This window comes from Schistocerca serialis, chromosome 8 (assembly GCF_023864345.2).
Source record: "Schistocerca serialis cubense isolate TAMUIC-IGC-003099 chromosome 8, iqSchSeri2.2, whole genome shotgun sequence".
In the NCBI taxonomy this organism is placed as follows: Eukaryota; Metazoa; Arthropoda; class Insecta; order Orthoptera; family Acrididae; genus Schistocerca; species Schistocerca serialis.
Window position 1 is genome coordinate 74112005 of NC_064645.1, and position 72089 is coordinate 74184093.

Consider the following 72089-nt stretch of genomic DNA (forward strand, 5'->3'; position numbering starts at 1 on the left):
TCACGGCAATTCCTAACTGTGTTACGGCTTATGGCACCGGTGACAGATACGGACAAGTTCTTCCAGTGCTATTTTTCTAAAAAAAAGTTTGAGGGTTCTCCAACATGGGAAATAATGCAGCGAAAATTAGTTATAACTGAAGCGTGGGATACCACCCGTCTGCTTTTAGCCATGACGTCATCAACATGCCGAACTACAAAAAGAATAGTATCGGACTCTTCATTTGACTTTACAGCTCAAATGAAGCAGGCGATACCGAGAAACACACAAACATACAAGAGAAAGTGGTATCGAACACTTCAGTTTACATCACCTCAAATGAAGCATGCGTTTTGAGCGTACGCATATCAGTTTAGCACTACCATCGCCCACCATTAGCGGGCGAAGGCACTACATGATTGTCGAACTGGCTGCCAGCGATTCAGTTGTCGAGAACGGTTACCGCAGCTTCGAAATGCTTGAAACCGTCAATCACATCGATTTTTCCACCGAAAACTTCACTGGTATCACGATTTCCAAGGTTACTTTTATATAAAAATAACGTGTTTCGTCGTGGTCACGCATCATCAGGTATGTAAAACAGTCAAGTGAAGTTCACTGTGCTGGCTACGAAAGCTCTACGTGACCCACATACACGCGAAACCGTATGGATGAAAATCCGGTCGCCAGAAGAACTAAAAGGAACTATGGAAACCTCTGAACTGTTATAGCAACAAGTGGAGCGCAGCGTAGAGACATGCGTACATCGTGTTGGCCTTGATGCCAAACAGCTGTTCGGTCAAAGTTTTTTACTTCTTTGCTACTAACTGTAGTCCCATACATTTTGCATACTATATTCACATATAGCACTGAATGTAACTCCAAAATTCTATCATTGTACGACACATAGTTCAGGAGATATGACGTCATAAACATTGACCAAGATGTCAAACTCCGTGTGGTACGGGCGTGGAAGAACAGATACAAATAAATACCTGGTAAAACCGTGTTACTTTACAATTTAAAAAAAAATAGTAATTTTACAGTGATATCCCTTTCTTAAACACGTAACTGAGTTTTTTACTAAACACTGTGGAACACACACCTCTAGGAAAACAGTCGGGACCCATTTGTTCATGGAATAAAGATCAGCAGATGATTCATTTCTCCCTCCGACTATTCAGTGATTTTTCACAAGATGCGGTGTAGTTGCCGGTTAAAATAGTGATCCAGGAAGTCTAGAATAAATTTCTTTTATATCCGTCAATGATGGCAAAACGTTTGGTCTTTATAATATCGTGGTAAAATTTGCTGTTTTGAAGAGCGTGCCGCAGCGTGTAGTGTGAAGCAGTCGCCCTCCGTTTCTGGCGGTGGCGCCGCTGTGACAGTCGCAGCTTTGGTGGCTCCCTCTGCTGGGAAAGGGGGAAGGTAGCCTGTTCACGTGCATTCAAGGTCAGCTATGAGCTCGCTAAGCGGCGAGTCTGGTCAGTTGGTCTTCTGGGTCAGTGTGGGGCAGTTAGTGTCTGTCTGTCGTCCGGAGCGCTAGTATGTGTTAGGCCGCCAGTCTGCTCGAGTTTGTTCAGGCAGTGGTCATTGGTGGTTGGATCGTTCGGTTGGTCGGTCGCGCACTGGGACACAAGATGACTTGTCCGTCTTGAGCGCCGGCGCATTTGAGGTCACCACGACAGCCCAGTGGGCTGCGCCGTAGAGCGAGCGGTAGTGGCTTCGCGGCCGACACGAGAGCAACAGGAGTCAACCCACGACATCCTTCTGGCCGGTGCGAGCTGCGACGCCGTGAGACGAGAGATCGGCGCGCCTTCCTGCGTCCGTTGAAGCGGCTGGCAGCGGACGGTTTTGGGAGTACTGCGCCATGTCTTAGCCAGACATGGCAGTCTATTAGAAGTTAAGTGATTCGTGATATGTTGTTTCATTTACTTGTTAAATTCTACTTGTTTTCTTGGTCAGTCTCTAGTCCCCAGGTTGCTCGTCTGTCTCTCGTCCGCATTTGTTAGGCAGTTAGTGTCTGTCTGTCTGTTTGTCGGTCTGCCGTACATTAATAGCTGCATCTGTCATTTGCTTGAAGTGTAACGGCCGAATTTCTGAAATATGTTTTTATCTTGCCTATCATCTTGAGAGGCGGTATATGTGTAATGTAGAGCATCTTTGGCCAACCATGTATATTTTATGTAAGACTGCATTTCATGGGTTCTTATTTAAATGGTCATGTTAGTATATAAAGTTGGCACACTTCCACCGTAAGAATTTTTTTAAAAAAATCAAATTGCACTTTCGGTGGCAAGTTAATCTTTTAATGTTAGTGTTTTGCACCATTTGCATCCCTCCCACTGGGCGCATAGTTTATGTGCTTGTGTGAGTTGTTAAAATTTTTGGTTTAAAGTAATCTGGTCTGTTGCAGATTTGCACCAGTCTAGTATTTCAGAGGTTGTTATGAACGGTCGTGACTATGGCCGTGTCAAAAGGAAGCGGCAAGGTTCTCAGCCCGAAAGCTCATACTGTCAAAAATTTGTTCTTTCTGCCTCTGAATAAATTGTAACTTGATATTTAGAGGGTGCTTTCTGATTATAATTTTAAATCTGTTTAAAAAAAATGGCTTTTAGGAATAAAATTCCATTTGCTGAAAGAAATTTGATTTGTTTTCATCAGTTACCCACTTGCAACTACTTCCACGCTCACATAGTGTGATTAAATGTGTTAATGTTCTTGATGAATCGCTAGTAAAGGTTTTGAAAGTAAATTCACGGTTCAATAAGTCCTAATGTAACAAAGTCATAGTTCCTTCGTCTCGACATGAACTTCGCATCGTTTCACATGTTTTTAATATGGTACAAACTAGGTCACAGTGCCGGTGGAGTCATGTTGCCAGTAGCGCAATGACCGAAACCGGCAGTCTCCGGTGATATGTAACCAATATTGTAACCAAATAGTGGTCCATTTCTTCGCCTATTTTCACGTACTGCGTTACATTTATTTGCATTCATTGTCAATTGTCAGTCTCTGCAACAGCCGTCGGCCCTGTGCTGGTCTTCCTTTATTTCGCTAGAGTCGTTACAGACAAAAACATCGTTCGCGAATATGCTCACGAAGTCTCCAACGCTATGCGCAAGATTATAAATATCAGCTGTAAACAGGTGCCGCCCTGTAACAATTACTTGGGGTACCCCCAAACTACCTTTACAATCATTGATTTTGTTCCACTGAAGACGACGTATTGTGTTCTGTCTCCACTCAGCTCTGCTGTCCAGTCAGAAATCAGCACGAATACTCGGGTAAGCACGAATACTCGGGTAATCTTATATTTTAGTGACTAAAAGAATGTGCGGTTGCGCATCGAATGCCTTTCAGAAGTCAAGGAGCACGGCATCAATCCAAGCGCCTTTATCTACGGTACCCTGTATCTCACGTACGAAACGTGCAGCCTCATTCGTAAAGTATCTGATTGCAGGTTTTTTATAGGAATATTTCAGTTCTGGTACTGCTTCATCGTGTCTGAGCGTAAAACATATTCTACTACATTTTGACCATTCTGACGTTAGCGATAATTATGGGTGTGTCTCCGACAGCCATTCTCGGGGGCGGGAATGAACTGCGCTTCATTTTTTCCCAATGGTTAGCTGTGTTTCGTAGCTCTAGTGATCTGCCACAAACTACTGCTAGAAGACGAGCAAGTTCTTTCACACAATCTCTGTAGAACTTTCAGGTGTCTCGTATGGTTAAGTTGTGGGCTTTAGTTAATTTTCTATTCCGGGATCCTTTGCGCCAGTGTATGCCATTTCGGGAGAGAGACCGAATTACTTGGTCCCGCAGTGAAGCCATTTCGGAAAGCGGAATTCAATATTTCGGTCTTCTGTGGGTCAACTTCTGTTTGGGTGCCATTATAGTCACTGAGCAATTGAAAAGAAGAAGTCGATCTGCTTACTAACTTCGTGTAGGACCAAGGCCTCTTAGGGTATTTAGTTAGATTGTTGGCTAAGATTTACTTTTATATTCAACACATGCTTCTCGTTTCATTCTCCTGAAGTTCATTTTGGCTACTTTCTAACATGATTTTTACACCACGATGGGTCTTTCACGTCTCTCACGACCTTCCTCGGCACATATTCCTGTAAGCCATATCGTTTGTGCTCAACATGTTCCTCCTTAGTCTCGAATATAGATACGCTGCAATATGCACCCTGTCTCTCTGTCAACTTAATGGAAGCATTCGGCTAACTACTTAGAATATCCTAGCGTGCCTGAGGGAGAAGCTGAGAGTCACTAAGGCTTTACGCCCCCTGCCCCCACCCACCCATCCGCAATCCCCCCTCTCTCTATTGTTCGTGAAGCACACTTGATGCCAAACAAATCCATGGTAATCGAACAAATCTGCTATTCTCACACACCGCATGCTATCCCAAGATTTCGGAAGTAAGAGAAAGAAACATGAGTCACACAGATGAGGCGGCTGTGGAGGCATTCTCAGGTAGCTTGCCGACAACTAGCAATAAGCAGAGGATCTGGGTTCGAATGTCAGTTCGCTAATTATTTTCATTAACACATGTTTCGTATTATAGCAATTCACTCATTTCACATTCACCTATTCATTGCATTTCATTGTGTACAATACAACCGGTATCAATGGCTTTCGACAGGGAACAGCGGCTATCGATCTCATCTCCTGCTTATACGGAGCGACCTTGATAGAGCGCTCATGTGCCTTGCATAAGTCATAGTTGTTACTCCGAAAGAAAAACAAAGTGCACTTCCACATACACTTGGGTTTCAATGTTTTATACTGGAAATGTTGTACACAATCAAAATCAAAATAGTTCCTGACCAAGGTTCTGACGAAGGTATGCGCAGTTTCCCCTTGTTTGTAAGGAAAACGCCGCAAGTGGAAAGCCCCTTGACAAAATATGGTTGACTTTTCCAAGGTCCTAAGAGTTCGCCAGGTTTTCCTCTGGAAGACCCTGAATGCACAATCAGTCAGAACTCCAACAGACCAATTCTAGGTAGAGAATGAAATATATTAAAAATATTAAAAATAAAAGTCATTGGATTTCGCGAGTGTCTTACTGCGTCTGCTCCATCAGTTTCTTTTTTCGTCCTAGTGGCAGAATTTGGCCTTGCAACGAATTTGCCAGGACGACAGCCAGATGACGATAGGCACAAACCGGGAACACCGGTCAGTGAGTGAGTGCCCCAGTTCCTGATTAAAACTCGCTTAATTACGACAGAAGGTAAACAGCGCTCTCTGCGGGCTATGTTTACGCATGAACACTGTGGGGCAGGCGCCAGTGGATGTTTGGAATGGAATTTGTAGTTGGATAATTCTTTTAATTTTTGGAAAATGCTGTATTCCCTTGCCTGGACATAACTTCGCCTGTAAACGAGATCGCTGACAATTTGTATTACACATCCATAATTAGTGCGGTGTCCAATTAACTGCTGTTATTATTTGAATATCTAATTTAAAGAACCTGCAGCGAAGAGGTACACTACAAATACCATCCATGGGTTATTATTTATTGTGCTGTTAATTGTGACTGATATTAACACTCGTGAACAAGATGAAACATAGAAAGCCATCTCTAAATTTTGCATTAAACACTTAAAGTACCGGTATACTTCAGGTACAATATGGCACAAACTGAACTATAGGCTGCTGAGTATTAAAAATCGATCAGAAACGACAGCAAATAACGAAATTTTATTTGTTACACATATAAAGAATGTTCAGAATAATGTATGTTTCAGTTTGTTGGTAAATCGGGGGAATACCGGGTGAGAAATTTACCACACAATTTTCTCATTTGTGTTAGCAGCAATTGCTGTACTACGACTGCACACCTAGCCAGCAGAGCACGGATTGCTGATACGAGTTTGTCATTCTAGGCTGCCATAGTGGCTGTCGAGTCTGGCGTGCAAATCCCCCGTAACACACGACCAGATGTTACCAATGCGTGAGAGACGTGGCCAGGGCGGCAGTCAAACACCCTCGGTATGTCAGCACAAGTTGATCAACGTCAGGTCTTGAGCTGTGTCCTTGAAGGGTAAAGTGACGAGGATCTCGAAGTTAGGTCGCTGTACCATCTTGAACATATCGTAAAGATGAACCCTCCATCCAAACTGTGATCGTGTTGCGCATCTAGTGTACTTACACATCACCTTGCTCGGTCTGTGTGGCGGTGACCGGTGCAATATGTCAAAGATCGTCCCTCTTGAGACCCTCCACACACGGATACACTGATTACCCAAACCATTACGTCCACCTGCTTGATAGCTTGTTTGTCCGTCTTTGGAACGACATACGTCACTCATTCTGCGTATCAGAGAACCGACAGTATATTGGCGGGTTTGTGGAGGTATGTGACATTAAATGTCTACGCGCAGGTAGCGCAATTCGCGTAAATAACGGCCGCTGATTTGCGTACGCGGTGATGGCGCAGGACAGCGACAAACATGTGTTCCACAGGATTTACGTCAGGCGAATTTGGTCGCCGAGACATTAACGGAGGTTCACTATAAAACTCCTTGAACCTCTATACCACGGTTCTGGCTCCGAGACACGAACAATTGTACTGCTGAAAGATGACATCGCCGTCGGAGGAGACATCAAGGACAAAGGGATGCAGATGATTCGCAACTGTCAGCGTGTCTTCGATTACTTTCACAGGTCCCGTACAAGCGCAGGAGAATGTCTCTCGTAGCTTAATACTGCTTTCACCAGCCTGCGTCCGTGGCGCGCTGCATGTTTCGCGCGGTTGTTCATCTCAATGACGGAGTTTGTGGAGACTACCATCGATCTAGTGCAGCAAAAATGTGATACACCCGAAGAGCCGACACGTTTCCATTGATCGGTGGTCAAATCCCGATGGTCCCGTGCCAGCTGCAATCGTAATTGACCATGTCGTTGGATTTACGACGACACAGGGGTGCTCTACTGCGGAACTACATGTTCAGTAATGAACGATGAACGGTGTGTCCCGAAACACTTCTGAGTCCACAGGCATTGCGCTCTTTCGGCAGAGATGTGACAGGTAGCCACCTACACTACACACATCAAAAAAAGTTACGCATCAGCTCGATTCCGGGAGTTCCGGAACCAGTATAGAAAATTAGAATAGAGATCATCATAAACATCATTTCCGCCCTTTTTATTGTTCATGAAAACCACATATTTCATGTTCTACCACCATACAGCGAGACCTTCAGAGGTATTGGTCCAGACTGCTGTACACACTGGTACTTCTAATACCTAGGCGCACGTCCTCCTGCATTGATGCATGCTTGTATTCGTCGTGGCATACTATAAGCAAGTTCATCAAGGCACTGTTAGTGCAGATTGTCTTTATCCTCAACGACGATTCGGCGTAGATCTCTCAGAGTGGTTGGTGGGTTACGTCGTTCATAAACAGCCCTTTTCAATCTGTCCCAGGCGTGTTCGATAGGGTTCATGTCTGGAGAACATGCTGGCCATTCTAGTAGAGCGATGTCGTTATCCTCAAGGAAGTCATTCACAAGATGTGCACGTTGGGGGCGCTAATTGTCGTTCCTGAAGACGATTAACTCGCCAATATGCTGCGGTCGGAGGATGACATTCACGTATCGTACAGCCGTTACGGCGCCTTCCATGACCACCAGTGGCGTATGTCGGCCCCACATAATGCCACCACAAAACTACAGGGAACCTCCACCTTGCTGCACACGTTGGATAGCGTGTGTAAGGCGTTCAGCCTGACCGTGTTGCCTCCAAACACGTCTCTGACGACTGTCTGGTTGAAGGCATATGTGACACTCATTTGTGAAGAGAATGTGATGCTAATCCAGAGCGGTCCATTCGGCATATTGTTGGGCCCATCTGCACCGCGCTGCATGTTGTCGTGGTTGCAATGATGGACCTCGCCATGGATGTCGGGCGTGAAGTAGCATGCCATGCAGCCTATTGCGCACGTCCTGTGACTGCACGAAATGCATTATTCAACATGGTGGTGTTGCTGTAAGAGTTCTCCGAGCCATAATCCATAAGTATAGGTCATCTACTGCAGTAGTAGCCCTTGGGCGGTATGAGCGTGGCGTGTCATCGACAGTTCCTGTCTCTCTGTATCTCCTCCATGTCCGAACAACATCGCTTTGGTCCACTCCGAGACGTCTGGACACTTCCCTTGTTGAGAGCCCTTCCTGGCACAAAGTAACAATGCGGACGCGATCGAACTGCAGTATTGACCGTCTAAGCATTGTTGAACTACAGACAAGAGGAGGCATGTACCTCCTTCTTGGTGAAATGACTAGAACTGATCTGCTGTCGGACCCCCTCCGCCTTATAGGGGTGCTCATGTATGGTTGTTCCATCATTGAGCGGATTTATGACATCTCTGAACAGTCAAAGGGATTGTGCCTGTGGTTCAGTGTCCACAATCTACGTCTATCTTCAGGAGTTCTGTGAACCTGGGTGATGCAAAACTTTTTTTGATGTGTGTGCGTTACAGTGCAGACAAGCCTCCAAACACTACATTCTGCGAAGAGTCCTGGACATCCAATAATTTAGCGCCTGTTCGTAGTTTCACTGTCCTCCTACTTCTTTCCCTAGCTGTCATGACAGTAGCACGTGAACATTCGAACAGCTTCGCTGTTTTCGAGATACCAGTTCACAGGCTCTCCCTAATAATAATCTGTTCTTTGTCGCTTATCTCAATAGAGTTCACCATTTGCAGCCTATATCTTCACTAGGGTGATCCCCCGTCCGTGTCTGCTCCTGCTTACTTGCATTTCTTACCTCGTCGCGTGTCCACATCATCAGTAGACTGAATCCAACGAGACCGAGCGAGATGGCGCAATGGTTAGCACACTGGACTCGCATTCGGGTGAACGACAGTTCAAACCCGCGTCCGGCCATCCTGATTTAGGTTTTCCGTGATTTCCCTAAATCGCCTCAGGTAAATTCCGGGTGTGGTTCCTTTGAAAGGGTACTGCCGACTTCCTTCCGCATACAATCCGCTGAGACCGATGACCTCGATGTTTGGTCCCCGCACCCAAATCACCCAATCAACCAATAAATCAACCATCCAATGTCGTGGAGGCCGGCGATCATAATGTTTCGTATTATCAGTGTACTTGCATCGTGGTTCTGTGCAGAGCCCCAGGATTCATCTGAAAATATGACGTGGTGCCTCTCTTACGGCTGTAGTTGTCAATGGGCTCGTCATTGTTGGCGCGACTCTCTCTGCTGCGGCGTCAAGGGAAACCGCAACAATGGTCACAGTGCCGACAGCTCGTAGCGCCCCCGACGTCGTCGCAGTGTGCACGTAGATACTTGTCTTGCCGCCGGCCGAGGTGGCCGAGCGTTTCTAGGCGTTACAGTCTGGAACCGCGCGACCGCTACGGTCGCAGGTTCGAATCCTGCCTCGGGCATGGGTGTGTGTGTGATGTCCTTAGGTTAGTTAGGTTTAAGTAGTTCTATGCTCTATGGGACTGATGACCTCAGAAGTGAAGTCCCATAGTGGTCAGAGCTATTTGCACCATTTGCCAACAAGAACGTTTGTTGACTCACGCTGCATGAAGTGGCGGAATGCTCCGGCTGGGCCGAGCAAGTAAAATTATTGTCCTCTCAGGTAGTAGTGGTGTGGGGCCTATGACATCCCCCATGCCGGTGAGTATGGGGCTTCTGAACTAATTTGTTACATAGATGCATGACAATGGTGGTACTCCCCACAAAAACAATAAACCGCAGATTTGGCACTCCACCATCCTGCCCCTGGTGTATTCTGACATAACCTGGTTTATGTATCTCTTTCTTGCACGAAGCATAACATCATGATCTCACAAACAACGTTCAAATCCAATTTCTACAAGAGAAACCTGTTTCCTTCACTGTACTTTTATACAAAATGGAGTTATTCCCTCTTATTTCGCGCATTTATGCTGAAGACTTAGTCATATTCATGTCGAAGCATATAGTTACAGTTCAAGCCAGGTTCATATTTGATCCATCACTTCTCGATGGTCTTGCAGTTTTAGTGCCCAGTAGTGTAATAGGTGCCAAATGAAATTACATCACTGCGAAATATTCTTACGATCAGTAATCTGTTTTAGTCTCTCTTAGGGTCCGGTCTCACGTGTACGGACCATGTCAGCGCCAAGACACTTCCGAGTAACACGTCACCCACAGGACGAAATTGCCATTAAAATAAATGTGGCCATTAAAATAAATGTGGCGGTCCAGACATGACTGGGGCGTGCGCAAGCAACAATAGTGACCCGAGGGCGTGCCGGGCGAAATTTGTTCTCTTAAATTTGTCACGTGACGGACGAGAGGATGGCAGAGCTGTTTTGTGTGCTGTGCAACTGTACAAGACTTTTATGTACAAAAATGTATGTGGAAAGACTAACAGAAAAAATTCGTAACTATACCGTGTTTAACGATCACAAATGAAAGTACCGGAATACCGAGTACAAAGATAGTATAAATTCAAGTACTTGTTTACAAAATTATGTATTAATGTTTTAATTAGTAAAAGAATAAAATACGTATGCCAACTTCTTTTTTTTTACCTTCTGTGTACTATTTTCTGAACCTACTTTAAAAAGCTGCCTGGCATTCTTTGTGTGAAATTAATAGTCTCACTATCAATGAAATGAGGAAATAATTCTCGAAACTCTCTCTGTACCGGTCTTGTTTTCCAATCAATGTGGATGCACATGTTTTTTTTTTTTTGTTCTTTACCTTGCCCCTCTCCTTCTTCCTCTTAAGCAAGTGCTGGATGTCCTAATTCACTATTACAAGAATTATCTAACTTATTTACAACCTTTACAAACAGAAATACAGACCACCACTTCGGAATCACTACAAGGAACAACAGAAAGGCGGATGATCCTCGGTTATGCGTGGTTCCTACAGGAATGGGTTGGAGCATCGGCGTCACTCTTCATTCCTCACCACACTCTTAAGGCAGACCCGAGCAAAGTGCCCTGTTTCGATATTCCTAATTTCTAAGCTGAGTAGCAATAGACAGAAAAGCATAGAACTGAGTGATTACAATCAACAACTGTTTAAGTATAGTACCGAATAATTAGATTATCTCAGGGTCAATTTAAGTTCGTTAAACAGTTTTCAGAAAGTATCAAAATCGCCTCTTTGATCGTCATGAGATTAGTTTAAATTTAAAGAAATTAAACAAGAAATGTTTTAACAAAGAAGTAAATATATTTTATTGTAAAATATGATTCCAGTTAAATTATTCACACTTTTCATAAACAAAAGTCAAACTATGTTCCTTAACTCGTGTTCGCAGTTCGTGGGCCCAGAGTGAGCATTATTGGCGCTAGGTCCAATGCTCTTCTGTACTTGAATTTGAAACATTTTTCTTCGCATTAGAGGTCCTGTCAGTATTCACCGTTGTCGTCAAAAATAGCTCTCTTCGCAACTTCCTTTTTATGCCTTTCTCCTCTTTGGCAGCTTTATGTTTTTCCTATTTCATCTCATTCTTTATTTGCTGGCAGTCGCCCATTATTGCAAGGACTTGCTCTAAACATCGCTGTGGAGCCTTTATTTTGGCCTCTGCTTTTTCATTTTCGTCCCGTGCATGGTGATCACATCCGACCGTCGAGATGGCCACTTTGCCAAAACTGCGCCATTGCAAAAAAGCTGTATATCCTCTAATAACATGGCCGAAATACCAGTAACTAACAAGGATTATAGAGTCAAGATATGACAATTTAGACACAATTTCATTTAAAAGACATGTCACATTCCCTCTTCACAACAGGTAGACTACTCAGACAGACCACACAGGCTAACTAAAACCCACAGAAGTTATAGTTCTGAGGTGTGGCACAGCAAACAAGTTAGACTTCATTGAGTAACTGAACCCTCCAGGTAGAATATGTTGACGCGTTTCCCGCGCCCTGCCAGCACCCCATAGGCTGGTCACATTGCCCAGCTCTTTCCTACCATACTCATATTCACGCATGTGAAACCAAACAAATGTATGTCGTGAATCTGGTGACTTACGGGAATGTCGGTCGGTAACAGATCTGACACCCGCCGGTAATTAGACAAATCATCATTGTATTCTTTTTCAATTCACAGACCACTGAGCATGACAATTTAAACCCTCGGTACGTGGTGCTAAGTTATCAGGAGTAGTAGGGAGACGGGCGGTAGTGGCACAATTGAAGTAAATTGATCAATTAATTACCCCCACATCCACCGCACCGAACCCCCACCACCATCCCCAGATGACGTCATGTGTTTCACTCTGCTGGCATGTGGGTCCCTTCCCTCTCCCCTACCAACACCTCCCCCTCGCCCACCTACCCTATTAGCGGGAATTTCCTATTTTGGGGGGAATTTCATTGTCCCAATCCTGTGCCGACGTGCCATCTCCCCCCACCCACAACCGATAATTGGTGGGAAATTCAAATGTAAGAAGGAGTTCAATTTTTTTTTTCTCTCCTCATGTGAGCAGAACTGGTGAGAGAGGTTCAGTCTATGCTGAGCTGTTGTTGTGGAAGCATGACATTGTGTTTGATCAATGAGATGAACATGAAGTATAGAGTGGCATTCAATACCCATATTACATGTATATATTCGAAGAAGGATTTAACCACAGTTCACTACACGCAGGATGGATAAATATGATAAGAGAAGAGTGTAGGATAAACAAACAGAAGCATTCGGATCAGAAGATTTTGACAATGCAGAGGGATGGAGATAAGATGCATGTCGCAACTAATACTTGCTCATGGAATCCTCAAACTGGCCGGATATTCCATATGAAGCATTCACTGTTTCACCATGGAACAGGCAAGTAGTTGATGCTAATTTGCTTTAGTGAAAGCATATTTGTATACATGATATATACCACTGAAGAGCTTCAACAGCTCATCCCCATCCAGTTCCCCTCCAGCAACCAATCCTCGCTGCTGTGCAGAATGTTTTCTATTGAAGAGCTGTTGGTGTCTGACTGGGACTAGTTTAACAGCCATGTTGTCTGTAAGCATACAGCCGAGGGCTGAAGCCCTAGGCTCCTACATGCTTAATGGAAAGGAGTTAGATTCGATGAGTGCTTGAAGAAGAATACCGCCCAGTAGATAATGGCTATGTAGCAGAATGGTATCAAGATGCATTCTGAAAGTCATGCAGACTGATAACGTTGTTATAACTTTTTCATATAAGCAGCAAGAAACAGGAACGCAGAATCCGATCACATCATGGTTATAGGGCGGACCCAGCGGCTCTGGAGCTTCAGCTGCAGTAAGCATAAAGATCTGGATGATATTGTCTAGTGCTGCCCAGCCGAAGCAGCAGCAGAATAGGAAGAAGCCGGGGAAGAGTAAGTGCACGTGCTTAATGTCTGCGTTTACTGTCGAGTGAGGTACATGAAATCTTTGCACTGCTATTACCGCTTGTCACGGTTTTTCTTCTTTGCTCATTAGTGGATGCGATGTTCTCCAGCCTGTCAGAGTATGCAGCACTGACGTGTCTGAACACATAGGGACCAGCAGCAGCGGCAGCACACTGGGATCCTGTTGCGCACCTGGTCTGCTCGACGGAGCAGGACAGTGAGCTGTTATTGTCGGTTGAAGACATCCAGCCAGCATCGGGAGTCCTAATCAGCATGACGCAGGTCGGTACTGGACCACATGATATGCTCCATGGCAGGATATTCTAGTGATACTGCAGGACAAAGTGAGGATGTAGTGGATGAGAAGATATCAGTTAAGCCCCATCCACCACAACTGTTCAATGTAGAATATAGTTTAAACGCTAGTGGTTGGTTCGAAGCGTCTAGATATTGGTATAGAAGCTCCTGCAGACAGAGACTGGAGTGTCGTGATAGAGATCGAGAATGCAGCTAAAAGTGTTAAAGTGCAGTTTACGGAGGTGGATTGGGATGAACTGTGACGTCCAAAAGCCAACATCAAGCAGCACATGACTGGCAGGTATCATCCAAGACGTCCTCGTTCTGACGTTCACTGTGCTGCTCTGTCCATCACAACAGTGTACAATGGATCTGCACTACGTGTGAAATAGCGTGACACATACGTTTATCTACAGCACTCCAACGTTGTACATGTAGACGACTTCGAACAGTGGGTCAGTACGACGCCACCCGTAACTAATCTACTGCCAATAAGTGTGAGAGAGATACGTGCTGAATTCTGTGCTTACAAGAAGGCTTTATTTTCTGTATTCTGTACTGGCGTTAAGATAAAGAAAGAACATTTTGTATGTCCATCCTTTTAGGAAGAGGCCTCTCGGACGACGGCCGTTTACTATCGTGACAAAAAATAAAAACACCTACAGCCGTCCTTATGGTTTTAATTTATTTTAACAACTGCTGGGTGGAGTGCTGACACATTATCTGCGTATCCAGTAATGCTGGCAACTGATGGATTATGCGTGGGGATAAATCTTTAAACAAGTTACTGAATCTCTCAATGAACTCTCAGTGAAATTCCACAACGACGACGACGATACAGATCGGTGATAGACAGTTTCAGAGAACACCTGGTCTACTTAACCTTATTTTCCTAAGACTCACGGAAACTATAAATCTGTAAATTATTCTCTTAAATACCTGCAAACGTACTGCAAAACATTTCATCTTACTGATCTGCATAAGGATTCAAAAGGATTCAAACAGCTGAAGCAATGTGTAATACAAATCCATTACAAAACCTATATTAGTGGAAAAAGATATTAGCGGTGTTGGTATTGACGTTCAGCATAGAAGACTGAGTAATAGAGTATATATATATTACAATCCCAATGAGCTAATAGATCAGCTAGAACTGCTCATGGTAACAGCTGCTGCCGGTACTACAGCACATTCGAATGTAGTTGTTTCAATAATTTCTGATCTTAGAGACAGGGGAGATCATTGAATAAGTATCGAGACCGTGGCGCGAAAACTGCACAAACCAGCTTCCAAAACATACCCTTGAAGACATTTTATGATGAAAGGTTCGGATGACCTGTGGCAGGCGGATCTTGGCTAGGGAATATTCGAATGCGAATGGTGATTGATACTTATTTTAAATTTGGCTGGGTATTATCCGTGAAAGCGGATGTGTGTGAACGATTGTTCAGACGAGTATTGTGGAACATCTGAACAAAAGAGTGAAAGCCCAAATGTCAGTGCCATTCCATCTTCATAGCTCATACAAGTGGACCAACATACTCCCACGAATAACTGCTCAGTATAATCGAATCCTACATCAGACAATAAAAGTGAGACCAATCGATGTTGATGATAATAGATTCTTGATACAGTGTATAGTCGTATTAAAATGCTAGATCCACGCAAACAGTAATTAATATGCGTGATTTAGTAAATATTTCAAAACACAAGACAGCATTTGAGAAGTCATACATGCCAAACTGGTCAAGAGATATTCACGGTTTCCAAAGCACAGAGAACGAATGCTAGAACCTACCCCTTAAAGGACAGCTGTGGTACTGAAACTAAAGGATGTTTTTACACAGAAGAGTTACAAAAGAGCTCAGTACCTGATGCGTATCTCGTAGAGAGGGTCATACGACGTCGAAGGAATAGAGCATTAGTTAAGTGGATTGGCTTTCCGCCATCACAAAACAGCTTCATCGATGCTGGCGATTTGGTATATGATAGGGTGCGCTGATGACAACCGGCTCAGTAGCGCAACACATGTGATAGGAGACACATTAGAGGAGGAGGCAGCATTTTCGACAAACTACCAGTCGAATTACCCATTCCTGGATATAACTACTACTGATCTGGAACAAACCTTCATAAGCAATTGGCACTTGGAGATCGGGGGATAAATCTGCTGGAAGAAGTGTGTACGGAGAAAGACATCGTACACACGACAAATAAAGATCGTCACTCCGCCGATCGAATTTTAAATGATGAAGCTATGGTACTAGGTACGACAAGGGATATTGGTATGGGTCAATGCATGGCAGCTTTGTAGTTGAATAAACTATGCGTGGTAAAGTTGGGCTTAGGTGTGAAGAAATTCAGCCAAGTTTCGAGCGTTACATATGGGGCGTTACGCAAGAAGACGACAGTCAAAGGGTGCATGTATAACTGCATCCTGACAGCTATGTATGCAGTTAAAACCGTTCTGAAGCAGAAAGGAGCGAGAAAATGAAGATCGATTAAACCACGCACCAGAACCCGAGACGTTGGGTGAAATTATTCCCTTCCTCATTCCTGCACTAGCTGGTCTCCTGGCGGTGGGTTCACTGGCTGGTGCTGCTGCGTCTATTGCCAGGACAGTCAAGAATGCACAGAACTCTCAGGAGCTACTGCAGGCGACACGAAGACAGCCGCATATGGAGGCAGCAGCCATCGGAAAAGGGCTATACTTTAAACCATACAAGAAAGGCTCAGGTCTCTTCAGAAACAAAGACAAAATAAAAACGCCCCCAACACTCCTACGAGACGGGATGCGTAAAAATACAGATCTGCTTAAGTTTGTTAAGAAGAAATTCCGAAATTCCGAAGGCTGTTTATGCTGATTACATTACCGAAGACTGTGGAAATCGGGAGAATGCAGAATTGTGAACCTAGATGTACTCATTGGGTAGTATATGTTAAAAAAATACAAGTAACGTCTACTATTTCAACTCATTCGACGACCTGCAACCCCTAGAAGAATTACAACGATATTTCACAGGCAGAAAACACGTGTTCTACAATTTTCGACGCTACCAAGACTTTAATACATTCCTGTGTGGTCACCTGAGTATCAACTTCCTCCTGAAGTTTCAGAATGATGTATAAGGACGGACATAAGGCATCCGTTCAGCAGCTGATGTTTAGATGACTTTAAAACAACGATTGCCTGTATTAAATGTGAATTATTTCCCACCAACTGATTTAAGCGTTGGAGATTGGAGTATTGCGCTGACTGGAATGGTTACATGCAACCGTATCCCAAATCTCGCGGAGGCTAACAATAAACGGCATCTGGAAGTTAAGGGTACAGAAGAAATCGTAGAAATTGAACCTGGTGCGCACGACACTGGCGATTTAAACGAAGTTTTAAAACAGTCTGGAAAAACGACTGAGTAAACTTAAAATCTGAAATCGGTGAATGCATCGACTGACTTCAAGCAGAAAGATTCAATAGGCTCACTGCTAGGTTTCAAAAAAGGGACGTGTTTTGAAGAAGGATCCCAGTAAATTCCACAAATCTGATGAGACAGTGGACATTCTCCCCGTCAGTACAATCCGTGATGAGTGTAACATTGCAACGAACATTGGTTCATTCAGTTTACGGATTCTTCCCCTCAGATGTAAAAGATAGTTGAGTCTCCTACGAACGCTATACACCTTCCAGTGACAGATCTACGACCACATCCAAGACAGGATGGGCGTAAGGTATAAAACCAGAGCACACAGCGCACAGCACAGCACTTCCCAGCAGAACCGCAAGCTTGGGTAGCTCAGTCGGGAAAGCACTTGCCCGCGAAAGGCAAAGGTCCCGAGTTCGAGTCTCGGTCCGGCACACAGTTTTAATCTGCCAGGAAGTTTCATATCAGCGCACACTCCGCTGTAGAGGGAAAATTTCATTCTAGAACGGCAAGGTAATAACACGTACGAACTGCGAGTTTCTTAATTCCTTGTAGGCTTGAAACCTCGCAATGACGTCGTCGCTCAATATATCATACCCAGTGGAATATGAAGACAGAATTATGCACCAGGAATAATTTTCGTATAAACCTTATGCTTCAACGACATTTAACAAGAACGATGAAATGAGGATTGTCATCCAGAACCAAGACGCTTTAACTCATCCACGCAAGAATTTCACATAATGGGATAGTTCATTTAATGCAGGATGGTTCATAGACGAACCTGTTGGCAGAACAGCAGAAGAGTGCCGCAGATTTACTGCATGCATACCTCTAAAAATACTTATGGGGTACTTTGAGGACATGCAGCGAATTGTTATGAATGCTAAACAGAAATTTTTCTGGTATGGAGTGCTACTGATAGGAACTCCCACATTCAAGGAGATCAAGAGGAGAATATGATCATAATCAATAAAACAGTATGAAAATGCCACACATCACTGTGGCAAACGATGAGAGTTTGTAAGTTTTTAAAAGTTCTCAATACCGGTACACACCTGCCATTAACTTTCCGCTCATGGGAGGATTTACAGAGTATTACGAACAGCGGGTAGACAAAAATGGGCTATTAAAACCTCCATGCAGATGGAAACACCGAGATTCGCCATACCTTCATTTCAGACGAATAGAAGGGCGAATTTAGCAAATGGTTCCACCGCATTTGACAACTGTAACTTAACCAATGCCAGAATCTACTTGAATTTAGAATCCTATCCTTGTGACAGTTTACTGCTACAGTGGGACCAAAACGTATACAGTCTAGCATTTGACGTGTATGCAAGGTTCCATGCTTCCTACTGTGAAAGTGTTGAAGAGAGGGCTGCCTAATCATACCATGGGAATTCGATGAGCTGGGACCAATCATCATAATACATTGTTCTAAATAAAATGACATAATTAACTCAGGACCAATAGATGTACGAATCGAATTTCAGTTCTCAGCAAAATTCCCAGAACACATTGCAGTGTATGTTCAAGTTCCACATTATCGCGTGATTGCTCACTTACTGCCCCGCTGAAAACCATTCATCACGTGTTGCTGAGAGACTGGCAAGGCACCACCCTTCATCTACTACTGTTAACGAACTTGCATAAATGTGAAGCAGGATAGAATAAGCTACCGTACATGTCTTCCAAGTTCACTTCGACCCTTTGCGCAGCCGGGTTTGAGCCATTTTTGCTAACAGAGGTGACGGATCTGTGTACAAAAGTTCACACGTTGTATGGTCCCAGACCACCTTAAAATTGAGTGTGTGTGCAGTACAACAAGGAAAACTCCGTTATCAGTAGTATTCTCGGTGTTTTAAATGACAGTAGTGTATACTTATTTATCAGTCAGCAATCAGTGTTGCTAAATGTGGCGTTGTTTCTAGCACTTTTATCAAGCGTAATAAACCGTGTGCGTAGTTAAAGAAGAAACTCTTCTCGTGACCAGACAAGTAATCATTCCCTTGATAGATAGTAATGACATTGCAGACAACATTAATAGTAATCACAGATATTTCGCAGACCATGTAGCAGTCTTTTGTATGAAAAAGCTTCACAAATATTTGCAGACCTCGATGCGGTTTCAAAGTGGTGCAAATACTGGCAATGTACTTTAAATGTCCAGAAATGTGAAATTTTGCACTTCACAAACCGAAAGAAAGTGTAGTATTGTAATCAGTCAAGTTCTACAACTAGTTAGTCGTAGAAAGTGATTTGGATATGAAATAGAACGATATATAGGCTTACTCGAAGGCAAAGCAGGTTGCAGACTTAGATTTCGTTGGTAGAATGCATGGGATATGCAGTCGATCTATAAAGGAAACAGTAGTGGAATACTGCTCAAGTGAGTGGTACCTATGCCAAATATGACTGACAGGAGACGTTAAACGTGTAGAAAGAAGGGCAACACGTATGGTCAGAGGGTTGTTTGAACAGTGGCAGTCCGCCACGGATATGCGGAAAATAGTGAACTGGGAAACGCTTGAAAAAATCTAGTCGATGGTACTAGAGGGTGTTGTAGAGAATAAAAACTGTAGAGGAAGACAATGAGAGGAATGCATCTAACAAATAATTGAAGACGCAGGGTGTAAGTGCTACGGAAGAGGTTTGGACAGGAGAGGAATTGGTGGAGGGCCGCATAATCCAGTCAGAAGTGAGCCGCGCGGCGGCTCGCGTTGGTGCTGTTTGTTGGTTTCTGCCCTCTGTTGGAGGCCAGACGGTATCGTTTAGTTGGCTTGGTTGCGGTTGTTTGTCTTCTTCTCGTGTTGACTGGCGCCTCTCGGTTTCACAAGCGTTGCCAGTCCGCTGGTGGCAGCAGCGGCGGTTATTCGATATTTAGTAACTGTTGCCCTGTGTTTGGGCGACGTTGTTGTTTTCAGGATCGCGTGAGTCGGCCAGTTCGGTTGGGGACTCAGGAGGAGACAGGTCCGTGCAGATCCAGAACACGCCAGGACCGCTGTCGGCACGCATGGACTGCCGGATGGAAGGGCTGTGGTCACGAGGGTGCACGACCTCGTCGTAAACCGTATTTAGCAAGCTTTAAGATGAGTGCATTTCAATCCAAGTAGAGAAACCTCCACCACTGTGATATCTCGCGATCTCCAATCACTTGGGTTCGTGTTGCTGCTCGCAGTGTCGCCGAGGCGAAGAGCAGTGAGTGGAGTGCTTGGGGAAGGCGGATCTGATTAGCTTAATCGACTTCCTATTACTATTTACTGCGTTCAACTTTTTATAGTTTGTTAAGTGCAACCAGCGGTAATATCCCTTGCCTGGTGCCCGCTAACGCCCCAGTTACCTGCCCTCGGGGCATGGACCTTACCGTTGGTGGGGAGGCTTGCGTGCCTCAGCGATACAGATAGCCGTACCGTAGGTGCAACCACAAGGGAGGGGTATCTGCTGAGAGACCAGACAAACGTGTGGTTCCTGAAGAGGGGCAGCAGCCTTTTCAGTAGCTGCAGGGGCAACAGTCTGGATGATTGACTGATCTGGCCTTGTAACACTAACCAAAACAGCCTTGCTGTGCTGGTACTGCGAACGGCTGAAAGCAAGGGGAAACTACGGCCGTAATTTTTCCCGAGGGTATGCAGCTTTACTGTATGGTTAAATGATGATGGCGTCCTCTTGGGTAAAATATTCCGGAGGTAAAATAGTCCCCGATTCGGATATCCGGGCGGGGACTACCCGAGAGGATTTCGTTATAAGGAGAAAGAAAACTGGCGTTCTACGGATCTGAGCGTGGAATGTCAGATCCCTTAGGTTAGAAAATTTAAAAAGGGAAATGGATACGTTAAAGTTAGATATAATGGGAATTAGTGAAGTTCGGTAGCAGGAGGTACAAGACTTCTGGTCAGGTGACTACAGGGTTATAAAAACAAAATCAAATACGGGTAATGCAGGAGTAGGTTTAATAATGAATAGGAAAATAGAAATGCGGGTAAGCTACTACAAACAGCATAGTGAAAGCATTATTGTGGCCAAGATAAATACGAAGGCCACGCTTACCACAGTAGTACAAGTTTATATGGCAACTAGCTCTGCAGATGACGAAGAAATTGACGAAATGTATGATGAAATAAAATAAATTATTCAGATAGTGAAGGGAGATGAAAATTTAATAGTCATGGGTGACTGGGATTCGTCGGTAGGAAAAGGGAGAGAAGGAAACGAAGTAGGTGAATACGGATTGGGGGTAAGAAACGAAAGAGGAAGCAGCCTGGTAGAATTTTGCACAGAGCACAACCTAATCATAGCTAACACTTGGTTCAAGAGTCATAAAAGAAGATTGTATACATGGAAGAAGCCTGGAGATACTGACTGGTTTCAGATAGATTATATAATGGTAATACACAGACTTAGGAACCAGGTTTTAAACTGTAAGACATTTCCAGAGGCAGATGTGGACTCTGACCACAATGTATTGGTTATGAACTGTAGATTAAAACTGAAGAAACTGCAAAAAGGTGGGAATTTAAGGAGATGGGACCTGAATAAACTGACTAAACCAGAGGTTGTACAGAGTTTCAGGTAGAGCATAAGGGAACAATTGACAAGAATGGGGGAAAGAATTACAGTAGAAGAAGAATGGGTAACTTTGAGGGATGAAGTGGTGAAGGCAGCAGAGGATCAAGTAGGTAAAAAGACGAGGGCTAGTAGTAATCCTTGGGTAACAAAAGAAATATTGAATTTAATTGATGAAAGGAGAAAATATTAAAACACAGTAAGTGAAGCAGGCAAAAAAGAATACAAACGTCTCAAAAATGAGATCGACAGGAAGTACAAAATTGCTAAGCTGGGCTGGCTAGTGGACAAATATAAGGTTGTAGAGGCGTATTCACTAGGGGTAAGATAGAAACTGCCTACAGGAAAATTAAGGAGGCCTTTGGAGAAAAGAGAGCCACTTGTATGAATATCAAGATCTCAGATGGAAACCCAGTTCTAAGCAAAGAAGGAAAAGTAGAAAGGTGGAAGGAGTATATAGAGGGTGTACACAAGGGCGACGTACTTGAGGACAATATTATAGAAATGGAAGAGGATGCAGATGAAGATGAAATGGGAGATATGATACTGCGTGAAGAGTTTGACAGAACACTGAAAGACCTGAGTCGCAACAAAGCTCCGAGAGCAGACAACATTCCATTAGAACTACAGACAGCCTTGGGAGAGCCAGTCCTGACAAAACTCTACCATCTGGTGAGCAAGATGTATGAGAAATACCCCCAGACTTCAAGAAGAATATAATAATTCCAATCACAAAGAAAGCCGGTGTTGACAGATGTGAAAATCACCGAACTATCAGTTTAATAAGTCACGGCTGCAAAATACTAACACGAATTCTTTACAGGCGAATGGAAAACCTGGTAGAAGTCGACCTCGGGGAAGATCAGTTTGGATTCCGTAGAAATATTGGAACACGTGAGGCAATACTGACCCTACGACTCATCTTAGAAGCTAGATTAAGGAAAGGCAAACCTACATTCCTAGCATTTGTAGATTTAGAGAAAGCTTTTGACAACGTTGACTGGAATACTCTCTTTCAAATTCTGAAGGTCGCAGGGTAAAATACAGGGAGCGAAAATCTATTTACAATTTGTTCATAAACCACATGGCAGTTATAAGAGTCGAGGGACATCAAAGCGTAGAAGTGGTTGGGAAGGGAGTGCGACAGGGTTGTAGCCTCTCCCCGATGTTGTTGAATCTGTATATTAAGCAAGCAGTAAAGGAAACAAAAGAAAAATTCGGAGTAGATATTAAAATCCATGGAGAAGAAATAAAAACTTCAAGGTTCGCCGACGACATTGTAATTCTGTCAGACACAGCAAAGGACGTGGAAGGGCAGTTGAACGGAATGGATAATGTCTTGAATGGAGGATATAAGATGAACATCAACAAAAGCAAAACAAGGATAATGGAATGTAGTCGAATTAACTTGGGTGATGCTGAGGGAATTACATTAGGAAATGAGACACTTAAAGTAGTAAAGGAGTTCTGCTATTTGGGGAGCAAAATAACTGATGATGGTCGAAGTAGAGAGGAGATAAAATGTAGACTGGCAATGGCAAGGAAAGCAATTCTGAAGAAGAGAAATTTGTTAACATCGCGTATAGGTTTAACTGTCAGGAAGTCGTTTCTGAAAGTATTTTTATGGAGTGTAGCCAGGTATTGAAGTGAAACATGGACGACAACTAGTTTGGACAAGAAGAGAATAGAAGCTTTCGAAATGTGGTGCTACAGAAGAATGTTGAAGATTAGATGGGTAGATCACATAACTAATGAGGAAGTATTGAATAGGATTGGGGAGAAGAGAAGTTTGTGGCACAACTTGACTAGAAGAAGGGATCGGTTGGTAGGACATGTTCTGAGGCGTCAAGGGATCACCAGTTTAGTATTGGAGGGCTATGTGGAGGGTGAAAATCGCAGAGGGAGACCAAGAGATGAATACACTAAGCAGATTCATAAGGATGTAGGTTGCAGTAAGTACTGGAAGATGAAGAAGCTTGCACAGGATAGAGTAGCATGGAGAGCTGCATCAAACCAGTCTCAGGACTGAAGATCACAACAACAACAACAACAACAACAACCTGCCCTGGGGGATGGATGGTGATTCTTCTACTCTGGTGGTAGTGACTCCTTTCTTGTTCCAGGCGCTCTAAGCACAGTATTCTGGGGACGTAGTGCAAACCGCCGGTTCCGTCTTTGGCGTATTGTTCCAGCGTTGCATTTGGTTCATCGGACGTCAGGTAGCCACAGCAAGATTATCATTAGTCATTCGTTATACTGCCACTAGTCTGAGTATCTTGTGAAGTGAATTCAACTCTTGGCTGCCTGTCTCATCGCTCGCAAAAGTGCCATTCCTGGCGTCTGATGCCGTATGCTGTGTTTGTGGCGACTTGCCTTTAATATTTCAATGCCTGTAATTAGTAAGTTGCAGCGAATTTTAAACAGTTCTTAATTTATTGCCATTCCTGGCGTGTAAGGGCTTCTGCCCAGATGACAGTGGCTTGCTTTTAAAACATTATTTGTTCTGTTTGTATTTAATGTTATTTGCTAAAGTGTAACTCCCTGAAAATACTATTATCTACACTGTTTTTTATTCCTTTATTAATAACGTGTGGTATTTTCTATTTATTGTTCAGTCCGCAATTGCTGGCTTAAAATAAATTGTGTGTAATTGCAAAAGACAACAAATAGAAACTGATTACGGTCCCGTCCACAATCGTAACCGAATCCTGCCTTCACTTGACTACCACCAGGTTTCAAGAAGAGTGACGAAAAAAAAAAAATTGGATAACTCCGATTGTGGCTCACGCACTTAATTGCAAGAATGTATCAAAATCTCTACGACTATATTTCCTCACACTAGTCCCGACTTTCAAAAAGATGTGAGGAGCTCACTTTACATATCTATAGTGACAAGATTTAATGAAACCCTTTTTATTTATCTATTTAGTAAAACACGACTACAACTTACATGTTATTTCTATTGACCCTCTGTTGACACGGGACAGCTGCCTGTCAAACATTTACCAAGGAAAATCGCCAAACGGCAGTATGTTTTGGGAAGTTATTTTATTTAGACAACCAGTTTCGGCATCTCAGTAAGCCACGTTCAGCCTCCTATGTGCTGCGTGTATAGACTGCCAGATATGCCGATACTTGCATACTGGAGCCATCAATATGTGGATTCCTTGAATTCGTTTTTGGACTGTTTACTTCGAAGACTTGACATTAAGTTTCCGGCTTTTCGCTTTACTTGTGTTATGAAACCTCGCTTCTTGGCGAATTTTAAGATTTTAAGTCAACGGGTATTACCCTACAGGTTTTGATGACTGAGATGTCGAGTGTCGAAATGTGCGACACATATTGGGGAATATTTTGACTGAAATGACTTAGAAGCTTAAAATTTACGCATCAGGAAGAGACCTTAGACCTTAACATATGGCATACATCTGAACTTGATACGTGTACCCGTCCTTGAGCAAAAGGGCTCTTAACAGTTGGACAGCAGACAGATGAGCAAAGAAGCAAGCCTATAGTGATTCGATTTTGAAAGTTTGAGGCACGGAGCCCTAACAAAGCCGTAACACTAACAGCTTCAAGTGAAGAATCTAGGAATATACTAAAAGTTCCTAATATATCACTCCCGTGGGATCACGGTGAAAACCCTGGACTAATTAGAACACAGACAATCAAAAATGGCTCTGAGCACTATGGGACTCAACATCTGAGGTCATCAGTCCCCTAGAACTTAGAACTACTTAAACCTAACTAACCTATGGACATTACACACATCCATGCCCGAGGCAGGATTCAAACCTGCGACCATAGCAGTCACGCGGTTCCGGACTGAAGTGCCTAGAACCGCACGGCCACCCTGGCCGGCCACAGACAATCAGTCACTCTTCCCCCAGTTCAGAATTGAACGGGAAAAAGCCTTAAAACCGACGTGAAGTACTTTCTGCCGAGCACTTCACAGTAGTTTGCAGAGTATTGGTGTCTACATAGACGCTGATGTACACTCACGCTCATAAATTAGGGATAATGATGATACACGGTGAAACAACGCTCTGGTGGGCGGTTTGCGGGGTTAAATCACCTCAGGGTATGACTATGCGGTGCATTTGACCTGCGGTCGTCGCACGGTGGCGCTGGCAGCAGTCCACATACGCAGAGTTGTGTTGGTGCATGTCAGAGAACGGTGCAGCGAGTAAATGTGCAGATGTTTTCAGAAGTGTTTAATGGTGACTGTGTGTTGAAAATGGCTCACAGAACACATACTGATGACGTTATCAGGCGTAGAATACTAGGGCGACTGGAGGCTGGTCAAATACAGCAGGTCGTAGCACGCACCCTCCGTATGCCACGAAGTTTGATCTGAAGATTATGGCAACGATTGCAGCAGACAGGAAACATGTCCAGGCCCTCAGTACGGGACGACCACAGTGTAAAACACCAGAAGAGCACCGATATGTCACTATCAGTGCCCACAGACAGCCACAGAGTACTCCGGGTAGCCTTGCTCGGGACCCTACCAGCAGCCCCTGGAACAGTTGTTTCCAGACACACAGTCTACAGACGACTTAACAGACACGGTTTATTCGCCCGGAGACCTGCAAGGTGCGTTCCACTGACCCCAGGTCACAGGAGAGCCGATAAAGCCTGGTGTCAAGAACACAGTACATGGTCATTGGAACAGTGGTCCCACATTATGTTCAAGGACGAGTCCAGGTATAGTTGAACAGTTACTCTCACCGGGTTTTCGTCTGGAGTGAACCACGAATCAGATACCAACCCCTTAATGTCCTTGAAAGGGACCTGCGTGGAGGTCGTGGTTTGATGGTGTGTGGTGGGATTATGATTGGTGCACGTATACCCCTGCATGTCTTTGACAGAGAACTGTAACAGGTCAGGTGTATCAGGACGTCATTTTCCACTTGTTGTCCGCCTTTTCAGGTGTGCAGTGAGGTCCCACCTTCCTCCTGATGGATGATAACGAACGGCCCCACTGACCTGCCATCGTGGAGGAGTACCTTGAAACAGAAGATATCAGGCGAAGGGAGTGGCACGCCTGTTCTCCAGACCTAAACCCCATCGAGCACGTCTGGGATGCTCTTGGTTGACGTATCGCTGCACGTCTTCAACCCCATAGGACACTTCAGGAGCTGCGACAGGCACTGGTGCAAGAATGGGAGGCTATACCCCAGCAGCTGATCGACCACCTGATCCAGAGTATGCCAACCCGTTGTGAGGCCTGTGTACGTGTGCACGGTGATCATTTCCCATATTTATGTCGGGGTACATGTTCAGGAAACAGTGGCGTGTGTTTCGGAACGGTTTTCTCAACTTATCACCAATACGGTGGACTTACAGATCTGTGTCGTGTGTGTTCCCTATGCGCCTATGCTATTAGCGCCAGTTTTGTGTAGCGCCAGGTTGTGTGGCAACACATTCTGCAATTATCCTTAATTTATGAGCATGAGTGTAGATGTAAGTGCAGCTCAAATCAATACGACTTTGCGAGCGTTCTGCAGCTATTGGCGTACAAAATATTCTCAGCACCTATTCTACCACCCGTCCTCCAGCGTTCTAATTCTCTGTCCCATTCCCCTTCCCCAATGCGAACTCTGTCAGGTGGCAAGACGCAGTGTCGGGAGACGCCCCGGCGCCCCCTTTGCTTCTCTCGTCGCAACTCCCGGTGCAGCCGGCGGAGCCGCAGCAGAAGGCACGCGCTGAGCGTCGGATGCCGCTGCTATTTTCGCGTCCCTAATGCACGGCTCGCGATGCAAATGGCGTGGGCGGGTCCAGCCGCCCCGGGCAGGCCGCGGTGGCCGGTAAGACGGGGCACTCGGCATATAAACGAGCCATTTGTCGGGTATCAGCGGGGGCAGGCGGCCAGCTACTTGCCCCGCTCGAAGCAAGACCCAGGTTAGGTGGAGGGGCAAGGGGAGGAGCGCGGAGATTCAGTGAGAGGGCTGCTTGCCGATGCTACCGGCAGTCACTACCTCCCTCCCCAGGAGGCGCTCGATATTGTAATTAACGTACCACTTGCGGTGCCACTATCAACGTATTTCCACTGCCGCTTCCCACTCTGCATTTAAAGGTATTTGTCTTTACCTTCGGTAAAACATTTCTTGACATTCGACGAAGTTTCTTTTCTTATATACGTGGTTATTAATTTTACATCTCATCTACATCTACGTGATTGCTATTCACAATAAAGTGCCTCGCTGAGGGTTCAATGAACCACCCTCATTCTGTCTCTCTACCGTTCCACTCTCGAACGGCACGCGGGAAAAACGAGCACTTAGATTTTTCCGTGCGAGCACTGATTTCTCTTATTTTATCGTGATGATCATTTCTCCCTATGTAGGTGGGTGCCAACAGAATGTTTTCACATTCGGAGGAGAAAAATGGTGATTGAAATTTCATGAGAAGATCTCGCCGCAACGAAAAACGCTTTTGTTTTAATGATTGCCACTACAATTCACGTATCATGTCTGTGACACTATCTCCCCTATTTCGCGATAATACAAAACCAGCTGCCCTTCTTTGTACTTTTTCGATGTAATCCGTCAGTCCCAACAGATGCGGATCCCACACCGCACAGCAGTACTCCAGAATAGGGCGGACAAGTGTAGTGTAAGCAGTCTCTTTGGTAGACCTGTTGCACCTTCTAAGTGTTCTGCCAATGAATCGCAGTCTTTGGTTTGCTCTACCCTCAATATTATCTATGTGATCGTTCCAATTTAGGTTATTTGTAATTGTAATCCCTAAGTATTTAGTTGAATTACCAGCCCTCAGATTTGTGTGACTTATGTTATTTTTAAATTGTTTTAAGCAAATTATTTATATTTATTATAGATGACGTACGAAATCTCGTAGGAAGCAGGCGACCTAGGTTATATTACGATGTAGTAATGTGGTGGAGCCGAAGATGTCGCTTCAAAGATAGTCGTACAGTCGGTGAAAAATCAAATTGCCCACTTAACGCGTTTCTGAACTACTTTCGTCATCGGATATCCAATTGCACACAGGGTCAGGGGATACGAGAGTTACTAGATATAATGTACCAAAAACTGACAAACAGTGGCCTCTTGTGCATTTGGATATCAGATGATGGAAATAAATCAGAAACACACCAAGTGAGCAATCTTAATAATAAAGTCATTTTCAATAAAGTCATTTTCAACTGGCTGTATGACTTTAATGGACCGCCTTTTCAGCTCCAATACAGTATTACATCGCAGTTATTTGTCAGCCATTTACGCCCATCATCTGCATCTAGAGAGTATACTCTCACTCTTACTCTCCTGGCCCCACAAACTGCAGTCGGTTTTTGCCCTCGTCAAGTAGCCTCTTCCACATTATTCTGTCTTCGGAATCTTCATTCCTTGCTCATAATACTTGGAGATCCTTGGCAACCTGGTCTCTTCATCTCCTTTTCTGCCCGTCTAGAGGTCTTCGTCCACCTTGTTTATTCTCTGAGACTTCTTTCAGTAAAGATCCCTGCTCTCTTGTATAGACGTGGCCGGCCTACTTAGTCTTCTCGTCTTGGCTTCCGCGACTACATCTGGTTCATTGTATAGCTCCCTCAGCTCCCTGTTCGTTTTCTTCTTCGCCTCTCATAGATTGGTCAAAAAGTCTTTCCCAGGATTTTATTTCCAAAAGCTTTTATCTTCGTTTATTTATCTATTCTCCATATTTCTGCCCCATGTACTTATACAGATCTGATTATGATATTATATATTCTAGAGAGTATACTGATTTTTGGAATGCTGGCCATTGCTCTAGTAACACTATGAAGGCGACGTGTAACGAACATAAATTTGACATGAAGCGTGCTACATATTTAGATATGCAAGAGAGAGCTAAAGCTTCCTATGTAAGTACCTGCTTGGACCCCAGGGACTGTACGTTGACTTCGGTATCATAAGCGCTTCCCAAGCGTCTAGGCAAAAGGCGTCGATCGCGTTTGGCCGTAAAAAATACAAAATAAGTAAATAAATAAATAAAAAATAAAAGCATAAACCTGTATCAATTATGTTCGACACATCACATCTTGAAATTAAACATTATCTCTAAGAGACAAATTACAACTGCTGTACCAACAGGTCTGTCAGTGACGCAAACACGAGAAACCACAACAGCTGAGACATGGAAAACTGGTCACGGCAGCAATATCCTATCTATTTAAGAACGCCTCATTAGCGCACTTCACGTACAATCAATGTTCAGTCACAACTCTTTATTGACGCTCCGAACAGGTGAGCAGTAATTCGCCTTCCCCTTTCATTTCTTGCGCTTAGCCTATACGTGAAATTTCCTGAGATTAACTACATGTTGTATACCTTAGAGACTTTCCATTTCAACCCAGTTTATGTGGAGAGTCCTCTTGACCCAAAAAGTCCCGCATAAAGTTGAAGAATTTCCGATACAGATATAGGTGTTTAAGAGACAAATGATGCGTTCTCCGCAGGACCGTTCTATAAACAACCAATTTACAGTTGCCAATCTTACGACGTCTCGATGCCTTTGCCTCACATCAGAGAATGGTGGTAGGACACTTCCTCTCTGAGTGTGCCCTACTACTCCATACTAAACCTAGATAAGCTATCTGTACCTCCAGGCAAGGCATAACTATGGAACAAATGCTGTGTCGTTTAAGAATCACGAACTATGTCTGCTACTATTTCTAAAGACATTCTGCCATTATGTGGTTTCCCTTCACGTGAGACATTGTATCACGAATGTCTGCTCCTGTCTCTCTACAGTTTCCACTACTCTTGCCGGTCTAGGGCGATCGATGTTTCTTTGATCACCGTATCGGTTTCGCGGCGGTCCAGAATTTCCCCATCCAGTACAGCTTCTTGGCCTATTACTCCATCTACAATAATATGGCTGCGGGACTCCTTGCATCTCATTTGCGTGACGAGTATCGCTTGTAAGTAGGCTGTTTAGGTTTTTTTATTGGTAACGCCACATCTGTATGAAAATCACTGGCTGTGCTGTGTGCAGTCTGTGGCTGCTTTGCATTGTTGTACTACTCGCCATTGTAGTGTTAGGCAGCTGGATGTGAACAGCGCGTAGCGTTGCGCAGTTGGAGGTGAGCCGCCAGCAGTGGTGGATGTGGGGAGAGAGATGGCGGAGTTTGAATCGACATGTCAAAAAGTCTGTAATGACGTAAAAACACAAATTTGTGAGCATTTTCAACCTATTTTTTCGCGGCATGAAAATGCATTACAGAATCACGAAGCAGCCATAAAAGAACTGCAAACCATTGTTCATGAAAATCATGAGACCTTGTGGGCTAAAATTGACTCAGTTGCATCTACCGATTCGGTTACGCAACTTGCAAAAACTCAGGAAAACTTAAAGGACACAGTAGATTCGATTTCAACACAAATGGACACTCTGAAACTTGGTTCAGAAAAACACACTGAGGAAATGTGTTCAATATTGGAGAAAGTAGCCGAACTTTCGGATCAGGTCACTAACTTATCTACAAAGGTAGATGATGATCTGAATGACACAAGACCTGTAGCCTTCACTGACACAGAAGAGTATGAACAAATTAGAACATTCAAACAGAATCAAAATCAAATCAATACACAGTACAAAAGAGAAATCCGGGAAGTACAAGATCAGCTGACACAGGTAATACAAGAATTACGTATTTCAGAGGATACTCGCGCCCCAATACGGGAAGAGGGACACAGAAATACGGAACAGCCACAAAATAATAACACAGGGCATTTCGGAAGTTATGAAAGAAATTGGCAATGTGCACCGAATTTTGATATGGAACGGCCGACACGACCTAACAATGACGATATGCGACTCGCCGACATGATGATTTTGACTATAAGCTGTTCATTACTACACGTAAATTCAAAACATTTAAGAATTCTGGCAACGACATTCATCCACAAGCATGGCTCCATCAATTCTCGCATTGTTTTCCTCCCGACTGGTCGTTAGAACACAGATTAGAATTTATGTGTGGCTACTTGGAGAATGAACCAGCTGTAAGAATGCGATCGGTAATTCACGATTGCCACAGTGAAGGAGAGTTTTACCATGCCTTCCTCTCAGCATATTGGTCTCAAGCCACACAAGACCGAGTAAAACATAGCATCATAATGATGAAACGCTTCGAACAATCTGAATTTTCCAGTCTTATGAAATATTTTGAAGACATGTTGCATAAGAATCAGTATCTTTCAAACCCATACAGCTCCTCAGAACTCATCCGCATTTGCTTAATGAAATTGCCTGAACATTTACGACATATTATTTTGGCAGGACGTTGCAAAGACGACATTGAAGCTTTTCAGGGACTGTTACAAGAATTGGAAATTGACACAGACGGTCGCGGGATGCGAAAACAGGAAAACAATCACTACAGGTCACATACGTCACAATTCCGTGACGACAGAAACAATAACTGGACACGACAAGGCTATTCTTACAACGCAAATCGTGACCAAAACAGACACCACCCGTATGACAACCGTTGGCAGAGTAGTAATAATTACAAAGAAAGATCACATTTCCGTAGTAATGAATATGACAGAGACAATCATAGAAACAGTCAATATGGCAACCAGAACTATTATTATCACGGGAGACAGAATGACTTCAGACGCAACAGTTCGGCGCATAGTTACGATTCAGGGAGAAATTCTCCACCACGTGACGGACAAGGAAGAAACTACGGAATCTACCGACATGACGACAGACGATATATTCGTAACGACAGACCTGAATTGCATCAGAACTGGCGGGATTCAAACAGAGCAGGGCCCTCTCGTCACGGTGAATTTGTAGAAGTTAGGTCTCCAAACCCCAATAACGACGCGCGCCAACAAAGGGACAGACAATGACTCGCACCGCAGGCAGCCGCTTGCGCCGGCTGGCTCAGAGAAAAATGACATAGACGCTAACCTTAAGAAAAATTCCGGTATTGTTTAACGACGTATACCGCATGACAATTGCATTCAAGTTCAAACTCTGAGTACTATGAAGAGTAAAGGATTGCACCACACTTCACATGTAAAACCGCTTATTGAGAGATAATCTGCTTGTCTTTGCCATAAAGCTCTTAACTTCACATTTCTAGTATGCTTGTCAGACTTAGAATCTGTTAACATGCAACAATGTTTGAAGTTAAATATCCAGTCAAGAACCAAGAGAACTTATTGAAACAGAAATGACGAATGCATTGTTATAGTGAACAGACGTCACAGTGTTATTGTGTGTGTACATTCTTGCTTGTTAGTTGCACGATTATGGAACGACTATAAGGCTCACATACTTAGAACATATACCGGCACTGCTAATGAGATTTTCATGTAACATTTTGGTTTACTTGAAAAGACATTCTTTATTTCAAGTACTTTTTGTGGGATTAAATATAAGTTAGCACTTGGTTTCTTTGACAGCTACACAATTATATCACGACGCTACTAATGTGTGACACAATTTACATTGTTGCTTTTGTGCTGTATCTGCTTTATATCTGCACAGTTTTTTTGAATTCTTCTGCAAAGTAAAATATGTTTTAGTAGTAACTTTTGTGGTATAGCTACATGAGACTGCCTTTTCCGTAGCACAACAATACGTTACAGCACAGTACTTTCTTCATCATGGCAATAAGCGTAATAACTAAGATATCTATACGCAAAGCATTTCACTTTTGTTTATCATGAGGTAAGTACATTGACTTCTGCAGAACTTAGCTATCGGATGACAATAACTACGACACTTCCACAGAGATTATCTTACAGCAAAAGGCACATTTAGCGCTACAGTACACGTATTTGAGTCATTAATTTTGTACTTAAAACATTTATTTTTAAAGATTTTTGAATTACAAAGAAAGTTTTCCGTGATACATTTCATTCCATTGCTGTAATCTGTAACACCTGAGGGTATAATTACATTAATCCTCAGTGGGGTACACACTTACTTTGTGTACCATGTGTGTGGCAACCACAAGGAACCCTAGCTAATGGTATTTGCTTATACAACTTTACACATCGGTACCATATTTCTCTAACACACAAATTAGACTGCTGTCTGATCATTTAACTGAGAGATAAACATTTTTTTACTACATCAGTGTCACATGTTTACGCAATACACAGTTGGGTAACTTCACACTTATGAAACTGTATTTTGTCTGTACTTTGTAAACTGTTCATATTTTTTCGGAATCATTGTGATATTATGAGAGCTTTGAATGATATATTTGGTAAGGGAGCATGATTTTAAAGTACGTTTGAGGGAGATGACACTTTTGACATGAGCAGAGAATTTTTTTAGGTTTTGACATTAATGCAGAAAGCTACGACGTTTTTGAGATTTGACTGAGGTGTAATGATGTTATTTTTACAACGACGATGTGTATTATGCTGTTGAGGTATGTTTATGATCAATAAGATGATGCTACCGTATATGAGAAATAAGAAGTATGTTGGAAACCAAGAAGCATACTTTATGAGTTATGAAATGTGCATAAATGCGTGACTGTATCACAATGCTGACGAATATTTTATTTGGACACTTATATTTATAGGGTTTTGTTTCTACACATCTGCAACGCAAATTCTTGACCTGTGAAATATTTTTATATGAGACTGTCACTGTAGCGGAAGCTGCTGTCGTAAATATTTCTGTAAGAAAGTTAAGTGACCACCTGCACGTGTGTCGTGGGCACACAGCTGCGTTAGACGCCTGGAGAACAAGCCATTAGTGTGAGTGCCTCGTCAGAAGCACAGGTAGAAAAAAAAGAAAGGGGAGGCCATTGTCCTCGCTATTGACATTTCCTTGTTGAAAGCATACTGTGGAGCTCTTAATTTATGATATTTACTGAAATGCCTAATGAAACGATGAGAAACATTTCACGGCTATTGTCTTGCTAGTTGAGAAAAATGCCATATGGCTTGCTTTATGTATTTATTTACACATTTTGTTTAATATTAAGTTTCTAGCTGCACTGCAGCATTGGTTAAAATAAAATTTAATGTATGTACTAATATAGTTATTTTATGCCTACAGATCCAGTCAATAAGAAATTTATGATCTACTTCCAAGAAAACGAGGGCACATAAATATACATTTCCCTTCACAGGAATTGCATAAATAATTTCTTTACGATTTGGTAACTTATCTGCTAGTGTAAGTTCACGTGATGCATCACTCTAGTATTAAGATGTGACATAGGTATTAGACATGGCCATTTTTAGTGTACTATTTTTCTGCTTGAGCTTTGTCATGTTTAGGTATAAGTTATTTCATTTTCTGTTGTTGGTTGCCAGGCATAGTGCTACTGAATTTCAATTTGTGTTACTCTGCTAAGCCAGATTTATTTTTTTTGTTTGCTGCGCATTGCCTCATATTAGTTGTAATGTTGAATTGCTTGGTAATTAAGATTTACTGTAGCTTGCTTTGCGATTTTCCATTTTTTTATTGCTGCTTATATTAATTGTTTTATGTGCTGCTGCATTGCCTCGTCCCTTAGTTTAGCATCTGAGCTCAGTAGATTTAAGTTAGCTTAAGAGGGGGTAGACTATATAAGAAACTGACTATGGAGAATAGGTAAAGAATGCATTGCGAAGTTATATGAAAAAGATTTGGGCCCAAATGAGTATTGTACAATCAGAAATAATTATTTTGAAAGAAATATGAACAGAATACAGAAAGCAGGCTTCGATAGGACTTTTTGGGAATAATGATGAACAAAGGGAGATCTCCATGCAAAATACTGCAGTAAAACAAACCCTGTCCTTTCCCTTTTGTGTTATCCCACTATATGTTCGTGTACCCTTGTGTATTTGTTTTCTTCCTGTCTCTGTGTACTGTTTCATAGAACTTTTTTCTCTTCTAATACTGAGATACATTCACTATGATGAGGAATACTGTTATCCTCAAATACAATTGGCATTAACAATGTGTTATTTACTTTGTAAAGATGTTTAGACATTATTTATTCTGTTTTGTGTTAATGCTCATGTGTGAAGTTGATGTTTCGAAAGTTATTCTGATCTTTTATGTATGTAATCATGTCATATGTCCTGTAACACTGACGTATATGTCTATTTCTATTCTTTTGTAAAGCCTGTACTACAAATGTTCTCTGTATTGTTATGTTCTTTAATGATGTACTTTGTACCTTTGTTATTCTATTTTTATGTTATCTAATTGTAATTGACACCAGTTCATCATATTATTAACATGTAAGTTCCATTTCACTGCACACGTTTCTGTTGGTCATAGTATATGGACAATATGTGAGAAGTAGGGACTGTTAGTGTTTGCACGTGTGTTAATAATTCAGCAAGGGACTGGATAACAGCATTGTTGGTTCTAAGGACAGTTCCGAAAACTTTGTGAGTGCACAAGTGGTGGTTTATGGACTTGCTATATTATCCGCAAGACTCTTCAATGGTGATTGTGCACCTGCACAGTCACAACAGATGGCTGCTGGCTATTTTTACAAGGACTACAGTGGGTCTACATCTTTGATGATCCATCAATACCATTATTTCTACAAGGACTGCAGTGAGTCTGCACCTCTGGTGTCCCACCAATACCGTAATCTCTACCAGGACTACAGTGGGTCTACTCTGTGATGACCTGCCTACCAATATTCTTGAAAACTTCGAATGACTCTGCTGTGGGTTGGCTCTGTTGCGACCCATTACTTGTCTGCATGTCGAGAGTCAGCACTGTCTTTCCGTTGGAAGCACAACACTACTACTTCAAGACTGCATGGAAATCCACTACTTCCGTGTGCATTTTCTTTTACTGCTCAGACTATGAGAAAAACTCTGCATTTTTACTGTGATGAACAATCTGGACTGTCTTTATGGACTGTGAGAAATTTTTAGCTTTTGACCAACATTGTATCAATAAGTGTGTGCATTTGATTTCTTTGTTATTGTAATTATGAAAAATTTTTTCAAATCTGTATTGGCCACTGCCCAATCCAATTTGTAAAATTTTTTGTGGGGAGCATGGGGGCTATGTAAGTAGGCTGTTTAGGTTTTTTTATTGGTAACGCCACCTCTGTATGAAAATCACTGGCTGTGCTGTGTGCAGTCTGTGGCTGCTTTGCATTGTTGTAATACTCGCCATTGTAGTGTTAGGCAGCTGGATGTGAACAGCGCGTAGCGTTGCGCAGTTGGAGGTGAGCCGACAGCAGTGGTGGATGTGGGGAGAGAGATGGCGGAGTTTTGAAATTTGTCATGAACTGCTATATTTATATATGATGATATCAAGGTAAATACATTGTTTGTTCTCTATTAATATCTTTCATTTGCTAACTATCCCTATCAGTAGTTAGTGCCTTCCATAGTTTTAATCTTTTATTTAGCTGGCAGTAGTGGCGCTCGCTGTATTGCAGTAGCTTGAGCAGCGAAGATTTTTGTGAGGTAAGTGATTTGTGAAAGGTATAGTTTAATGTTAGTCAGGGCCATTCTTTTGTAGGGAATTTTGAAAGTCTGAAAGGTATAGTTTAATGTTAGTCAGGGCCATTCTTTTGTAGGGAATTTTTAAAGTCAGATTGCGTTGCGCTAACAAAATATTGTGTGTCAGTTTAAGGACAGTCATGTATAATTGTTCAAAGGGGACGTTTCACCCTGTATTCATTGTCATCAGGTGGCACCGGTGGGTAAAGTAGAATGTCACGTTAGTAAGCCAAGTTCTTTAGCAGAAACTGGAAACCACGAACATTGGAGCCTGCAGTCATCATCTCCCTGTGTGGAGACGATGCAGCAATTTTGTCAATGAGATCCGAATTAACTAAGGGGGGTTAAGATACTTACACTGTGCCATGTAGTTTAGGTAAAGGATGGGATTCTGACGCTGGGGATCACTGTAGGCTCCCGTCATCGAAATGCTCAGTCTGACATGATCCTGCGTACTGTTCGACCAATATTCGGTCAGGAAGGCAGCACGAAGTTCTGCATAAGTGTTGGAGTCCTGCATTCGTGCTGCAGCGTCTGTGTGTAAATGTGCACATACCAAATTCATCTCTTAACGATGGACTCGAAGACAGGTGAAACATATTGTCAAACTACTCAGTGAATCTAAGAGGATGCAAATGGCTCATTTGATCGAGAAGAGGATTGTATTTAAGAAACGCGGACGGAGTGCCTCCGATTTTCGTCATCTCCGAATTCACTAATATGGTCATTCGAAGCCACCCTATTAACTGACATTGCATACCGAATCCTGGTCAACTTCTCTTTTATTTCCCAGAGTTAATGTAATTCGTAGCATCTTCTTTTCTTCACTTATGAATCATATAACGGCCATTTTCGCGAAATTCGCGTGATTATTGACCATGTACGGTCACCCTGTACAATTCGCCTAATGTTCTGCTATGTGTGTTGTTGATCTCGATTTGGTTTTCTTTAAATTGCAGCGAAGATTGTATTTCCTCTGACCTTTTTTTCGGACCAGTCGTGTCCTGTCTGTACTAGCGTCCTCACACGCTGATAATTGCTCTGCTACGGCTGTAAGTAGTTCTGACTGACTGGACACTTTTATCACGTTCCTACCTTGCTGATTTAAGTTGCGTTTATGTTGAGCCACTTCCTGCAAAACGTCCCGCAACATCTTCGTCTGTTCTTTATTAACCTTAGCCATGACTTCCTGCACAACAGCTGGATCAACCATCAAGGTTTTAGATTGCGATACATTCTTAGTGTTTAGAACTAAAGGTTGACGTCCGAAGCCCTCGACCCATTTCACATTATTTGTCGTGGTCTCTTCGCGCAACTTGTTAATATTATCTAATCTCGATTTGAAACTGGTAAGCTCTTATTGATACCCAGGTTTCCTGCAATGAATTCATCTGGTCTTCGATGAATATTCTTTTACTGCTCCTGTAGTTTTTTTTCTTTCTTTTTTTTTTTTTTTGCAGTTGATTCACCTAGGTCTTTTATTTCCCTTATTCTATTTTCTAACCTTTTTATTTCTGCCTGGATTTTTTTATTTCCCATAGCATAGGTTGTAAGCTACTTCAGTTAAATATTGGTGGAAGATTTTCTAGTGTATCCAAGCGTGCCTCATGTTCTGCTGCTTCGGAGAAGTTCTCACAAAACGGGTGGTCTGCGGTCTGCGTGCCCCATCCTTCACGCCTCACAGTACGTTGACGCTGTGTTCCGTAGGCGCCTCCTTGCAACGTCGACCTGTGAAGGACTCTGAGGGTCAGAGACTTCGCCTTCAGCATTCCGTGAACTTTCCCCGGTTACAGCCTCCTACATAATTGCCTCTCCCGTTGAACTCGAATAAGCAATGCCTCTAGGTCACAGAACGTTTGACACACTCATTGTGACACTAACCGGTATACACTATGGAACCGTAGTTGCCTCACAAAAGTACAGTCCTTATCAGGCAACCTTTATCCGAAATTCTCATACAAAACAACAAAACACAGTATTATAAAAAATCGTAAACTAAATAAAACAACTACAAGCAACACAGGCAAGCCAGAACTGTCTTGTGATGCTAAGGAAACAATATTAGTTACGTGCATATTTTTCTAAGTATCTGACAACCCCTATGGTAGAGCCGCCATAATTTATATGGGGTGCTGACTGTGTTTTATGCGTCGTAGTATGGAGTGATATGACGATAAAGTACTGACTGTAATTTGCGATCCTGGTTAATAGGCAAATATGTGACTTGAATCTATTAACTACTAATCCATATTGTTTTCTTATAGCATCCCCTGTTGTTGGTGTCATGCTCAATAAGGGCAAAGGCCACACCGTGGTTAGTTAAAGTTTGACGCACCTCTGCTCTGAAAGGATGTAAAACAATATCTTTAACCTGATGAAACGGTGTTATGGGAACGAAACCCAGTTGAGCAGCGTCTCACACAGGTCTTATCTGTTGCTTGATGCTCCTGAAATTGACCTAGGAAGCATGAAGAAGTATATTTAATTTAAACATTGTGATTTATTGCATTTACGTGTACATGAATAAAGTTAAATTGCGTAACATATAATGTTCTTAGATGGTACTGTCCATTACGAATGCAAAATTAACAGTGTGATAAGCATGGTTGTGGGTTGGCGGGGGGGTGGGGGGTGGGGGGAGGGGGAGGGGATGCCTCTACGGGAGCACGGGAAAAGATTTTATAAGCTTGTGCGAACATGATGCAACATAGATAAGCATTGCTGAGGTCAAAGAACAAGAGTGAAAGTTGATATTACTCAATCAGAGAAATTAGCGATGTTGATAAAACTTCATTAGACGGTTTGCATGGGACAAGACCAGGATGAGAGAAAAAATTGATGCTAATTACAGTCATTGAAACAGGAGAGCAAACACACTGCCCCCCTCCCCCCCCCCCCCCCCCCCCCTCCTAAAACAGAGTGGTGTAACGAATTTCACTTATGACATACGTGGCGAAGACTTCAGCAATTCTGAAAGAGTCTTATACAAGGAACTGTGACTACCCACAACCTCTGAACGTAGCATAGCTGGTGGTATACTGGCAAGCAGTTACATTACGCCTCGCCAATATTGACTCGTGACACAGTGGCACAGCGTGTCCCCATCGGGCGACAGCACTGCCACCGCGTACAGCCTTTAGCTCGTCCAGTCTTCAATTGCTGAATAACTCCTAGAGACCTGCGAGCGGACTCATCTTTGGGGAAACTTTCCGCCAATCTCAAGTCTAGTTTCCAGGTACAACACTACAGCTCAATTGGCTCACATCCAAAATGCGCCCTGTGAATTTCTTGTCCGCCCGCTTTAACGGACAGACCCTCTCGAAAGATCTCGAAATTTCTACCACAAACTTCAGCAACCAATGGAGCGCACTCCCACGAACTCGGCGGGAAAGATGACTCCACTTACGCCACCCAAGTCACGTGCGCCAAGAATGAGAGCGGTGGTGCCCTCAGCCACCAACTCTCTCCATGTTCGTCGGCTCCTCGCCTGCTACTGTCCTGTGCATTCCAGTGGTTAAGCGTTCCATTTCTAAACTTGGAGAGAGCAGAAAACGTCACTTTGTACACAGCCACTGAAGACAGGGGATGTATGTAATAGTTAGTGCTGATCATGAAGTCAGGATTAAATAAAACACAGAACCCACAGATCATTTCCTATAGGCATAAAAATGATAAAATACCGTACCTGGTCGACCAGCTCAACTCTGATGAAAAAAATATTCAAATAAATGGACGTCTTTCACCCCCTCAAATTAGGGCCTGTGTTTCTGAACAGTGCACGGCTCGTGTTCATCCCATTTATTGTTTGTCATCTATTACGGTAGTGCCGCATCGTTTTCTTATTCCATTTACCGGCGTCACAAACTTCCTGCCTTACTTACCCATGAATGGCAGCAGCAGCGCGTATCGACAAGCGCAATGTTGTACCATCTCTGGAGCGACCGATAGTATTTCCAGGTAGTCGTGTGTCGGGTAGTCAGGGAGTGGGCGACGCACCAGCAGTGCAGTCGCGACGGAGCGCAGTCGCGGACGGACCAGCAGTCGAGTCGGTCGGTTGGCGTGGATCAGCAAGCAAGCCCACGTCGCGCGGAGTCGGACTGCAGACGCTGGTGGCATACACGCGCGGTTGGAGTGTGAGGTGCTGCTTGCGGGTGCTACGAAGTTCGTCACCCACCGATCTTGGACATGAAAGTTGAGTCCTCACTTAACTTACTATCGAGCCTCAACTGTTTACATTTCTTCGTTTGATCCTGGTTGTCGCTTTTGGGACATTCCCGCGAGCAACAACGTGTGTCTATTTAAGTCGGCTAAGATTCCAGCCGTCTTCCTGTGAAATTTAACTTAATTTATTCCCTGTTGTGGAAGTTCACCAGCGGTATCTCCTGCCTTGTGGCCGTTGACGTTCCGGTTACCTGCCCTGGTCGTTGACGTAATTTTAGGCAGTGTATTTTCCTCGTCGTGTTGCTGCTGTCCAGCGCGGCGTGTAGTTCGACAGCTGAGGTGTTAGTCGTTGTGGGCGCCAATATTCTGTATGTCGTTATTGTATTGTAATCTTGTGGTCGTTTTGCTGGTTGCGTGGAGCGGAACTGATTTGGTTGATTGGGCGGCCGGCTGTCCGTCAGTTGGGTTGCCTAGAGATTAAGAAGTCGTTGGACAGGCAGCCTGCCACATCTAAACGGGTGTTAGTGTACAATCCCAGGCCCACCCTTGGAAACTTCTCAGCCACTGCCTTGTGTGTTACGTAGTAATTTCCCTGTTAGGATTTTAGTTATTTGTTTGATATGTGGCTTTCCGCTGAGTATCAATATTTCTTAAATTAACGTTCTTTTCTTGCCCTTAAGGCAAGAGATTGTTATATTTTTATATGGGCAGAGGTGTTAAGATAAGGCCTTCTGCCTTTTAGATTGAAACTCTTTCTAGACCTTAAGACGTTAAACATATTTTGTTGATATGTGGCCTTCAACCAAGTTTTAATATCTCTTAAATTAATCTTCTTCTCTTACCCTTAAGGCATAAGATTGTTATGCTTTTGAATGGGACCTTCAGCCCAATTTGCATGAAATGTTTTAAGATAATGCCTTCTGCATTTTGATTGAAACTCCTCTTATTGCTTAATATGCGACCTCCAACCTAGTTACATTAAAATTAAATGCTAAGGCCTTCAGCTGAGCCGGCCGGAGTGGCTGGTCGCAGGTTCGAATCCTGCCTCGGGCATGGACGTGTGTGATGTCCTTAGGTTAGTTAGGTTTAATTAGTTCTAAGTTCTAGGCGATTGATGACCTCAGAAATTAAGTCGCATAGTGCTCAGAGCCATTTGAACCTTCAGCTGATTAGATTGAAGATTTAGAAAATATTCTTGAGTGAAACCTCCAGAAGAACCTCGTATTTCAATTTTGCGCCAGCCTTGTGTCTTGGATTTTGATTGTGGCCTTCAGCCGATCTAAAGTTAATCCAAGGAAGTCGATTAAAGTTTTGAGTGTTTTACATCCTTGTTGTAATACTGTGTGTTGATAAATAAAGTTCGTATGTTAAGCGCAACTGACAGGAACTCATTTTGGCCCCTTTTCACAATGTAATCCGCTCTGTACTGCAAGCTCAGGCATTTCAGTTTCATAATAGTGGGCTTCTCTTGGCCAAGAATGACCTACTTTCAAGTGCCAGTCTGATTTTTACACAGTTCTTTCTCCGTCGATCATGTCTCATTTTGTTACCTAGGTAGCACAATTCGGTAATTAAATATGAAATTAAACTACATGGTTCGAGAGCCCTTTTGTATCTTTCGCCGGAGATTGTTGACCATAGCTGTGGTGCGTTTTATATTGAAGACAGTGAAGCATTTCGAAGCTCTTATTTAAAGATCCTCTATCACTTTTATTGACTGAATGTAGATGCACTAAAAAACGATACATGAATCGTTTGATCAAGTGTTCTTTGTGTGATCTCTCGTGCGGATGAAAATACGCCTGTAGGATTCTTCCTTGACGTCACAACTCCAAAAAAGATGTCTGTACGACTTGCACCTCAGACCACTCAGTGTGCGCACCTGTAGATACTGAATGGTTTTTGACCCCTAAACATTTCTGCACTCCTTTGTATCTATTTACAAATGGTTCAAATGGCTCTAAGCACTATGGGACTTAACATCTGAGGTCAGCAGTCCCCTAGACTTAGAGCTACATAAATCTAGCTAACCTAAGGCCATCACACACATCCACGCCCGATGCAGTATTCTAACCTGCGACCGTAGCAGCAGCGCTGATCCGGCCTGAAGCCCCTAGAACCGCTCGGCCACAGAGGCCGGCCATCTGTTTACAGTGACGAGTCGAAACGTTATGACCACTTGCTTAATTGCATGAAGACAGACTTCTGAAACGAGCTGCTGCAGTGATTCTGCGTGACATGCATTCGAAAAGTCGATGGTAGGTTGCTGGCAGTGTGTGGCACCATACGCCTACACACGGTTCACGTAATTCCAGTAAATCACCGGCCGGTGATTCGTGAGCGCTTAAGTGGCGCCCGATAGCGTGACGGGTGACTTCCATCCGATTCAAATGAGGCGAATTTAAAGGCCAAGAGATAAACTTGAGTTTACTGTTATGCCCGTCAGTCTACTGTAGAAAGATTCTTTCCTTAAGGCTGGGAAGATGTCATCGATTTCGAGGACGACATTGAGCATTCAGTGACATTGACATAATCCACAGTTGTCGTGGCACATTCCATTAACGCCACAGTCTACTCCGGTTTATTTTCGTGGCTCGGTGCATTTTTCGCGCAACTGTTTGTTGGGATGGAGGCTTATGCGGACGCGAACATCGAGCTGCTGAAACAAGAAACATGTTTCATTCAACCAAGCAACACCTTAGGCCTCTGTTGTCAACTCTCCATGTCACTTTCACACTCAACAGTTCATCGATGTAGTACGTAATGTCTCACTTGATAGAATGATAAAGAATTCCTCAGTCCCAAATAAATGCAGCAGACAACGTATTCATACCAGCCACTGAAACTGATTACACATACAGACTACGAGAAAGCATCGTATCTTTGGCAAGAAGGTTGCATCTCTATTTTTCAGATACTTGATCTAAGATCAGTCTACAAGAAGAATTTTACCCTGTGAAACTTTTGTGACAGTTCTTCTAGTTTCCTTGTCCTGTCTCTCTCTGGGTGTGATAATCATAGTAATCTACCTTGACTCCAATATGAGACGTATAGGTCTAGCTTTGTTTTTCACAACTTTCAGAAGGCTGTTACACGTGGAAACTGTGTATTCGATTTCTCCATTTTTAAACTTACGTTTTATTTCTTGGTCACCTTATAACTGCGTGCAGGTGGAGTGACTTCAGGAGACACAAATAATTTGCAGTGGTCCTTCACCCTGAATGCATAATGAAAATTATTCATTGTCTCAAGTTTCGGTAGAAATAGATGTCGGTTGTCAAGTAATATTGCCCGCAAAACTTCTCTACCTCTCACATCGATGTTCGTAATCTGTATCATATGTTCGTTGACGGCATGACAAACTATCTGTTCTATCACCTCCTCTCCATCCTCTGAACCCTCTTCTTCTTCCTCTTTCCATTCCATAATCTTCTCAACACAAGCATAGTTTTAAACAGCTCGCCGGTATTTGCACATGAATGATTTGCCCCTCAAAACGAACATGAATCTTCTACCTCTTTCATAAGATAATTTTCCCACGTCCTAGGTCTAATGACAGTATGTAAAGGGGGAGGAAAATGTAATAGTCATGGGCGACTGGAATGCAGTTGTAGGGGAAGGAGTAGAAGAAAAGGTTACAGGAGAATATGGGCTTGGGACAAGGAATGAAAGAGGAGAAAGACTAGTTGAGTTCTGTAATAAGTTTCAGCTAGTAATAGCGAATACCCTGTTCCAGAATCACAAGAGGAGGAGGTATACTTGGAAAAGGCCGGGAGATACGCGAAGATTTCAATTAGATTACATCATGGTCAGACAGAGATTCCGAAATCAGATACTGGATTGTAAGGCGTACCCAGGAGCAGATATAGACTCAGATCACAATATAGTAGTGATGAAGAGTAGGCTGAAGTTCAAGGTATTAGTCAGGGAGAATCAATACGCAAAGAAGTGGGATACGGAAGTACTAAGGAATGACGAGATACGTTTGAAGTTCTCTAACGCTATAGATACAGCAATGAGGAATAGCGCAGTAGGCAGTACAGTTGAAGAGGAATGGACATCTCTAGAAAGGGCCATCACATAATTAGGGAAGCAAAACATAGGTACAAAGAAGGTAACTGTGGAGAAACCATGGGTAACAGAAGAAATACTTCAGTTGATTGATGAAAGGAGGAAGTACAAACATGTTCCGGGAAAATCAGGAATACAGAAATACAAGTCGCTGAAGAATGAAATAAATAGGAAGTGCAGGGAAGCTAAGACGAAATGGCTGCAGGAAAAATGTGAAGGCATCGAAGAAGATATGATTGTCGGAAGGACAAACTCAGCATACAGGAAAGTCAAAACAACCTTTGGTGACATTAAAAGCAACGGTGGTAACATTAAGAGTGCAACGGGAATTCCACTGTTAAATGCAGAGGAGAGAGCAGATAGGTGGAAAGAATACATTGAAAGCCTCTATGAGGGTGCAGATTCGTAGAATGTGATAGAAGAAGAAACAGGAGTCAATTTAGAAGAGCTAGGGGATCCAGTATTAGAATCGGAATTTAAAAGAGCTTTGGAGGACTTACGGTCAAATAAGGCAGAAGGGATAGATAACATCCCATCAGAATTTCTAAAATCATTGGGGGAAGTGGCAACAAAACGACTATTCACGTTGCTGGGTAGGATATATGAGTCTGGCGACATACCATCTGACTTTCGGAAAAGCATCATCCACACATTTCCGAAGACGGCAAGAGCTGACAAGTGCGAGAATTATGGCACACTCAGCTTAACAGCTCATGCATCGAAGCTGCTTACAAAAATAATATACAGAAGAATGGAAAATAAAATTGAGAATGCGCTAGGCGACAATCAGTTTGGCTTTAGGAAAAGTAAAGGGACGAGAGAGGCAATTCTGACGTTACAGCTAATATTGGAAGCAAGGCTAAAGAAAAATCAGGACACTTTCATAGGATTTGTCGACCTGGAAAAAGCGTTCGACAATATAAAATGGTGCAAGCTGTTCGAGATTCTGAAAAAAGTAGGGGTAAGCTATACGGAGAGACGGATCATATACAATATGCACAACAACCAAGGGGGAATAATAAGAGTGGAGGATCAAGAACGAAGTGCTCGTATTAAGAAGGGTGTAAGACCAGGCTGCAGCCTTTCACCCCTGCTCTTCAATCTGTACATCGAGGAAGCAATGATGGAAATAAAAGAAAGGTTCAGGAGTGGAATTAAAATACAAGGTGAAAGGATATCAATGATACGATTCGCTGATGACATTGCTATCCTGAGTGAAAGTGAAGAAGAATTAAATGATCTGCTGAACGGAATGAACAGTCTAATGAGTACACAGTATGGTTTGAGAGTAAATCGCAGAAAGACGAAGGTAATGAGAAGTATTAAAAATGAGAACAGCGAGAAACTTAACATCAAGATTGATAGTCACGAAGTCAATGAAGTTAAGGAATTCTACTACCTAGGCGGTAAAATAACCAATGAAGGACGGAGTAAGGAGGACATCAAAAGCAGACTCGCTATGGCAAAAAAGGCACTTCTGGCCAAGAGAATTCTACTAATATCAAATGCCTGCCTTAATTTGAGGAAGAAATTTCTGAGGATGTACGTCTGGAGTACAGCATTGTATGGTAGTGAAACACGGACTGTGGGAAAACCGGAACAGAAGAGAATCGAAGCATTTGAGATGTGGTGCTTTAGACGAATGTTGAAAATTAGGTGGACTGATAAGGTAAGGAATGAGGAGGTTCTACGCAGAATCGGAGAGGAAAGAAATATGTGGAAAACACTGATAAGGAGAAGGGATAGGGTGATAGGACATCTGCTAAGACATGAGGGAATGACACCCATAGTACTAGAGGGAGCTGTAGAGGGCAAAAACTGTAGAGGAAGACAGAAATTGGAATACGTCAAGCAAATAATTGAGGACGTAGGTTGCAAGTGTGAGATGAAGAGGTTAGCACAGGAAAGGAATTCGTGGCGGGCCGCATCAAACCAGTCAGTAGACTGATGACCAAAAAAAAAAGGTCTAATGGTGCGCCTTAGTCACTGAGGAGGTTCATACTGATGATAATTTCTATCAGCAATTTAGAGATCGCAAGGAAATATCCTGGTGTCCTTAGCACATTAGTTTGAGCCTGATTTGTTGATTTACGTCGGTAATTTCCCGCAATATGGCACATGATATTCCAGCTTTTCTTAAAAAAGGTACTGGCTGATTAATGTTTAATCTACATCTGTCCACAGTCTTCTCAGCTATCGCCAAAATTTCAACAGTCCTGAATACCTCGTAATTCTATTCCCCCTATCGTCACCTTTATCACAGTACGGATATCTATCGTCTTTGTCAACTCTTTCCCTTCTAATAAAAGTCGTGAAATCTCATCATCTTTTGTTACATTTACGGGGCTGGTTCATATTTGTATGGCAAGTGTAAAATCATGTCGTGTTGAACTATTTCCGTACTGGTCATTGGGCGAGTTTGCTCCACAATTTTCAATGGCCTCTGGCCATTCCCGCTTATGTCTCCTGCCATGACAACCTGCACGAACCGCTGTTCCTTATTGTTATTCCCAAGATTATTTTACTCTCGATTCTGTAGACCTAAATCATCACCTCTGACCATTTCCACCCTCCGTTTCACCGTTCGTAATTGTTCCTCCTCTCGTTATTCTAGTCTCCATTTTGCGGTCCATAATCGTTCCTCCTCTCGTTATTCCAGCTGCCGTTTCGCAGCCATGTTGTGCACACCATCTCCTCCTCGTGATATACCTTGGAAAGGGTTGCCACTGTCAATTGTTCCATTCTTGATGTGGTTATTGTTGTGGTTCGGATGTCTAGATGGTCCGTTACAGTAGCTGTTATCATATTTCCTTTTGTGGCTATTCTGCTGGCTACATCCAAATTCTAACTCACCCAGCATTTTTGAAAATTTGTTGATAGCTTCATTACATCGTCCTACTAACAGTTGTTGACAACGCGACAAGAACACTGGGTAGCAGTATCTACTGATCTCTCTGGGCGTGTATGGTACAACTAGGAACTGTTTTCTCTTTACCATCACATCTTGCAATTTTTCCATGATCCTGAATCCTGACTCCGCATAACCCTTGCCAATAATCACTTAATCTTGGATTCATTCTTGAGTCTCCCATTGCGGCAGGGCAAGGAGAGAATGGGCAGAGAATGTGCTGACATCAGAATCAGTTTTTCCTTATCTGCCGAGTCACAATACAGCTGAGGCAACTGCGTATGTCATATTTCACTGACTCCCGCATCAGCACTTCCTTACCTCCAAGATTATTCCAGGAATCAGGACATCCTGCAATGTAATGCAGTCAAGGAAGGAAGGCATAGGAGGGGCCTGCCCTTCTGGAGATTTTGCATGAAACACTCTCTGCGCCAATCGCCCTCCCTGTCCCCCCACCCCTCCCCCTCTGAATTCGTAGGAGTACGAACTCGACTGCAGTCCACATGCATGTCATGTTTTCCTAACATTACCACACCCACCCCAACTCGCTGCTCTACAGCAACTTCCATGAAGCAACCTATGCCCCAAGCCTTGCATACCAAAGCTACACGGCCTCTGCACCTGTGACGACATGGTACTATGTATGAACTCTTTCATAAGTAAAATTGTTTAAAACTCCTAATCAGGTGTGTGTAAGTATTGATCCTCGTGGACGTCGTTAGATAATAATAATAAACGTAGTGAAGGTCATGAAAATTATACTGTATTTACTGTGATTGGTAAATAGTTCACCCAGTTGTGACAGAAATGTCAAAGGTTAAGAGTGTCAAGACATATATCAACAGTCCCTGCAGTATTATCGCTGATGCTGATGAGTCGGGAAAAGAAACAAATAAGCTTACCTAATAATTAGCGTTTCCCTTGCTGGCGAGGTGAAGTCATGGCTGCAGCAAGCACCTTGACATATATTGTTTGAACACCAGTGTGTAGGGGTGCTAGGGTCGGTATTATATTAAATAGAGGTTTCTATCCACTGATACTATTTGAAAACCCTCGATTTAATGACATTAAAGTGATATTATCCATGGATGGTTCAAATGGTTCAAATGGCTCTGAGCACTATGGGACTTAACATCTGTGGTCATCAGTCCCCTAGAACTTAGAATTGCTTAAACCTAACTAACCTAAGGACATCACACACATCCATGCCCGAGGCAGGATTCGAACCTGCGACCGTAGCAGTCGCCCGGTTCCGGACTGAGCGCCTAGAACCGCGAGACCACCGCGGCCGGCTATCCATGGATGAATGGCGTCGAATGGGCGATATGTCCATACGGCTATCGGAATTCTTCCACGGAAACGTTTGTTCTCCCTTGATGATACGGGATGAAAACACAGTCTCTATGGCACTTCTGTAGTGTAGTTAAAATACTTGACAACAGAGAGTGCATAAATCCACAGGAGCAGACTTTTAAGACTTTATTGAATGCCAGCTATGCAATATAGAATGAGCTAGAGTGTCATAGAGGTGGCAGTCATATGTTCTCCTATTCCATGAAACGTTGTGGATTAACATGAAGGAGTTAGCTCGCTAAGCTCTTCGCCCATCGGAAGACACCATAGTTCAACCCTATGACGCATGCAGTTCATCGATGGAGATGGAAGCGTGTGATTCAACAGTACTATATGTGGACACTGAACTACGGCTTCAGGCACATAGGTTAATTAGGACCGCTACTAGGTTGCTTTGGGAATATGTGCGGCAGCATATACCAAGCGATATGTACGAAATTATCAAAACCCCTGCACTACAATGTAAACGAGATGTTACCATCATGCTCGAGTGGGCGAAACAACATCACGACAAGGGTCTTGTAGTAAGCAGCCGGCCCTGCATTGGTGAATCTGGAAACTAGAAGAAATCAAATGGAGCATTACTTCTCGATATTACACGTGCTTTGGTTGTTGGGGGCTTTGGGCAGGAGGGAAACTAATCTATTTCTACCACTGTTCGTACATCCGCTTAGAATATATATAAATTTTCCACCATCTGAGTAAACAATACAGCATATTGGTATTTGACGACGTCGCAGTGGAAAATCAGAATGAGATCCGCAGATATCTCTGCTTTGGTCGCCATGTTTAAGTCAATATATTTTATTTGGTCCAAACATACTCAAGGATTCCGACGGGCGCTGTGGGTGAGCGGTTCTAGGCGCTTCAGTCCGGAAACGAGCTGCTGCTACGGTCGCAGGTTCGAATCCTGCCTCGGACATGGCTCTGTGTGATGTCCTTAGTTTAATTAGGTTTAAGTAGTTCTAAGTCTAGGGGACTGATGACCCCGGATGTTAAGTCCCATAGTGCTTAGAGCCATTTAAACCATTCAAGGATTCCAAAGCAGTTGGTCCAGGATAATTCATACCTTATTATTGCTTTGAAACTGGGCAGTCTGCATTTAAAGCATATTTACCAAGTGCATGTAGAAACTGAAATGTAATTCTATGAACTCGTTGCCATATATGTGGATTGCTGGGATAACCTGCAATGTTACTTTCTGGTTATAGATTCTGCATAAAATGCAGTGCATCAGAACATAACTGTGACAGTCTTCTGCAGACTACAGAGAAATCTGCATATGTGTGAAACAGTCGTTCAGAGGGAGCAATGCACATGCATTCATTTGATGCAAAAGTGCAGGCAGTCAACAATGAATTACTGGAACTCGAATGTCTTATCGAGACAAGTGCTATAAATGTCTAGATTCTAATGCTAGAATACAGCTATGTGAATTACATGTCAAAGAGAAAACTTAAGAGCCAATGCAAAACTAAAAGATGTGCATCGATACATGAAGGTGACAGTCACGGTACTCTATTCCCACCATTACTAGTAGTCTCAAAGTATAAATAGAAGGCAAACTATCTCAAAAACGGCTTAGTATACATCAGCGTATTGTTGAAAAAGCGGAAAGTTTTCGAGGCGCGGGACGCTGTTTGATGGAAATTGGAGTTAGGGCGGTTGCTTTAAAAGATGGCCAATGAAAGAGGTTGTACTTTCATTCCAGTGTTCGTAATACGTAACTGAAAATGTTTTGTAGAAGATCCACTGAATCGCTGTATGACGGTTAAGACGCCAAAAACCATAATACACAGATTACTTTTAGCAAATAAAAACAAACAAGCCATGACCCAGAAACGAACCCTTGACCTCCTACATGCTAACTTAAATCTCTTTCCGCTGCACCCACTGGACAGCAATGCTACAATATGCTGACCGACGAAGTTACAAAACACATGATTACAGTGTTGCCAGTTTGCCAAGCTTTATGTCCATCCAACGCCCATAATATGCGCAGGACGAACTTTTGTGACAGATATTTTTGTATTGCCAGTATGTGAAGAATCGCGCTGCGAAGTCCGAGTGGGCGAAGTAAGAGAGCAAATTCGTCAAATAATGTCTTCCACTCCCTTACAAGTGCTACGTGAAAGTCCTACGGTACACGACTATTACAGTAATCCAAATTTAACCAAAATCGAGTAACTAATTTCGTAACAATTATGAGTACCGTTTTAACACTGGAAAAGAATGCCAAAATTACTGCGCGAAATATTACCAAATATGTAATATGTCACGCAAAAACTGTACATTGCGTGTAGACATTGTTTCCGCAGTAATAAGTCATTTGCTAACGTGAGGGTTAGAATATTCACTGTAAAATATTTTCACTCTTTGCTCAGCGAATCAGGGAATCTGGAATTCGTGCATTTGTTACAGCAGATGAGTCCATCATCAAAATAAAAGTTTTGCGATCTCCGCTGCACACCATCAAAAATCTTTAGAGAAACATTATAAAGAGCCCGTTTGGTAGCAGCTATGTGTGCTTGCGTGGCGTCCGAAACCCAAAAAACTGACTCTTGCAGACACACCAACAGATTTGTGTTGGCATATTGAGAGTTGTTGTTGCTGGGGCGGAGTACCGGTCTGATGCAGTTCTCCACTCTGGTCTATCCTGCTCTAGACTCTTCATTTCTGCATAACTACTGAAGCCTACACCTACTTGAATCTGCTTAGTGTACTCAAGTGTTGGTCTCCCTGTGTAACTTTCACCACCCATAGTTCCACTCATTCCCGAACTGATGTCTGGCGATGTGTGCTATGAGCCAATTGTTTCTTTTAGTGAAGTTTTGTCACAAAGTTCTTTTTCCCCTAGTACAATTCAGTAGTTCCTCACTAGTTATTCCATTTACGTATCTAATATCCAACATTCTTTTGTACTACTACATTTCAGAAGCCAATATCTTCTTCTTATCTGAACATCTTATCACCGAAGTTTCACTTCTGTACAAGCCTGCACTCCATAGAAATGACTTCAGACAAGACTGCCAAACACATAAATTTGTACTCGATGTTAGCAAATTTCTCTTTGGACGAAACGCTTTTCTTGCTATTTCCGGTCTTCATTTCGTATGCATCCTGCTACGGTCATCATAATTTATGTTGATTCCCAGATAGCAAAACTACATCTACATCTACATGGTTTCTATGCAATTCACACTCAAGTGCCTGACAGAGGGTTCATCGAATCATTTTCAAACTACTTCTCTACCATTCCACTCTCGAATGGCGCTTGAGAAAAAGGAACACTTAAATCTTTCCGTTCGAGCCCTGATTTCTCTTGTTTTATTATTATGATCATTTCTCCCTACGCAGGTGGGTGTCTACAAAATATTTTCGCATTCGGTAGAGAAAGTTGGTGATTGAAATTTCGTAAATAGTTCTCACTGCACAGACAACCGCCTTTGTTTCAGTAACTACCACCCCAACTCACGTATCGTACCAGTGACACTCTCACCCCTATTGTGCGATAACACAAAACGAGCTGCCCTTCTTTGCACTTTTTCGATATCCTCCGTCAATCGTACTTGGTAATGATGCCACACCGTGGAGCAATATTCCAGTAGAGGACGGACAAGTGTAATGTAGGCTGTCTCTTTAGTGGGTTTGTCGCTTCTTCTGAGTGTTCTGCCAACAAAGCGCAGTCTTTGTTTCGCCTTCCCCATAATATTATCTATATGGTCTTTCCAATTTAAATTGCTCGTAATTGTAATTCCTAGGTATTCAGTCGAATTGATAGCCGTTAGATTCGTACGATCTATCGTATACCCAAAATTCATCGGATTTCTTTTAGTACCATGTGGATGACCTCGCACTTTTCTTTGTTTAGTGCCAATTGCCGCTTTTCACACCATACAGAAATTCTCTTTAGATCATTTTGTAATTGGAATTGATTGTCTGATGAGTTGACTAGACGGTAAATTACAGCGTCATCTGCAAACAATCTAAGGCGGCTGCTCAGAATATCACCTAGATCATTTATATAAATCAGGAACAACAGAGGGTCTATGACACTACGTTGTGGAACGCCAGGTATCACTTCTGTTCTACTCGATGATTTACCGTCTATCACTACGAACTGCGACCTCCCTCAGAAGAAATCACGAATCCAGTCACACAACTGAGACGATACTCCATATGCACGCAATTTGATTAATAGGCGCTTGTGAGGAACGGTATCAAAAGGCTCCTGGAAATCTAGGAATGTGGAATCGATCTGAGATCCCTTGCCAGCCGGGGTGGCCGACCGCTACGATCGCAGGTTCGAATCCTTCCTCGGGCATGGATGTGTGTGATGTCCTTAGGTTAGTTAGGTATAAGTAGTTCTAAGTTCTAGGGGACTGCTGATCTCAGAAGTTAAGTCCCATAGTCCTCAGAGCTATTTGAACCATTTTTGTTGTTGTTGAGATCCCTTGTCGACAGCACTCGTTACTTGATGGGAATAAAGAGTTGCACAAGAACGATATTTTCTGAATCCGTGTTGATTATGTATCAATAAGTCAGTTTCTTCAAGGTGATTCATAAAGTTACAGTATATTCAATGGGTTACCACTATTTCCCTTCTTGAATAATGGTGGGACCTGTGCTACTTTCCAGTCAATTACTTTTATTGTCTCCTTTCCTAATCTGTATCTATCAGGAACACTTGATTTAATTTGAACATCATCCGTTGCTCTGGTTTTACTTTTGTTATTATGTTGTAATCTCTATTGGAGACACTATCCATTCCGTTCCACTGCTCTTCCAAGTCCTTTGCAGTCTCTGAAAAAATTACAGAGTCATCAGCAAACCTCGAAGCTTCGATTTCTTCTGTCTGCTCTGTAATTCCATTTTACAAATTTCTCCTCTACCCTTTTTACAGGTTGCTCAGTAGCTGAAGGAATCAAACGATTCAGCACAGCCTATACATCGGGGATGACGCTATAAGTGATCGTTACATGGTCATGTGAAACAACGTTCAAGAAAATTATTGACGAATTATTTCTTAAATTAGTTGAAGATTGTTTCATTCGAATCTGCTGTTATAATGTGTACTGTCATTTCAAGTAAAAATACTGTTGTAAAGGATGAACGTAAGTGGATCACGTCTGAAGCTAAAGGAGTTGCAGAGAATCTTCTAACTTCCGTTCCGTGTGAATAAATTGCACTGGGTCTCAGAAACAAACTCTAAAAAACAATGTTCAAATGTGTGTGATATCTTATTGGACTTAACTGCTAAGGTCATCAGTCCCTAAGCTTACACGCTATTTAACCTAAATTATCCTAAGGACAGACACACACACACATGCCCGAAGGAGGACTCGAACCTCCGCCGGGACCAGCCGCACAGTACATGACTGCAGCGCCATTAGACCGCTCGGCTAATCCCGCGCTGCGACCAACTCTGTATTCTGTTCGAAACCTGCCCTTGGTGTCGCTGCTATTGCTACTTCGCAGCTATTGTTATCGACAAATAAAATACGTGGAAGTTGCTGCAGAGAGTGGAAACGAGAGAAGGAGAGGAAGAGAGAGAGAAAGAGAAACAGAGAGAGAGGGGGGGGCTCAGAAATGGCTTGTTTTCCGTCGGCCCCACCGCGTGGACAGACATTAGCTTGTTTTAAGTGGAAACACGTCGAGGCAACTGCGCTCGGATCCAGCGCGGCAGGAAGTTTTGGTATCTGGAGGCGCGGAGCAGCGCGACACCGCGGTCAGAGAACTGGCATTGGCCGGCCTGGCGGCTGGCGCAGTTATTGTGTGCGCAGAGGGCTTAGGGGGCGAACTTTTGTGAATGGCCACTCGGCTCGTCTGCAGCCAACTTGACGCAATTAGCCGCCGGCTTTCGGCCAAGTTCCCGGTCTCTGGCGGATAGTTGGCGGCAAATCTGTTGTTACACGCACCCCGCACTTGACGGAGGCGTGACGGAGGCATTTCTCGTAGCGGTATTTGTTCCGCCTCCGCTCTGCCCTGCGTTGGTAGTCACTGGCTACCAGTGCGTTGTTCTAGGAAATGTTGTTTTCGAGTTTCATTAACATCATCTCAATACGAACAGATAATTTTCGTGGGTGATAAACATCAGAAGCTCAAGGTCCTATAAACGTACTGTAAAGGCCACCGGCTGCCAATTATGTCTAAAAATACAGCACACAAATACTTCTTAGAATACAATGCGGAAAAAATCTGCATATTGAAGCCCACAGGCACAGTGGCGTCTATCAAAAAATACACTGAAAAAAAGAAAGACCTGACAAACGTAAGATTACAATTTCAGAAAATTGGATGACTCATTCAAGAGAAAGTGCTTCAGAGATTGAGCACTCAGTAGCGTGTTGGTCCACGTCTGGGCCATATGCAAGCAGTTATTCAGCTTGGCATTGATTGACAGAGTTGTTGGATGTCCTCCTGAGGTGTATCGTTCCAAATTCTGCCCAACTGACGCGTTAGACAGTGAAAATACCAAGCTGATTGAGTTCCCTGTCCATTCTGTTCCAAATATTATCGCTTCTTCAGTGGTCATCGGGGCTCATTTCGAAGCGAGACTGAAGAGGCCGATGGTGTGTCGGCAGATCCGCCAGTCGGCACTGGAATACCAACCTGACTGTGATCCATCATACCCCATGATAAGCGGGAGTTGTGGTCTTGGATGTCTTCATAGCTGGTCACCACTAGCAGCACCCTTAGAGCACAGTGGTGCGTCGACGATATTCTTCGCCTCAGTTTGTTGTCATTCATGGCAAGCCACACTGGGCTTACATTTCAGCAAGATGGGGAGGAAGTCGGCTGTGCCCTTTCAAAGGAACCATCCCGGCGTTTGCCAAATTAATTTATTTGAAAATTTTTGGAAATTTGTGGTAAGTTCCTACGGGACCAAACTGCTGACGTCATCGGTCCCTAGGCTTTCACACTACTTCATCTAACTTAAACTAACTTACGCTAAGGACAACACACACACCCATGCCAGAGTGAGAATTCGAACCTCTGACGGGGGCAGCCGCGCGAACTATGGCAAGGCGTCTGAGATCGCACGGCTACCCCGCGTGGCAGTGATTTATTGAAATCACGGAAAAGCTAAATGAGGAAGACCAGACATTTGTTTGAGACTTCGTCCTCCCGAATGCGAGTCCAGTGTGCTAACCACTGCCTGGCAATCCCCACCTTCGCCAGAAAGGTCAGATGATCTCTCCCCAATTAAGAGCTTCTGTGAAGTTTGTAAAGTAGGAGACTAGGTTCTGACAGAATTGAAGCTGTGAGGGCGGGTCGTGAGTCGTGCTTGGGTAGCTCAGTTGGCAGAGCACTTTCCCGCTAAAGGCAAGGATCCTGAGTTCGAGTGTCGGTGCGCCACACAGTTTTAATCTGACAGGAGATTTCAGGGTACACGACCGGTTTCGGAACAGTTACAGTTCCATCACACGGTGCAAACTGCCATAGTAACCTCAAGTCATGAATGTCAGATAAAGAACTATGAGCTTAAACTTTCAAAATTAAAACAAATTAAAGGAGAGAGAACAGGACGTTACTAACAAATAAAGTCGCTTAATCATCTGAGATCATCCTCACCCCATTGTTGTCAAGAAACCAAAGATTCCATGTCAGAAGAATAAAAGGGATCTATAACAATCTGAAGAAAGTAGATATCACCACAGAACACCAAACGTTGCCAAAATAATGAAACATGTAAAACGCATTAAAATGGGGGAGGAAGGGAGGGTGAAATCCCATACGGCATGGAATTAATTCCAATATCGTTCCCCCACGCTGCGCGACAGGGAACATAAACAGGAAAACTGTGTAATACTAAATATCAGCCGCATACGACCCAAGCACAGGTGCGGAACAAAACAGACATGAAATACAAGATTAGTGAATTGTTTGCAGTGGAAAAGGGGAAGCAACAGCAGAAAGTAGACGGAACCATGACAACATTGAGAGGGAAGAGGACCCGTACGTTTAAACAAACAATGAAAAATACGTTACATGGACACCCTGATCTACCTGGATAATGTCATAATCAACTAAAACATTTTTGTGATACGGATATGTTCGTTCATTAATTGTAGAGAGACGTTGGGAATGAATACTTCTTAAGATTTCAATGTTTTCCAGAACATTCAGTATCCGACCTTTCTCCGCATTGTGTAAGACAGTTAAGTTATCGCTAACGTGCTGCAGTTGATTCTTGTTGTCAGTCAAATGGATTGTCAGAGCTGACCAGGATTTGGCCAGGTCTTTATTTTCTTTAAACCTCCAATAAAAATTCCTGCGTCTCTGGCCAGTGAATCTGCTCTTACACAATTAGATTTCATAGCACTCACTGCGATACACTCGGGGATGGGAGAAAGGATCCTTACAGAGTACTTCACGGTTCATTAATCTACTGCCCAATTTTTTTGTTATGAATAATGCCGGAGCTATGTTGACTGACATAAGTTTCTCATACGTATCCATGATATCGAATCTTATAAAATTTGTTCTTTTCCTTTACAGCCTTCAGAGTGATTCCTTCCATGATCGCCACCCTTTCCGCTTCGCTAGTATTTTATTCAATTTCTGAGTCGTAGACACTGGATACCCATTACTCGTGGCAAAATACTTGGTTATACCGAACTCCCTTTCAAATGCCTCTGATGTGAGGGGAACATTGTTTAATGTGTTTAGGAGAGAGCTTATATTCAAGTCGGTGGTTCGATGCAGCATTCACAACTAAATCAGTAGTAGAAATCTTTTCTGCAAATGTCAAACTCTACTTTGTCGTCATTTAAGAGAATCTCTAAGCCCAAGTACGGCAAGGTCCCGTTGATCTGATGATGAACGGAGAAAGAAGTGTTTCCATGGAATGTATTAAGTATGTTACGTAAACTGTGACACTCTTCCTCGCTGCCTCCATCAACAACAAAGAGTCGTCATCATAATGTTTCCAACATACAGCGTTAGCAGCCTCTTCCGGAAACTTGTTAAGAACCTCACACTAAAAATAAGTCATAAAAATATTGGCTAAAGTGTAAGGTAGGGGACAGCGGAGGGGGAAGAACCCAGGGCGACATCTTTTTACTGCCTGTACACTTGATCACCAAATTTACAATAATTATAACGCAAGTTAGAATTTAAAATATTAACGATCTTCCCAATTTCGTCCGATGGCCTGCCGCTAAACCTGCTAAGCTTTTCAAGAAAGATGCCACATATTTCTTCTGTTGGTATATTAGTAGCCATGTGGTACGCAGTGCGATGCTGGTATATTTACTAACTGCATTTAGATCCCACGAACCATGAATCATCAACCATGAACCGTGGGCGTTGACGTTGGTGGAGAGGCTTGCGTGCCTCAGCGATACAGATAGCCGTACCGTAGGTAAACCACAACGGAGGGGTATCTGTTGAGAGGCCAGACAGACGTATAGTTCCTGAAGAGGGGCGGCAGCCTTTACAGTAGTAGCAGGGGCAACAGTCTGGATGATTTACTGATCTGGCCTTGCAACATTAACAAAAAAAAAGGCTCTTAGCACTATGGGACTTAATATCTCAGCTCATCCTTCCCATAGAACATAGAACTAGTTAAACCTAAGTAACCTAAGGACATCACACACATCCATGCACGAGTCAGGATTCGAACCTTCAACAGTAGCAGTCGCGGGGTTGCGGAGTGAAGCGCCTAGAACCGCTCGGCCACCGCGGACGGCATTAACCCAAACGGCCTCGCTGTGCTGGTGCTGTGAACGGCTGAAAGAAAGGAGAAACTACAGCTTTAATGTTTTTTCCAAGGGCGTCCAGCTCTACTGTATGGTTAAATGATGATAACATGCTCTTGGGTAAAGCATCCCGCATGTAATCTCCGGGCGGGGGTGCATAGAAGACTATCGTTATCAGGAGAATCCAAACTGGGGTTCTACGGATCGGTGAGTGGAACAGTCAGGTTCCTTAATCGTGCAGGTGGGTTAGAACATTTAAAAGGAGAAATGGATAGGCCAAAGTCTGATGTTGTGAGATTTAGTGAAGTTCGGTGGCATCAAGAGCAGGACTTATGGTCAGGTGAATACATAATTATAAATACAAAATCAAATAGTGCTAATGTAGGAGTAGGATTAATAATGAATAAAAGAATGGGAACGCGGATAAGCTAGTATCAACAGCATAGTGAACGAACTATTGTAGCAAAGATAGACACGAAGCCCTCACCCACCACAGTAGCACAAGTTTATGTGCCAACTACCTCTGCATTTGATGAAGAGATTGAAGAAATGTTATTCAGAGATTTATGGGAGACGAAAATTTAATAGTCATTGGGGACTGGAATTCGACAGTACGAAAAGGAAAGGAGGGAAAAGTAGTAACTGAATATGGACTCGGGAAAAGGAATGGAAGAGAAAGCCCCTGGCAGAATTTTGCACAGAGCACTGTATAATCATAGCTGACAATTGGTTTAGGAAGGTTGCATACACGAAAAAACTCGGAGTCATCGGAAGGTTTCATATTGATTATATAATGGTAAGACAGAAATGTCAGAATCAGATCTTAAACTGTAAGACATTTCCAGGAACACGTGTACTCTGACCACAATTTATTGGTTATGAAGTGTAGACTCAAACTGAAGAAACTACAAGATGGTAGAAATTTTAGGAGATGGGACCTCGATGAACTGTAAGAACCAGAGGTTGTAGAGAGTATCAGAGGAAAAATTCACTCAGTGAGCAGGTCAGACCTCAAAATATTTTCAAGAGGACATGTTTTTCGTAAAGAAGAAGAATGGGTAGCTTTGAAAGGTGAAGCAGTGAATGCAGTAGAAGATCAAGTAGATAAAAAGACAAGGGCTAGTAGAAAGCCTTGGTTAACACAAGAGATATTGAATTTAACTGATGAAAACAGAAAATATAAAAATGCAGTAAATAAAGCAGACGAAAGGGAATACAAATAGCTAAAAAATGAGATTGTCAGGAAACTCAAAATTGTTAAGCAGGAGTGGCTAGAGGACAAAAGTAACGATTAAAAGCATGCATCATTAGGGACAGATAGATACCACCTACTGGAAAGTTAAAGAGACCTTTGACAAATGAGAAGGAGCTGTATAAATATCTAGAGCAGTGATGGAAAGCCAGTCTTAAGCAAAGAAGGGAAAACTGGAAGGTGGAAGGAGTATTTTAGAGGGTCTGTACAAGGGAGATGTACTTGAGGGCAATATCAGAGAAATGGAAGAGGATGTAGAAGAAGATAAATTGGGAGATACAATACTGGGTGAAGAAAATGACAAATCACAGAAAATTCTAAGTCCAAACAATAACCAACGTGTTGACAATATCCCGTTAGAAGTACTGATACCCTTGGGAGAACCAGCCGTGACAAATGTCTTCCATCTGTCGAGCAAGATGTATGAGCAGACGAAATGTCCTCAGACGTCAAGACGAGTAATCCAGATCCAAAGAAACCAAGCGCTGAAAGGTGTGAAAATTTCCCAACTATCAGTTTAATAAGTCACGGTTGCAAAACACTAAGCCGGACTCTTTACAGAAGAATGGAAAAACTGGTAGAAGCCGGCCTTGGGGAAGACCATTTTGGATTCCACAGAGATGTAGGAACACTCGAGGCAATACTGACCGTACGGCTTCTCGTAGAAGAGCGGTTAAGGAAAGGCAAATGTACATTTATAGCAGTTGCAGACTTAGAGATAACTTTTTGACTATGTTGCTGGAATAGTCTGTTTGAAATTCTAAAGATGGCAGGAGTAAAATACAGGGAGCGAAAGGCTATTTACAATTTGTACAGAAACCAGATTGCAATTGTAAGAGTCGAGGGGCATGAAAGGGAAGCAGTTGTTCAGAAGGGAGTTAGACAGGGTTGGAGGTTATCCTGATGCTATTCAGTCTCTACGTAGAGCAAGCAATGAAGGAAACAAAAGAAAAATTTGGAATGGGAATTAAAGCCCAGAGAGAAGATATAAAAGCTTTGAGATTTACTGAATTCATTGTAATTTTGTTAGACGCAGCAAAGGACTTGGAAGAGCAGTTTTACAGGGTCTTGAAAGGTGGGTATAAGAGGATCTTCAACAAAGACGAAAAACGGATAACGACATGTAGTCAAATTAAATCAGGTGATGTTGAGGAAATTAGATTAGGAAATGAGACACTTAAAGTAGCAGAAGAGTTTTGCTGTTTGGGTAGCAAAAGAACTGATGATGGTCGAAGTAGACAGGATATAAAATGTAGACTGGCAATGAAAAGAGAAGCGTTTCTGAAGAAGAGAAATTTGCTTATATCGAGTAAATATTTAAGTGTCAGGAAGTCTTTTCTGAAAGTATTTGTCTGGTGTGTAGCCATGCATGAAAGTGAAATATGGACGATAAACAGTTTAGAGAATAAAAAAATAGAAAATTTTGAATTCGGCTGCTACAGAAGAATGCTGCAGATTACATGGGTAGATCACGTAATTAATGAGGAGGTACTGAACACAATTGGGGAGAAAAGAAATTTATGGCACAACCTGTCTAGAAGAAGGGATCGGATAGTAGGACATATTCTGAGACATCAAGGCATCAGCAATTTAATACTGGAGGGAAGCGTGGGGATCAAAATCGTAGAGGCAGACCGAGAGCTGAATCCAGGAAGCAGATTCAGAAGGATTTAGGTTACAGTAGTTACTCGGTCATGCAGATGGTTGCACAGGATACAGTAGCATGGAGAGCTGCATCTAACCAGTCTTCGGACAGAAGACCACAACAACAAAATCATTTGCATCTTCCCTGTTTTTTTTATCATTCTAGGTTCCCTGAAGTAAAAATGTTCTTTAAGAAAACCTGCCACAAATTTCTCAAGTTTTAAACCTGCAAGCCCCCCTCCTCTCTCCCCCCTCCCCACCAACCCTCGCTCGTTGACAGTCGCTCACTGCGCATGGTCAGGTTTATGTAAATCGTCGCCTGGAGTTTGGGAGATTTAGTGTTCATCATTATAATTTGTTCATTTCTTCCTCTTCTCATCCAGGAAACTCCTAGTTACTTTCAGTACCTTCCTGATTTCATCGGTGTACTATTTAACAATGTAATTAAGAGTAATAAACTGTTCAATACCTGCGGGGAAATGAATACAGCCATTTTACTTTCGTCGGCGCAGACGAGTATGACATCGTTTTCTACAAGTTTTACATTTACTTACTTCAGTGTCTGCCATTCTCCCATGGACAGTTCTAAACCTCCTGTTATCTTTTAAAAAAACTGTTTGTTTGCAGAGACACATCATTTTTAACAGGAACTGTAATGTTAGCTCTCTCTAAAGCCACTACTGTATGAGCTATTATAACAGATTCTTGTTGCTCAGAGATATTCTCTCCTTGACTATATGATAAACCCATATTTAATAAGCAACTCTCATCATCATTAAAAGCAATATCAGTTTTATTAACAATCGTAAGGTAGAATTCAAAGTCATGTTTAAGAGCTGACACAGTTCCGTTTGGCCTAGACCTATTACTTAGTTCGTCAGTTGCCAAGAATTAATGATCCCTCTATAGTTGTTGACGGCTTCGAGAATGTGACAGTACATTTTATCAAATTAGAGACCACTTACGGCCTTGGCTAAATTCGGATGTGACAAGTAGAAAGCCCGATTCAAAATAAAAGACTGTCAATAACGCAACTGTCCTGCGTTTTCTTCACTTTTCAAAATTGACTGATACAGCTGCGGCTGCCCCATCAGAAGAACTCGTCGATCATTCACGCCTAGCGAAGTCATCGGGACATTTTACAGACTATATACTTGTATCGTAAAGTTAGCGAACACTTGACCCATATAAGATTCAACAAAAACTGTCTTCGTCATGAAGTAATCCCTAATTATATGAACAATATGTTCTTCAAAATCAATCATCACACCCTTAAGTATGTTAGGTACGCTAAGATTGAGTGTGTTAATATGAAATTAGGGCCTTGTATAAGAAGAAAGAAGTTTTTAATAAGGTTTTGTATCTGTCACGTCTGAATTTAGCCAATCTTTTCTTTGTGCTTTCTTTTTTATTTTGAGTCTAAGTGTTCTTGCGGTTTGATGCGGCCCGCCACGAAATCCTCTACCGTGCCAACCTCTTCATCTCAGGGTAGCACTTTCAAACTACAACCTCAATAATTTTCTGGATGTATTCCAGTGTCTGTATTCCTCTGCAGTTTCTACTCCCTGCAGCTCCCTCTAGTACCTTGGAAATTATTCGCTGATGTCTTAATAGATGTCCTACCATTCTGTCCCTTCTTCTTGTCAATGTTTTCCAAATATTCGTTTCCCCACCAATTATTCAGGGAACCTCCTCGTTCCTTACTATTGTCTGTCCACCTAAATGCCAATATTCTTCTTAAGCATCACATCTGCGATACTTTGATTTTCTTCTGTTCCTTTTATCCCACAGTCCATGTTTCAGTACTATGTTGTACTCCAAAAATACATTCTCATAAATTTCTTCTCCAGATTAAGGCCAAACAAGGTCAACAGTACACTTCTCTTGACCCGGAATGACCTCTTCGCTTGTGCTAGTCTTCTTCTTGTCTTTCCTGCTTCGTCCGTCGTAGATTATTTTACTACCAAGGTATCAGAATTCCTTGACTTCTATTTAGTGTCCAAAAATTTTCATTTTAGGTTTCCCTCTATTTTCATTTCCGCAACTTCTCAAAAAGTTCGTCTTACTCCAGCTTACTCTCAGTCCACATTCTGCACTTATTAGACATTCATTCCATTCAACGGATCCTGAAACGCTTCACATCTGAGGGTAGCAAAGTCTTCAGCAAATGAACCTTTCTTTTATTTTCATCAGACAAGTTCCCTTCCTCATAGAGGCCTTCAGTACACTCTTTTCATCTATATGCTCTTTACCCTGCATTTAACAGCTGAACTTCAAGTGCGCTCTTAATGTAACAATACTTACTCTTAATTTCACCGAGGGTTGTTTAGACTTTCCTACGTGCTGAGTCAGTCTTTCTGAACGATCTTCTTTTTTTCGATTTCTTTCCATTTTTCCTGCAGCCATTCCGCGTTGGCTGCCCTGCACATCCTATTTGTCTCATTCCTAAGTGATTTATATTTCTGTATTCCTGCCTTTCCTTGAACTTCTCTGTACTTTCGTCGATCAACTGAAGTACTTCTTGCGTTACCGAATGTTTCTTCGCAGTTATCTTCCTTGTATCCTGTGATTAAGTTTGTTAGAGATGTCCACTCCTCTTCAAATGAACTGCCCAGTCTGGTATTCATTATCCCATCAACATCGTTAGCGAACTTTAAATGCGTCTCATAATTCCTCATTCCTTCATTGCCTTACTTCCTTCCTCACTCATTCTTCGGTATGATTCTCTTCTACATTCTACTCTTCATTACTAAATTGTTACCCTAGCCTATATCTACTCCTCGGCACTCCTTACAATCCCACACTTGATTTCGGAATCTCTGCCTGTTCATGATGTAATACAGCTGGAATCTTACAGTTTCTCCTGGTATTCTTCAGGCATACCTCCTCCTCTTGTGAGTCTTGAACAGAGTATTTTGGTTAGATACTTTCAACTATTGTTGAAGACGCTCAGTTTTGTCTTTAACAGTATCATAGATACAGGGACTGGACAAAACAGGGAAAACCTAAAACGTAACACATGGCGAATACACCATGACAGACAGAGTATCTAACATTTACTGCAGATCTCAGCTTGTCTTCCTCGTTTGTCATTCCAAGTTCCAAGACCATATTCTCATGTAACCCATTCTTCTACTCCTTCTCCTATATCCGCGTTACAGTGACCCATGATTGCCAGATTACCCATTCACTATCCTCATACACTTCCTTATCTACATCTTCATCTTCTGCTTTCGAACTACCTGAACTATCGTTGTCGGCATTTTTTTGGCGTCGAATCTGATAGGAACAACCGTATCACTGAGAAATTTACAACAGTTCTCTCTCAACACTACCTTCCTACTTGCAACGAATTCTGCTCCCGTTGTACCACTTTTTGTTGGTGTTAATGTAACCCTACATTTTTCGGACCAAAAATCCTTATCTACGTTCCATATCACAATTCACGAGAAATTCTTTGTCACTCCAGTTCACATTATTGATCCCCACGGTGTCTAGATTGAGCCTTTGTACTTCTCTTTTCAAATTTTCCAGCTTTTCTACAACGTTAAAACTTACGATTTTCCGTCCTCAGACTCGCAGAATGATCTCCCTTTGTTGGTTATATAACTTTTCTTTCCCATGGTTACCTCCCTCTTGGCAGTCCCTCCCAGAATGTAGCCCTACGTTTTTCTGACCAAAAAGCCTTATCTGCGTTCGATTTCACAACTCACCAGAAATCCTTTGTCACTCCAGTTCACATTATTGATCCCCACGGTGTCTAGATTGAGCCTTTGAACTTCTCTTTTCAAATTTTCCAGATTTTCTACTACGTTAAAACATCTGATTTTCCGTCCTCAGACTCGCAGAATGATCTCCCTTCGTTGGTTATATCACTTTTTTCCCATGGTGACCTCCCTCTTAGCAGTCCCTCCCGGAAATCCTAATGGGTGAATAATCCGGAATCTTTTGCCAGAGGAGAGATCGTAAGAACTCTTTTTCTATTATGGGCCACGTGTCTGGTGGATACAGGTAATACTTCTTTATGCAGTGGTTTACAGTGCCTTCTGCATCCTCATGTCGTTGATCATTGCTGATTCTTCTGCCTTTTAGTAGCAGTTTTTCGCCCCAAGGTCAAAAGAACAGCATGAAACTCTGTCCGTTCCTCCGCCCTCTTTGACAAGGCTGTACGGGGGTGATTTTTACGCCGTAAATCTGTAGCCGCCATTGCTATTGATTTTTATTCAAGCATTGGGTAGGTTAGAACCCTGAATCGAGGATGTTTTGATTACTACCGAAAAGCGCTACCTCTTGACCACTGATTGGTTCTTTTTACCCGTGTCTGTCATGGTGTATTCGCCATGTGTTACGTTTTAGGTTTTCCCTGTTTTCGTCCAGTCCCTGTACGTATGATACTGCTAAAGACAAAACTGAGCGTCTTCAACAGTAGTTGAAAGTATCTAACCAAAATTGTATCCTTTTATTCTGTGAAAGTATCAGTGATAAGATTGTTCTAAATTAATTATTCAGCAAACCTGCACCTGACTGCGTCTGTGAACTTGTTTCTTGCACTCCTCCATTTTGCCAGAAATGCAACATGTATTTGACTCACCAATAAAATTTAAGAGAATAATGCCGTTTGTGCACTGGCATAAAGATGGTACTGGAAAATTACCTTTTGGCCCTGATGTTTACTTGGTTCTTTCATTTGTGGGCAACTTTACTTTACTAATTTTCATATTCAATACAAGCAAAGGATTTGGATTATGATTCAGGCTGTTAGAAACACAATGTTGATCTCAATATATATACTGTTAAAATTTTAAGTCATACAAAAAACCTACTGTAGCACGAAACACTCTTACAAAAATTTTACCAAACGCTTACTGTGTCAAACCTTGGACATACAAATCCTAACTCTGAATATTATCTAACAAAACCAATTTGAAACCATTATATATCTTCTCTCATTTACGTGGTAAGGTTTGGTCTGGGGCAGCGAGCGCGACCTACCTTACAGCTGTCACCACAGGTCTGCTTCCTCCGGGTACCTAGCTGCGACTCCTCGTTTTTTATTTACTGCACGCGCCCAGCTCTCTTAACCATCAAAGATCCTCCTACTCCAAGATATTATACTCGTTCAACCTTGCGGTTGGCAACTATCGACTATTTTCTGGAGCTACCCTGATCAGACCTTAGCACATACCTTTCATAGGGCCGAGTCATGCCACAGAAAATATGCCAAGCGCTCGTTCTTGCCTGGCTGAGAGCCAAGGCAGGTTTTCGAGACCTCCTCGGCTTATCCGGCCAAACTAAAATGCACCTAATATACTTTCGCTACATGTAGGCTAAACCGGATAACTACATCTCCAAAGCCCCGTCTCAACAGGCTCATCGTGTTTTAGTACCGCTTGGAAACAACATACGGCCAGGGGCAAGCAAGCGGAACGGGCGCGCCCGCCGTTGTTTCTGGCTGACGTGACGCCGACAGCACGCCTGCCCGGGGCTCAGCGGCTAAACGCAGCGCAGCGGCCGCTGGTTGCCGGCGCTGGCTCAGCGCATTGTGTCGAGGTCATTGTCTGGCGGCGGCCGACGCCGTATATCAGCGCATTCTTCCGATAGAGGGAGCAGCCGGCGCGGCGACGCTCCATCGGCGCCTCCTCACGCTCCAGTACGTGGACATCCATCAGCGCCGCCGCCGAATCTGCAAGCGGTGCCGGCGGGGGCGGCGGCGGCGGCGGCGGGGGCGGCGGCGGGCCCGCCCCCACCCTGCGAGGACGGCAGCTCCCCGCACTGCTGGTCGCCGCTCTGGCGTCACGTCTCGAGCGGTTCGGTCGCACATCGCATCATCTGGTACTGACGTTCCGTAAAGACACACAGTAGGTGACACACACAGTGGTTACGGTTACTACACGCCACACCACAAGTTGGGAAACGGGGCCAAATTTCTAATAGTTTACTGTCGTGTTGAGATTTTCACACACATATGTTTTATTCATACCTTACAGAAACTAACAGTACAGCAATAAACAACCTTTTAAACACACCGCTAGTGGCAGTCGAATCATTTATAGCAATACAACAATTAAAAAAAAATTCTCATCATCATCATCATCATCATTTAAGACTGATTAAGCCTTTCAGAGTTCAGTCTGGAGCATAGTCCCCCTTATAAAATTCCTCCATGATCCCCTATTCAGTGCTAACATTGGTGCCTCTTCTGATGTTAAGCCTATTACTTCTAAATCATTCTTAACCGAATCCAGGTACCTTCTCCTTGGTCTACCCCGACTCCTCCTACCCTCTACTGCTGAACCCATGAGTCTCTTGGGTAACCTTGCTTCTCCCATGCGTGTAACATGACCCCACCATCTAAGCCTGTTCGCCCTGACTGCTACATCTATAGAGTTCATTCCCAGTTTTTCTTTGATTTCCTCATTGTGCACACCCTCCTGCCATTGTTCCCATCTACTAGTACCTGCAATCATCCTAGCTACTTTCATATCCGTAACCTCAATCTTATGAATAAGGTAACCTGAATCCACCCAGCTTTCGCTCCCATACAACAAAGTTGGTCGAAAGATTGAACGGTGCACAGAAAATTCTTTTAAAAAAAATTAGATGTACCAGTACGGCAATCAACAGCCTTTCAAAACACGCCGCTAACGGCAGTCAAGTAATTTATATCAATACAACAGTTTTTAAAAAATTTAAAGAACATTAGTTAACAGGCTACTAAGTAAATACAGAACTTTGTTAATAAAGTACGGTGAGGTAGTGAGGCTACCAACACCGCAAAAAAAAAATCACAGGTCTCAACAAACATACGATTGCTGACAATAAAAGAATGGAGGAATTTAAAAAGTTTTTAAACAAAAGTGTCCTGGAATATCGTTAGAACATAACAGATATGACGGACGTGTAAGGCGGCCACAAATCACCCATTCAGGGATGCTCAGGCTAGGCAGAATACTGACCAATTTAATAAAGGCCCGTAAACACAATTGTTACTCTCAGGTTGGTCACTGCACCGACTTTTATCCAGCGAAAACTTGTAATAAGATGGCTTAACTTGCTGACAGACTTAGAGCTAACCTCGTGCAAGGAAACATTACACCACACAGTCCTGAATGAGCGACCACATGGTCAACCAACAAGAAGCACGAATTTACTCATAAAACACGACAGAATAGCGAAACAACTAAAACTGCCAAATCTACACCTCCCATCGGGCAGTAGCGAGAGGAAGAGGAAAGATCACTGTCTTCAATTACACCGGTGCCGGGGACAGGAAACCCCATCGCCGGAGGCCACAAGGCAGAAGAGACACTGGTTACGCAAACTTATTACTTAATGGTTAAACCTTCCACTAACTTAACTTGCAAATATGCTCGAACAGGCAGTACACGACCTCCGATGGCAAGGATCCACACATCCGACCGCGCACGCGTCGCCAGTGTACCCAACACGCCACGGTCACGCGACGACACGCTCTGGCTCCGGAATTCACGTCTTCTCTGCAACGTTGACGGGTAGTGACCGCTCCTTCATCTGGTATCTCCTTTTTAAACTCCAGTGTTGAAACGGAGGACTTAGAGAAGATTGTTAACGTCCCACCATGGAAAATTAACAGAAACTACTCCTGGGGCGATTCTGTATACAACCAACCCGCGGGGAGTTCTTCCGTCAACTCGACTCGTTAGTTACACACAACCGACATACATCACGTGGCGACTCGGTACAACCGACCACGCCTGGTCCACGTTGGCGAGCCACACTCCCTCCCGTGTCCACCAGACTTTCTGAGCGCACCCCTACTTCCGCGCCACCACACGAAGTTACCACCGGTCAATGATCTCACTTCCTCGATAGCAGTTTCACGGAAGCAAAACGCAGATATCGACAGCAGAGGGGAAAAGACAACCAAGCAGCCACTTTACGACAGACAACATAACAAACAAACACGTCACGGGAATAAAAGGAAAACCAATGCAATTTAAACATAAGGTGTAGTAGGAGTCGTTACTCAGCTCAGTAGGTACACTCTGAAACAAGATGTGCAGGGGATTTCAACATTACGGAGTTGTCCACAAATGGGAGAGACCGGAGCTGGTTGGCATAAATTTCTGTATTTGATTTTTCTAGATTCTTGGGCAATAGTTGGAGAGTTTCTGGAGAATACGGCGGTTAGGTTAACATTCTGACTACAAAACCATGTATGAACCATTAATGAAATACACTACTGCCCATTAAAGTTGCCACACCAAGAAGAAATGCACACAATGAAGGGTATTCATTGGACAAATATATTATACTAGAACTGACATGTGATTAACTTTTCACGCAATTAGAGTGCATAGATCCTGAGAAATCAGTACCCAGAAAAATCACCTCTGGCCTAATGACGGCCTTGATACACCTGGGCATTGAGTCAAGCAGAGCTTGGTTCAAATGGCACTGAGCACTATGGGACTCAACATCTTAGGTCATAAGTCCCCTAGAACTTAGAACTACTTAAACCTAACTAACCTAAGGACATCACACACACCCATGCCCGAGGCAGGATTCGAACCTGCGACCGTAGCAGCATCGCGGTTCCGGACTGCAGCGCCAGAACCGCACGCCCACCGCGGCCGGCCAAGCAGAGCTTGGATGGCGTATACAGGTACAGCTGCCCATGCAGCTTCAACACGATACCACAGTTCATCAAGAGTAGTGACTGGCGTATTGTGACGAGCCAGTTGCTCGGCCACCATTGACCAGACGTTTTAAGTTGGTGAGAGATCTGGAGAATGTGCTGGCCAGAGCAGCAGTCGAACATCTTCTGTATCCAGGAAGGCCTGCACAGGACCTGCTACATGCGGTCCTGCATTATCCTGCTGAAATGCAGGTTTTCGCAGGGATCGGATGAAGGGTAGAGCCACGGGTCGTAACAAATCTGAAATGTAACGTCCACTGTTCAAACTGCCGTCAATGCGAACATGAGGTGACCGAGACGTGTAACCAATGGCACCCCATACCATCTCGCCGGGTGATACGCCAGTATGGCGATGACGAATACACGATTCCAGTGTGCGTTTACCGCGATGTCGCCAAACACGGATGCGACCGTTATGATGCTGTAAACAGAACCCGATTCATCCGAAAAAAAGACGTTTTGCTATTCGTGCACCCAGGTTCGTCGTTGAGTACACCATCGCAGGCGCTCCTGTCTGTGATGCGGCGTCAAGGGTACCCGTAGCCATGGTCTCCGAGCTGATAGTCCATGCTGCTGCAAACGTCGTCGAACTGTTCGTGCAGATGGTTGTTGTCTTGCAAACGTCCCTATCTGTTGACTCACGGATCGAGACATGGCTCCACGATTCGTTACAGCCATGCGGATAAGATGCCTGTCATCTCGACTGCTAGTGATACGAGGCCGTTGGGATCCAGCACGGCGTTCCGTATTACCCTCCTAAACCCAACGATTCTATATTTTGCTAACAGTCACTGGATCTCGACCTACGCGAGCAGCAATGTCGCAATACGATAAACCGTAATCGCGATAGGCTACAATCCGACCTGTATCAAAGTCGGAAATGTGATGGTACGCATTTCTCCTCCTTACACGAGGCATCACAAAAACGTTTCACCAGGCAACGCCGGTCAACTGCTGTTTGTGTACGAGATATCGGTTGGAAACTTCCCTCGTGTCAGCACGTTGTAGGTGTCGCCACCGGCGCCAACATTGTGTGAATGCTCTGAAAAGCTGATCATCTGCATATCACAGTATCTTCTTCCAGCCGGTTAAATTTCGTGTCTGTAGCACGTCATCTTTGTGGTGTAGCAATTTTAATGTCCAGTAGTCTACGTCTTTAGTTAACGCAAAATATCCTTTCCTAAAAGCTTGCAACTATGCCAGTTGGCAATATATACAGAGTACTTAGGGAAATGTTAGGGGTGAGATGACATAACTAAATAT